This window comes from Oncorhynchus clarkii, chromosome 10 (genome assembly GCF_045791955.1).
Source record: "Oncorhynchus clarkii lewisi isolate Uvic-CL-2024 chromosome 10, UVic_Ocla_1.0, whole genome shotgun sequence".
Taxonomy (NCBI): domain Eukaryota; kingdom Metazoa; phylum Chordata; class Actinopteri; order Salmoniformes; family Salmonidae; genus Oncorhynchus; species Oncorhynchus clarkii.
This window is the reverse complement of record NC_092156.1, coordinates 53,920,105-53,992,193: the sequence shown is the minus strand read 5'-3', so window position 1 is coordinate 53,992,193 and position 72,089 is coordinate 53,920,105. Positions and strand designations below refer to the sequence as shown.

General features: G+C 42.5%; 1 protein-coding gene across 1 annotated transcript; it reads right to left on the bottom strand.

Annotated features, from left to right (window-relative positions):
* Positions 1-25,493: 25,493 nt before the first annotated feature.
* Positions 25,494-58,631, bottom strand: LOC139419660 (FH2 domain containing 1). The gene is made up of 11 exons (XM_071169644.1): positions 58,086-58,631; positions 54,460-54,521; positions 44,933-45,035; positions 44,319-44,404; positions 42,765-42,865; positions 38,382-38,452; positions 37,988-38,095; positions 32,425-32,495; positions 28,952-29,069; positions 28,339-28,503; positions 25,494-28,079 (listed from the first exon to the last, which is right to left on the bottom strand). Exons 1-11 carry the CDS (start codon positions 58,629-58,631, stop codon positions 25,779-25,781), a joined length of 3,732 nt encoding a protein of 1,243 aa, XP_071025745.1. The 3' UTR covers positions 25,494-25,778.
* Between the last annotated feature and the right edge of the window lie 13,458 nt (positions 58,632-72,089).

Genomic DNA, 72,089 nt, shown 5'->3' with positions numbered 1-72,089 from the left:
TTCAAAACTCTGAGAAGTAGCTGTTTTTCACTATTTTACTCCTTGTACCCATTTCATAAGAGAATCCCCGAAATTAAAAGAATCCAGGCATTTATAAATCAAATCCAGTCTTACTTTATCAAATGCCTTTTCAAAATCCGTTAAATACCAGGTCTGGCTTCTTAGATGTTTGATGATGTTCTACTATTTCTAGTAGTTGTCGTATATTATCTCCAATGTATCGTCCATATAAAAAACCTGTCTGATCAGGATGAACAATACCTGGTAAAACCCTTTTAATTATGAGTGCTATGCATTTCGCTAGTATTTTTGCATTACAACATTGAAGTGTAAGGGGCCTCCAGTTTTTAGATAGATCGGGTCTTTATATTTGCCATCTGGGTCTTGTTTTAATAATCGAGAAATCAGAGCTTCCTGCTGAGTACCTGACAGACTACCATTTCTATAGGAGTAGTTAAAACAATCTAGCAATGGAGCATTTAGTATATCAAAAAAGGCTTGATATACCTCTACCAGTGTGCCATTAAGCCCTGGGGGTTTTCCAGAATGAAAGGATTTAATAGCCTCAAAAAGTTATTCCTCTATTATTTGGCCTTTGCACTTATTTGTCTGTACATTTGTTAATTTTCCATGTTTTATATTATTTGGAAAGAATTCCTTACCGTAATCTTCATTCAGTGGGAGAGGATGAGACGGAAAAGAGAACATCTGCCTAAAATATTTAGCTTCCTCTTTTAAAATATAATTTGAAGAATCATAGATGACTCTGTCTTCAGTAACAAGTTTCTGCAAATTATATTTGTTAGTGTTCCTGAATTGGAGATTCAGGAAGAATGTTGTGCATTTTCCATCCAGTTTGCTTTATTTTTGTAATAAATTACATTAGATCGTTCTTGAATAAGTTCTCAAGTTCTTTTTGTTTTTCCTCTAACTTGTTTTGTATCTCTGTAGTATCGTTTTTATTGCTATCTACCTGTACTATTAGTTCATGGATTTCCCTTGTTAGTCTTGTCTCTTTAGTCAGAAACTGTTTTTTACAATTATTGATGAATATTGAATTGAATGACTTCTGAAGGTACATTTAAAGGTATCCCAAACAATAAGGGGATTTGCTGAACCTATATTATACTGGAAAAATTCAGTTATAAATTCTTTAGTCTCATGTAAAAATAAGTTGTCCTCCAGTAAACGTTGATTCAATTTCCAACATCCCCGTCCACGTGGAAAATCAGAGTTATTTGAATGCCAATTAGATGACGATCTGATCGCATTCTGTTTCCTATTAAAACTTTTTAAATCTGATGCAAGAGAGAAAGAGACAAGAAAGTAGTCAAGACGACTAGCTTGATTAAGTCTCCTCCATGTATATCTCACTAGGTCAGGTTTTTTTTAGTCTCCAAATATCCACTATTTCTAATGTGTCCATAATATTTGTGATTTCCTTAAGGGCACGGTGATGATAGTTTGTAGAGTGATTACCTTTACGGTCCATTGGGGTATTTAACACTGTTTTATAGTCTCCTACCATAATGATTTGATCATTTGTTGCCTGTAAATTCAATAAATTTGTATAAATGTTTTCGAAGAAGTATGGATCATCCTGATTTGGACCATGTAGATTGATGAGCCAAATCTCTTTTCCGTCCACTTTCATATTCAAAAGGATCCACCTTCCTTGCAAATCATTCCTGACTATTTGCACATTCAGATCAAAATGTGTGTTAATTAATATCATCACATCTTTTGAGTTCCTTTGTCCATGACAGAAAATTATTTCACCACCCCATTCCTTTTTGCACGCAACTTCATCTAAGCACGTCGAGTGAGTTTCCTGTAAACAGTATATGTTATATTCCTTTTAGCCATGTAAAGTCTGATCTTCTTTTTTTATAATCTGCTAAACAGTTACAATTAAAACTGGCGATACTTATTTCACCCCTTACCATAACTAGATACTATTCTCCATCTAAATTTACCATAATTAGTGCTTGTAAAGTTACTGCCGTCAGAGTTATTATGATGGTCAAAATTAGAGCTTTCAAATGTCTGATATTTAGAATTCAAGAAATAAGTTCTAGCAATATTTGTTTTATTCCCTTGCCTGTTTGGCTGTGAGCCAATGCCACAAATGTTAGAAAATTGAGTCAATATATTATGTGTGGAGTAAATCTGAGTAGGTTGATGTGTATGATATTGGATGTGATTTAGTGAGAGTGTGTATGATGTCTGTATAAGATTAAGACTATAATGTGTGCTGTCCAAATTAATAATAACAATTTGCATGGTTGAGTGTCTATGTGTGTAACATGTAGTGCGTATAGCCTTAATATTCATGATGATAATTGTAATCCATATCATATCACCGTCATACTTGCATCATAATTACCTTTAACATCATTGAAAAACACATCCCAGCATTATCATAGCAATTGATGTTTCTCATGATCATGAAAGAGATCTCCAGTCGGCTTCACTACAGTACAAATCTATTCCGTACAATATGTTATTATTCCCCAATGCCCATATTCTGATATCTTCCCCTTGCTTGTTGTAAACATACAGTATATAAACTTGTAGACAAATACATAAAAAAGATAGACAAACAAGAAACATATTAAATTATAAAATAGTTCTCGACAATAGAGTGAGAGAAGAGAAGAGAAAAGAGAGAGTGAGAGAAGAGAGAAAGATCAGGAGTGTGTGTGTGTATGTATAAGTCCGTATGTGTAAGCGTTCATATCCACTTCATAGTGTTCAGATATTTTTACCGTTCCCATACTTAATTTTTTTCGGAACCTCAAGTCCCTGTAGAATTTAGTACAGGCATGTTGTTATGGAGCTGTCTCGGAATAGCTGTCCATCTATAAAGAGTTTGTCCACAATGAGAAAGGCACGCTTACCCTTCTCCCTCTTTTTCCTCTGTACCGGATATAGTCTCTTACGACATTAATTTACCTCCCTTGGAAATTGGTCATTGAGACTAAATTTGGTCCCTTTAAGCTCCGTTACCCTGCTTTTGATCTGCTCCTTTCATTGGTAGTGTTCACATTTTGCGATGATTGGTCGGGGACCCTTGGTCTTGTCGCTCCAAGTCTGTGTACTCGGTGGAAAGCCACTTTGTTTACAGTCTCTATAGGAAGTTTCAAGGCGGATTGCATGAATTCTCTGATCGCGCCCTCTGGATAATTGGATGCATCCTCAGGAATCGCAGTAAAAAATAGATTTTCACGCATGCAATGACTTTGTATGTCTAGTAGTGACGCCTTCATCACCCTGTTTTCCTTGAGTAGACAATCCATGTTGGTATTGTGGATTTTTACTTTGGCTGTGAGTGCCTTGTTCTCTCCTTGGAGTGTGAGAATTTTACTCTGGCTGAATTCCAAACTCCCCCTCAGCCCTGCTATCTCCTCACACAACTTTTCCAGTGTTGCATGGATTCCCGGCCAGAGCACTAGCCTCTACTTCAACGGTAAGTAAATCATCGGTGTCTGTAGATGAATCTGCTTTTCTTTTTTTGTCGGGTTAAAGTTATTTTGCGATGTAGTTGGATCTTTCCATGATGGAGTATGTCATTCCTCCATGGTGCAAAGCTGTTGGTACTCGTCGATTTTCCTCAGGATCTCCTTAGTATCCAGATTGGCTCTTTACTGCAACCAGTTGATTTATGAAAAGATAACAATGAGTCTTTCCCACGACGACGACAGGTGTCTGTAGTACAGCCAGCTAGCACTCGCGGTATCCACGTAAGAAAAAGGATCCCAAACTTTAGTTCTGATTAAAATCGCTTTAATTAAAAATATTTAATATAAACAACAAACCATGTGTAGACAGTACAATGTTCTGTTGCGCGCTCTGATGACGTATGTTGCGTGATGACATCACCTCGTGTTTCTTTGCCCAAGCCTTACTTGTGATTGTATCTTAAATCAGAGTCAAGTTTTTGAGTCTAAGAACAATCACTGTTATTTCGTAAATGATGGATCTCTATGGCAAGACATCATTCACTCAAGTTTCATCAAAATCAGTCCATTGGTGTCTGAGATATTGCGTGTGTTGGCTAGACTCAAATCCCTGAGCATGTGTGCCAAATTTCAGTGAAACAGATCAAGAGATATAAACATGTGCCTGTTATAGCGCCACCATGAGGTTGATATGTTCTTGCATATGTTAAGTCTTGAAAGTATTTGCAACATGTGTACCAAATATTGTTACAATATATCCTCGACTGATTTATATGCATTTATGTTCCAGACCACGCCCACGTGAATGTAGTTAGCAGCCATGTAGTTTAGGTCCTATTCTGAAAAATATTGTGTTGAGACTACTTTGTCCATAGATGCCACATATCAAGTTTCATGCAGATTTGTCTTTCGGTACCTGAAGACTAGCGTTTTAAGACTAGCGTAAAATTCCAAGTGGCAGAAAATCCATCATGACGGACCTTATAGGTTCCTGAGGCAAATGTGTTGATCTTGAGGAGCGGGACCTGTATACTTAATGCAATGACTTTAGGTTAGACGGGAAGATGGGCATGACTTTTCAAAGTTTGTATTTTCAATGGCTTGTTATATTTTGTAAATGTCGGATCTCTATGGCAAGACTCATCATTCACCCAAGTTTATTACGTGTGACTAGCGGACGGAGACAGATCCACAGACACCTCCCCGATTTCATCATGAGGGACAATAATAATAATGATGACAGAGGCAATACATAGGTTTTTGTCTGTTTCATCACAGGATATCTTGGAATTACGCAATCTCACTTTGAGCGCCAATCACTAATTCATATCACAGTGCATCCTCACAGAGTGTCTTAAATGCCAATGCCTATCATCATGTAGAACAATGTCCTCCTCACTCCAACCATGGTAACGAAGACAATAACCTACCTAATGTGACCAGACATCAGAGAGTAGCGGGCACCCCACCAAGTAGGCTACACAACTGCTGAGACACCCATTCTGAGAGGCCTTGACAGGATACCCAAGGGAACTCACCTGCAGTTCGGCATTAGAGTTGGGTAAGTGCTCTGTCTGATAGGCATCCAACTTTGCCGCCACCGTTGTGTTATGGCGTCATCTCTCTTTCGGACTTGGTCAAGAAACAACGTGCTATTTATAGCCCACTCACCATTGAAACAGTCTGACTCTTAGTCCAACTGTTCCTTCATCGTCTCATTTCAAAAGAACTCACAGGAGAGAATTGGAAAGAATGAATAATTTCATGAACTATTCTTGGTATTCTTGGTATTTACAACCGCGTCACCACTTCATTTGTGAGGAGGTAGTACCTCGGCGACACAGAGTGAAAGTAAAGACGTCACTCCGCAGGTGTGAGCCGGGGGATAAAGAGGGATTGGGACGGACTGGGAAGGAGGTAATTAATCCTAAACGCATGGGTTGATCTACGTGCCATGTCAACGGCCACGGGTGTCTGTCAAACTGGGGGCCCATCACTAAGACAGTTTGTCTGTAACTGACTGGGATTGAATCTGGGCCTCTGAGCGCTGCAAGACTGCGTTAGCCTGCTGAGCTAAAGCCTTGGCATTAGCCGGTGGAGCTAATGTAACTCTTCAGATAATGTTACTGCCTTACATGTTACCTCTCCCGCCAGTGCCTCAGATTTAAGATCGGAGGAAACATGGAGTAAACTTGAGGATCACAGGGTGTTTAAGTCACTTTGCAGATTAAAAACACATTTAGTGGGCCTAATAGGTAGTATAGATTGAGCTAAACTGGATGTTTTTCTAGTTATGTATCACTGACAGTTGGTTTGAGTGCTGGGGTAGCCTTATTCAGTTAAGTTCAATCAGTAAGGCGGATCTGAATGCATCTCCTCACATTAAACTTTGATTCAGTATCCTCTATCATGGGCACAGCTGGAATTTCTATCTGTGGGCTATACAAATGTTCTCAAGAGCACAGTGTCATGTCACTACTATCAATTAGCCATGTGCAGAATGTCAGTCACCTATTATCCTCTAGCTAATGAGCACAGCAGAATAATGTAACGTCACCATGCTTGCTAAATAACCTACGGACATACCTGTGCAATAATCCCCTTGCTCTCTTCTCACCAATAGGGGCATGTATCTTGTGATGTATTTCAATGATTGCCTACCCCTTGTTCCTTCACTTGCTGGCTTGCAGGGGTTGAAGTGTATTAGGTCCAAATGACTGGTCCAGACAATCTGGACCTAATGGCACAGGAGGCTGAGCACTTGCCCTGAAACCCCAGAGTTGCTGGTTCAAGCACTGCTCCAGCTATTCCCTCCTCAATTGCTACAACAACATTTAACCCAGGCAGAATTCATACACTCTTCATTTGAACTGCTTACAGATTAGCTAATTTACCTTATGAATGACATGGAGTCAAAGTCACAAGAAGGAAAAGCAGCTGACATTCAGCATTAAAACCCCATTGCCATCTGTTCTCAATAATGCACTCACTTCACAGTAGGATAAGAGAGAGTGAGTGAAGACCCCTAACTGGATTTTCCAGGTTGAAGGACTTGAGGTCCACCTTACAGACAATGTATTAACCTTGTGTTAGTTATCCCGCTGTATGCATTAGGAGAAATCTGCAGGCATTCATCTCCAACGAGAACCTCAAAGGATATATAGAAGGCCACAGTGCAAAGAAGCAATGGGCTTTTTTTTTCTCATCCTCAATAATTGTACAAGTATACTGCTATTGTTTGTTACTCATAACCAGAGTTTTTTCAACAAGGACCCAGAGTTGTCACATGCGTCACATGATGAGGGGAAAAACTCAGGGCCTAAACAGATGGGACAGCATATAGTGAGGAGGTCAGAGACCTGGCTGTGTGGTGCCAGAATAGCACCCTCTCCCTCAACGTGATCAAGACAAAGGAGATGATTGTGGACTACAGGAAGAGGACGGCCGAGCACACCTCCATTCTCATCGACAGGGCTGTAGTGGAGCAGGTTGAGAGCTTCAAGTTTCTTGGTGTCCACATCACCAACAACCTATCATGGTCCAAACACACCAAGACAGTAGTGAAGAGGGCACTATTCCCCCTCAGGAGACTGAAAAGATTTGGCATTGGTCCTCAGATCCTCAAAAGGTTCTACAGATGCACAAACTGAAATTGCATCACTGCCTGGTATGACATCTGTTCAGCCTCTGACCGCAAGGCACTACAGAGGGTGGTACATCACTGAGGCCAAGATTCCCACTATCCAGGACCTCTATTCCAGGGAGTGTCAGAGGAAGGCGCTAAAAATTGTCAACGACTCCAGCCCCCCCTAGTCATAGACTGTTCTCTCTTTTACCACACGGCAAGCGGTACCGGAGTGCCAAGTCTCGGTCCAAAAGGCTTCTTAACAGCTTCTACCCCCAAGCCAGCCCCGCCCCCCCACTCTATTACGCTGCTGCTACTCTCTGGTTATTATCTATGCATAGTCCTTTTAACTCTACCTACATGTACATATTACCTCAATTACCTCGACTAACCGGTGCCCCTGCACATTGACTCTGTACCGGTACCCCCTGTATATAGCCTCCACATTGACTCTGTACCGGTACCCCCTGTATATAGCCTCCACATTGACTCTGTACCGGTACCCCCTGTATATAGCCTCCACATTGACTCTGTACCGGTACCCCCTGTATATAGCCTCCACATTGACTCTGTACCGGTACCCCCTGTATATAGCCTCCACATTGACTCTGTACCGGTACCCCCTGTATATAGCCTCCACATTGACTCTGTACCGGTACCCCCTGTATATAGCCTCCACATTGACTCTGTACCGGTACCCCCTGTATATAGCCTCCACATTGACTCTGTACCGGTACCCCCTGTATATAGCCTCACTACTGTTATTTTACTGCTGCTCTTGAACTATTTTTTTATTTATTTTTTTACTTATCTATTTTTTACTTAACTGTTTGGGCTGGAACATAATTACAAATAATTTGTAGACTGCAAATTGACCGGAAGAAGCCCAAACAGATATAATGTTTGACTGAAACATAATCATTTCAAACCTTTTTACATTTGTATAGAACCACGTGTCTCTCTATTATCCGCGGCAATACTTGGGAACAAATGTATTCAATTAAAATCACTTGGAGCTGATTTCCTGGTGTTTTTACATCTAACAATCCCCAAAATAAATTTATTATTTTTTGCTCAGAAAAATTGGGGCGCCAAATAAAACCACCCACACCAGTTGGGTACCCTGCACTATAGAAAGACAAACTACAGGGGCCTCCCGAGTGGTGCAGCAGTCTAAGGCACTGCATCAGAGTGTTGTGGCGTCACTACAGCCTGGGTTGTGATCCCAGGCTTTGTCATTACCGGCCGTGACCGGGAGTTCCATAAGGCGGCAGACAATTGGCCCAAAGTCATCAGCGTTAGGGGAGGGTTTGGCCGGGGGGGGCTTTACTTGGCCCATTGCGCTCTAGTGACTCCTTGTGGTGTGCCGGGCACCTGCAGGCTGACCTTGTTGTCAGTTGACCTGTGTTTCCTCCATTGGTGCTCCTGGCTTCTGGGTTAAGTGGGAGGGTGTTAAGGAGCGTGGTTTGGCAGGTCATGTTTCGGAGGATGCATGACTCGACCTTCGCCTCTCCCAAGCCCGTTGAGGAGTTACAGTAATGAGAATACCGAAATTGGGGAGAAAAAAAGGGGGTAGTCCAGATACAAACCAACTCTGTTGGAAACAGGACGAGGAATGGATGTGTCATTACAATTGTGAAAATAAAGACAAATATAATCTGTGCAGAACAAACCTGCTATTAAATCAAATTGTGGTGTCAGCATTCTGTAAGGACTGACGCTGGGAGACGAGAAGCAAGTACAGGGAGTGAACATTTAATAGATAACAGACAAGAAACAAACAAGGACAGTGTCTGGACAGGGGAAAACATGCTGACACGGGGAACAAACTGAGGAACTGACAGATATAGAGGGGGCAATCAACAAAGTGAAGGAGTCCAGGCGCTGATGCCTGTAATGATGGTGACAGGTGTGCGTAATGATGGGCAGCCTGGCGCCCTCGAGCGCCAGAGAGGGGGAGTGGGAGCAGGCATGACAATATCCTTACAATTCTGGTTCATTTAGATCTGTGTTCTATGCTTGCAAGTGATTCTGACTACTTATTTTTACTTAATCTGTTTGAGTTCCAAAGATGCAGTGATAACACTTCCTATGAATACTTCTTCATAAAGCATTTATAAGGCCTTATGATTTATGAAATATACACTATAAAGCATAACGTTGGTGCTAATACCCACTCGTACATTTTCTAGAACTACCTCCAGAAACATTATGAGTAGGCAGCATAATGTTTTTTATGAGGCAAAGTATAATAACAAATATAATAATAAATGCCACTTAGCAGAAGCTTTTATCCAAAGCGACTTACAGTCATGTTTGGTATGCAGTGTGTGTGTGCACTGTGTGTGTGTGTGTGTGTGTGTGTGTGTGTGTGTGTGTGTGTGTGTGTGTGTGTGTGTGTGTGTGTGTGTGTGTGTGTGTGTGTGTGTGTGCTCACTGTGCATGAGAGGGTCCACAGGGGATGGCAATATAACACTTGAGTACATATAATGTTCTATTTCCTAATGAGCTAATAAGGCATTATAACACTTTGCTTAATAATGCATTATGCTGCCTGCTCAGAATGCTTTATAAATGTGGATTTCTTTCTGAGCAGTTATAAGCACATATCATTATTATTAAGTCCCTCCAGGATTTTGCGAGTGCGATCGCAACATATTTAGCTAAACCAACAATTCACTGCATATGATGTGAGGGCGTAAAACTTTGACCAATCATCACACGATTACCCCCAATAAAACGGTCAAATCACCGCAATATTACCGAAACTGTACGACCACCACACTACAAAAAGAGGGCTTGCAATTTTAAACTGGCGGGGGGTCTGGGGAGGACTTTTTGGGGACATTTCAAGCCATTTCCTGTATTTCTACACAATCCTCCAATATGTATATTTAGAATAATTAAAAGTAAGCAAAGAATGCCAACAGTCGTCAAGCTAGGTAAGAAATAATGATTAAATATGTTTAAGTGATTGATAAGACTGAGCCAGATCAATGATAATTCAATAGTCAACATTGTGTTGCACCTTTAACCGATAGCCTAACAAATGAACATCTCTTCAAATAAATACAGACTTTTGATTGTCTTTATTAAGACATCCTCTATATCAGATTTCAGCCACACCGCCCAGCCAGCCAGAGCCGCCTGCACGCCCGACCCCCACCAGTCTAATACATAACTGAACTCTCGCCCAACAGATTTTCCTCCCCACTTTCCCAAGGGAAATGTTTGGAAACAACATTTAAAAAATAGCAAAAAAACACATACACCTCAAATATACATTAACACACAGGAACAGCAAATCCTCCATGTACACTGAACAAAAATATAAACCCAACATGTAAAGTGTTGGTCCCATTTCATGAGCTGAATTAAGGAGTAGTATTTCTGTCTGTAATAAAGCCCTTTTGTGGGGAAAAACTACTTCTGATTGGCTGGGCCTGGGTCCCCAGTGGGTGGGCCTATGCCCTCCCAGGCTGACCCATGGCTGTGTCTCTGCCCACTCATGTAAAATCCACAGATTAGGGACTAATTCATTTATTTCAATTGACTTATTTCCTTTCGTGATTTGTACCTCAGCAAAATCTTTGAAATTGTTGCATGTTGCGTTTATATTTTAGTTCAGTATAATTAATATCATAGGCCTAATAGTACTGCAGAGCTCTTTTTACTTGCACACAATATAGCTGGATTGCCCTGTCCTGCCACAAGGAATCCACTGCCCTGCAGCGCCCCAACCAACACACCACACTCTTCTTTAGGATCTTAGTGAAACATTTATTATTCGTTTTGGGTTGTGTTAGGCCAAGGCCAAGGCCAGAGTAACAACTCACAGAACGGCAGACCCCCAGAGCCAGGACTGAATAGCCCAGCAGTTAAGGACTGCCTAAATAGATATCTCCCCTGATGTGAGCATGTTTTCATTACAGACTCCTTTAGTCATTTTATATTCCATAGAAGGCATCCAGACATTATGAAAGTTGCACAGTTTTCCTTTAATCTGGTAATAAATCAAATCTAGTGATACATAACTTGACATTTCTGTCATTCATTGTGACATTGTGGGAGGACAACCAACTTTCCAATTAATGGCAATGCATTTCTTAGCCGCTATAAATGCTAGGTTACACAGTTTCTTCTGATAAGTCTCCAGTATCAACATTTCCAAGCAAACAAAAACAAGGAGAAGGTAGAATCTGTAGACATGCTGAGATAAAAAAAAGAACATACTCTTTGCCAGAATTCAGCCAGCCTTCACAAGAGCATAACATATTGAAATATGTCCCCTTTTGTGTTTTACACCTCCAGCAGAGGAATTACATTTCTGAGTGCATGATATTCAGTTTCACTGGCATATAGTACATTTTATGGTGGGTCTTAAACTGCAGTAATTTACGTCTGAGACTATATGAGCATGACTGGACATTCAAACATATCTGCATCCTGTAACAATCTTAGGCGTAGTGGGTGTGGAGTCAGGTGCAGGAGGCAGAAAGTTCTGAATAGTGCTTTATTCAGCACTGGGCAAAATCGTATATACAACGAAACTGAGCGTCATAAAACAAGTGCCCAAAACAGGAACCAAACCCAGATCGCACTACCACACATACAAAGTGGGAATAAACAAGCCCGCACGAAGAGCAGGCGGGCCTACCGACTTAAATAGCCAAACTAAAAGTCTAAACAAGAAACAGGTGAAACAAATCAGACCAAACCAACAGAAAAGGGAAAAAGGGATCGGTGGCAGCTAGTAGGCCGGTGACGACGACTGCCGAGCACCACCCGAACAGGAAGGGGAGCCACCTTCGGTAGGAGTCGTGACACATCCATTGATCATTATCAATAGCTTCTACCAGGTCTTCCTCACATTTTTGTCTGTAATTCAACTTTGGAGATTTGTCCAACTGCCTTAAAATATTAAAATACTTTCAATCTTTGAAGCATCTGGCTTGTCCAGCTGCACAGAGATAATAAAGTGTTCTATCTGCAAAAAGTCACCTCAGCTCCATCACAGACTGGTTTTCCCTGGCTGCCTGACCCTGCTGAGACCCCTGTCACCATCTGACACTCCTAAGATGAGCCTGACAAAGAATTACCTTGGTATAATTTATACATTGTATTATCCAAGAATATAATTCATGGTTCAATAATTGAGATGATTCCCGAGATCCCAGACTGTAGCTTTAAGCTTAAGCTGCTGTCATGTAGTTACTGTAGGTCTACTGTACCCATCAACTCAAGATGGAACTTTTGTATCATTCACTGATATTGATAATACACTGCAAAATTCACCTGAGCTCCGTAGACAGGTCTTCCCTGGCTATCTGACCCTGCTGGGACACCTGTCACCATCTGATCCTGCTAAGACATGATGAGCATAGTGTTGTGTACTGACTGTGCACCATGACAGTGAAGCCTGTAGAGCTGTTAATTACTGTGTTTGTGTGAAAAGTAGGGAATTAGCTAGGGAAACTGACAGATCAATAACGTTACACTGCTATACTGACTAATAAAAGCTCACATTGCACTGAAGAAACGTCAGAATATTGGTCATCAATCATTTGGCCGCTGGTTTCATTGTTAGATTCAGGTCTAGTGTGATTGAGGCAAAATGAATAGCTAAGCTATGGGCCATACAGCGGTCTCTCTAATGGTACATGGCAAACTGGCAAAAGCTAGCCAAGTTCATTTACTTCTGTTGAAATGGGACAAGACAAAGGCTACAAAACATTTCCACACAAACAACAGCTGTTAGATAGTAGTAATAGCCACCTCATATCGCTATCTGACAGATAGCTAGAGGCTAGAGCTGAACTGACTGTGGTAAGACAAATTTCTGTTAAAAATAAAAAAACGATCTGATCCCTACACAGGCTCAAGGTGAACCTTGAGGGCGAGTCTTCCGATTTAAAATACTGAAGTCCCAAAAACCTTTCTGCCGCAGCCACAATCATTTTGCCACCTCAATCTTCTTCACCCTTACAGGGCACTCCAGGAACTCAGGATCATGATCCCCATCACAATTACAATTCTGTCGTCCTTCTACACAGCATTCTTCAGTATACTCTGTCCATCTGCACACACTTGAAACATGGCCAAATCCTTTTCAATTCTTACACTGCAGTGCTTTGGGGACGAAAGCTCTTACAGCGTATCGTACATAACTAAACTTCACATGCTAGGTATTTGCTCTTTATCAAAAAACAAATGCATCCCAACAAGAAGCTATTCATTATCATTCATACACGTATCCTCCACTCCTATTTTAGACCATTTCCTTTTTGTTCCAGTATTCGATACTACTGTTGTCCATTCAGAACATTCATCTTCACCAACTTTGCTCGATGCGCTGCTTGATTCAAACTCAGCATCCACTTACGTCATTTTCTCCACCTACCCGGTCCAGCCAGCCTTCCAGAAACTTTGCCTTTCACACAGCCTGTCTGCCCGCTCTGTGGTGTCCGCATGGTCCTAAATCCAGCCAGCTGAAGACTCCAAACAGCCTAACCGACCGCGCTGAGGCGTCCGCATGGTCCTAAAGCACACCCTTGCCATTTATTGTATAACATTGCAATGATAAAACTGGGGGGGGCAAAAGTGCATTTTCAGAATGTGGGCGGGACATGATCCACCCCCGTCCCTAGTGAAAGTTGCGCCCCTGCTTTTATGTCATAAAATGGTTCAATCAAGCCAGGCGCCATCAGCGAGTTACGTGACAAATTGGAGAAAAAAATTATTATAAAAATGAATTATTACCATGCGCAACTATCAGAAAATACTGCAAAATACTGCGAAATACAGGAAGGACTGATAATTGCATTAGATATGCAATATGCATAGCTCGTAAGGCACAATAATTTGAAGAACTTACATTTTCTCCTGATTTCAGCCTGCACTCTCCACAATGAAAAAAATCTACCTTGGCTACCCGGACGATTTGCATTGTGTCTTCCATCCCCCCAACCCCTCTTTAAAGCTGCTGCTACTCTCTGTTGATCATACAGTGCCTTGCGAAAGTATTTCGGCTCCCTTGAACTTTGCGACCTTTTGCCACATTTCAGGCTTCAAACATAAAGATATAAAACTGTATTTTTTTGTGAAGAATCAACAACAAGTGGGACACAATCATGAAGTGGAATGACATTTATTGGATATTTAAAACTTTTTTAACAAATCAAAAACTGAAAAATTGGCCGTGCAAAATTATTCAGCCCCCTTAAGTTAATACTTTGTAGCGCCACCTTTTGCTGCGATTACAGCTGTAAGTCGCTTGGGGTATGTCTCTATCAGTTTTGCACATCGAGAGACTGACATTTTTTCCCATTCCACCTTGCAAAACAGCTCGAGCTCAGTGAGGTTGGATGGAGAGCATTTGTGAACAGCAGTTTTCAGTTCTTTCCACAGATTCTCGATTGGATTCAGGTCTGGACTTTGACTTGGCCATTCTAACACCTGGATATGTGTATTTTTGAACCATTCCATTGTAGATTTTGCTTTATGTTTTGGATCATTGTCTTGTTGGAAGACAAATCTCCGTCCCAGTCTCAGGTCTTTTGCAGACTCCATCAGGTTTTCTTCCAGAATGGTCCTGTATTTGGCTCCATCCATCTTCCTATCAATTTGAACCATCTTCCCTGTCCCTGCTGAAGAAAAGCAGGCCCAAACCATGATGCTGCCACCACCATGTTTGACAGTGGGGATGGTGTGTTCAGGGTGATGGGCTGTGTTGCTTTTACGCCAAACATAACGTTTTGCATTGTTGCCAAAAAGTTCAATTTTGGTTTCATCTGACCAGAGCACCTTCTTCCACATGTTTGGTGTGTCTCCCAGGTGGCTTGTGGCAAACTTTAAACAACACTTTTTATGGATATCTTTAAGAAATGGCTTTCTTGCCACTCTTCCATAAAGGCCAGATTTGTGCAATATACGACTGATTGTTGTCCTATGGACAGAGTCTCCCACCTCAGCTGTAGATCTCTGCAGTTCATCCAGAGTGATCATGGGCCTCTTGGCTGCATCTCTGATCAGTCTTCTCCTTGTATGAGCTGAAAGTTTAGAGGGACGGCCAGGTCTTGGTAGATTTGCAGTGGTCTGATACTCCTTCCATTTCAATATTATCACTTGCACAGTGCTCCTTGGGATGTTTAAAGCTTGGGAAATCTTTTTGTATCCAAATCCGGCTTTAAACTTCTTCACAACAGTATCTCGGACCTGCCTGGTGTGTTCCTTGTTCTTCATGATGCTCTCTGCGCTTTTAACGGACCTCTGAGACTATCACAGTGCAGGTGCATTTATACGGAGACTTGATTACACACAGGTGGATTGTATTTATCATCATTAGTCATTTAGGTCAACATTGGATCATTCAGAGATCCTCACTGAACTTCTGGAGAGAGTTTGCTGCACTGAAAGTAAAGGGGCTGAATAATTTTGCACGCCCAATTTTTCAGTTTTTGATTTGTTAAAAAAGTTTGAAATATCCAATAAATGTCGTTCCACTTCATGATTGTGTCCCACTTGTTGTTGATTCTTCACAAAAAAAATACAGTTTTATATCTTTATGTTTGAAGCCTGAAATGTGGCAAAAGGTCGCAAAGTTCAAGGGGGCCGAATACTTTCGCAAGGCACTGTATATGGATAGTCACTTTAACTATACGTTTATAGGGCATTGAGCCAGTAACCGAAAGGTTGCTAGATCGAATCCCAGAGCTGACAAGGTAAAAATCTGTCTTTCTGCCCCTGAACAAGGCAGTTAACCCACTGTTCCTGGGCCTTCATTGTAAATAAGAATTTGTTTTTATTAACTGACTGGCATAGTTAAATAAAGGTAAACATTTCTTTTACATACTACCTCAATTAGCCCGACTAACTGGTGCCCCCCCCCCGCACATTGGTTACCTGGACTATCTGCATTGTGTCCCACCAACCCCTCTCTGTTTATCATATATACATGCATAGTCACTTTAACCATACCTACAAGTACATACTACCTCAATTAGCCCGGCTAACCGGTGCCTGTATATAGCCTCGCCACTGTTATAACCTCCCTACTGTTATTTTTCACTGTCTTTTTACTGTTGTTTTTTTATTTCTTTACTTATCTATTGTTCATCTAATACCTATTGTTCACTTAAAAATTGCACTGTTGGTTAGGTCCTGTAAGTAAGCATTTCACTGTCAGGTTGTATTCAGCGCGCGTGACAAATAAACTTTGATTTGATGATCCACTCTCTAAGAGAAACAACAGTTAATGAACACACAAAGTGTAAACACACTGTGCCAAACGTATTCCACATACTATCAGGTCTAATATAATCTTTCAATTACTTCAGCAACTTAAGATAATATCTGAGAACCATTAGACAGGCTTAGAGCAGTCCCCCTGCAGAGACTCCTGGGTGATTCCACCTGGACTCCAACTCTCTCAGGTAGGAGGGATTTGACCTCAAAGCTTAAGCCAAAGCAGCACAGCCATCCTTTGTGACTCCACAGGCTGACAGCCTACAAAGAGAGACACACAAAACAGCTATTTATCTAGCCTAACTCACACATAGCACAAAGCTGTTCCTGCCACAATTAGGTTTGGGGTTCATTTTCAGGTTAGGTTCAGGGAAAGCATGGCCGGCTCCAGGCATATGTGAAATTAATCTAAACAGTTATCTACACTTGTAGTAATCATGGCTGAATACTGACCGGGCATGCAGGGCACATGCCGAAAGGCCCTGAACTCCAGGGCCCTCCCATTGATTTTGTTAGTCACTCTCACTCAGATATCATTAACATGGCATAAGTCATTGCAAAATTTGTAGAATTGCAGGAAATCAGCTTTAAAACAGCCAAATAATCTCTCCAACCCCATGGCAAAATGAGTAGAATTGCATGAAATGTGTTATAAGATTGCTAAATGTTCTCTCTGCCCCATGGAAAAATGTGTAGAATTGCAGGAAGTAGAAAAAAAATCTCTCCAACGGGGCATTTTTATGTCTTTGCGGTTGGAAGGTAGTGGAAGGTCATTTCTAGAGCCAAAACAGAAGTGTGGCCAGATCTGCACAATAACCCTTCATCAGACCACACTGACCTAGGCTGCCGTAGGAAGGCAGTTAAAAGAAGCACCTGATAACTCAAGATCATCAAGATAGTTCACACACACAATGGTAATAGCCTTTCCAATAAGTGTTCTGGACATTTCATTTACTTTAAAGCCTATGTGAAATGGTAGATTATGTATCTTCTTTAGAACAACTTTGATTACCAAAGAGCGAGAACAAAAGCCTGCACACACACACAGTAGCTCTCTGGGACAAGAGTTAGAGAACCATGCAGTAAACGGTTTTGAGAAAAATTATACACGGTACTCTTTTGCCCTCTAGTGGTTTATCCTAAAATCCCTCTGAGAAAATCATTTCTTCAACAGAATTCTCAAGGCTGTTTCTTTCATCGCCAGTGATAGTAGATAACAATATTTTGTAATATCATCAATTAATCCCACATACCATCAATCTCACGTATGAACCCTGGGTTGTTTTCAGTAGGGTAAACTATATAAAAATGAAAAAATAAAACGCTCAACAGTCATACACCTCTAGGTAGTAAAAGTGATCTATAGACAGAATCCGTCTGGAGTTGACTGATCTACACTCCTAGAAACAAAGCTCTAGATTTGTTCTTAAATGGGTATTTTGTACCTTTTCAGTTATAGGTACATACTTGTACTCCAGTTCATACCTCAGATAGTAACTTTCTTACATCAAATGCATTCGGAATGTCACGCCCTGACTTGAGATATCTCTGTTTTCTTTATATTTTGGTTAGGTCAGGGTGTGACTAGGGTGGGTACGCTAGTTTTGTATTGTCTAGGGTTTTTGTATGTCTAGGGTTTTGTAGGTCTAGGGGTTTTTGTAATTCTATGTTGGCCTGATATGGTTCCCAATCAGAGACAGCTGTTTATCGTTGTCTCTGATTGGGGATCACATTTAGGTAGCATTTCCCTTTGGTGTTTGTGGGATCTTGTCTATGTGTAGTTGCCTGTCAGCACTTGTTTGTATAGCGTCACAGTTCATTTTGTTAGTTTGTTCAGTGTTCATTTTTTAAATAAATAAGAATGTACTCAAACCACGCTGCGCCTTGGTCCGATCCTTATAACGAACGTGACACGGAAAGTGTTTAGAACGCATGTTTTTCCGCATTTTGTTATGTTGCAGCCTTATTCTTAAATGGATTCAATTGTTTTTTCCCCTCATAAGTCTACATACAATACCCCATAATGACAAAGCAAAAAGAGGTTCAGAACAAATGAAAAAAAGAGAAATATCACATTTACATAAGTATTCAGACACTTTACTCAGTACTTTTTTGAAGCACCTTTCGGCAGCAATTACAGCCCCGAGTCTTCTTGGGTATGACACTTTAATCTCTTTGGACCCCAGGAAGAGTAGCTGATGCCAAGGCAGCAGCTAATGGGGATCCCTAATGAATTCAAATACAAGCTTGGCACAGCTGTATTTGGGGAGTTTCTCCCATTCTTCTCTGCAGATCCTCTCAAGCTCTGTCAGGTTGGATGGGAAGTGTCGTTGCACAACTATTTTCAGGTCTCTCCAGAGATGTTCAATCACATTCAAGTTCGGGCTCTGGCTGAGCCACTCAAGGACATGCAGAGACTTGATCCGAAGCCGCTCCCAGGTTGTCTTGGCTGTGTGCTTAGGGTCGTTGTTGGAAGGTGAACCTTCACCCCAGTTTGGAGGTCCTGACCGCTCTGGAGCAGGTTTTCATCAAAGATTTCTCTGTACTTTGCTCCGTTCTTTCCCTCGATCCTGACTAGTCTCCCCGTCCCTGCCGCTGAAAAACATCCCCACAGCATGATGCTGTCAGCACCATGCTTCACCGTAGGGATGGTGCCAGGTTTCCTCCAGACGCGACGCTTGGCATTCAGGCTAATGAGTTCAATCTTGTTTTCTTCAAACCAGAGAATCTTGTTTCTCATGGTCTGAGAGTCTTTAGGTGCCTTTTGGCAAACTCCAAGCGGTCTGTCATGTGCCTTTAACTGAGGAGTGGCTTCTGTCTGGCCACTCTACCATAAAGGCCTGATTGGTGGAGTGCTGCAGAGATGGTTGTCCTTCTGGAAGGTTATCCCATCTTCATAGAGGAACTCTGGAGCACTATCAGAGTGACCATTGAGTTCTTGTTCACCTCCCTGACCAAAGCCCTTCGACCCCGATTGCGCAGTTGGGCTGGGCGACCAGCTCTAGGCAGAGTCTTGGTGGTTCCAAAGCTCTTCCATTTAAGAATGATGGAGGCCACTGTGTTCTTGGGGACCTTCAATGCTGCAGAAATGTTTTTGTACCCTTCCCCAGATCTGTGCCTATACACAATCCTGTTTCAGAGCACTATGGGCAATTCCTTCGACCTCATGGCTTGGTTTTTTGCTCTGACATGCACTGTCAACTGTGGGACCTTATATAGACAGGTGTGTTCCTTTCCAAATCATGTCCAACCAATTGAATTTACCACAGGTGGACTCCAATCAAGTTGTAGAAACATCTCAATGATGATCAATGGAAACGGGATGCACCTGAGCTCAATTCTGAGCCTCATAGCAAAGGGTCTGAATACTTATGTAAATACAGTATTTTTGTTTTTTATTTATAATACATTTGCAAACATTTCTAAAAACCTGTTTTCGCTTAGTCATTATGGGGTATTGTGTGTAGATTGATGATGACAAATATTTCATTTAATGTTTAATTCATAATCCATTTGAGAATAAGGCTGTAACATAACAAAATGTGGAAAAAGTCAATGGATCTGAATACTTTCTGAATGCACTGTGTAGTCAATAGGTCCAAAGCTGACTTTAGATAAGGTACATGGCACAACACTTCCACTCACTGGTGGCCCAAAGAAATTAACTCAAAGCCACGTCCCCACTAAACCACGCTTCCAATATAATTTCACAGTGTGCCTTGCCTTTTCGAGTGAATTCGTTCATATTCAGTCCTGCGGCCTTCACCAAGTGAGTTCCTAGGCGAATGTTATCATTAAAATGTTACAAGGCCTTATTTTGCAGGCCTGAAAAATTATGGTAACTACAGATTTCCTGCTTATTCCCTCCCAACCGGGATTCCTCGAAAACCTGGGCATTTTGGGAAAGTTACTCGAATTTTGCAACCCTACCTGCAAATCACATTCTGCTGGTTTGGAAAGGGATGCGTAATTCCTATCAGATTCCAGCCAAATTAGGATATCCAGCATTTTCTATTCTCCCACAACCTGTATTCAGAATGAAAACATTACGAGGGAACTACCTAAACCATTGAAACTGGAACAACCATTTCAGTATCGGGTGCAAAAAATCTACCTGATTACATTAGTTTAGAAAAATATGTTATTTATCTTTGTGTAGCATAAGATTACTCAATCAATCTTCGTTAATGAAAAATCACAGATATTCAAAACATTTTGAAAAAATCAATCTGCATTAGAGCATGCTGGGAAATAATTGTATTATAATGATTATAGTACAAATGTGTATTTTAGGGTACTACCACATTGACAGTCATTAGTTCCTTTTGAGAATACATTATTGTACCCTGTGGTGGGTATTGAGGGTACACAAAATACAGTACGTTTGTATGTTTGAAAAAACAGAAAAGTAGCTTCACAGTAGAGTGGGATTATTGCATATTTTATATTCAAAATATAGGGTACAAAAATGTACCATTATACTAGGTTATCTGCACATGTACCCTAAAAGGTACTGAACAGTACCATGTGAGTGTCACACCCTGGCCATATATATGCTTTTATTCTCTATTTTGGTTAGGCCAGGGTGTGACTAGGGTGGGCATTCTATGTTCATTTTCTATGTTTTGTTTTTCTTTGTTGTTTGGCCAGGTGTGGTTCTCAATCAGAGGCAGCTGTCTATCGTTGTCTCTGATTGAGAACCATACTTAGGTAGCCTTTTCCCACCTGAGTTTTGTGGGTAGTTGCTTTCTGTTTTTGTGTCTGCACCAGACAGAACTGTTTCGGTTGTGCTCGTCGTTTTGTTAATCAGTGTTCAGTTCCATTTGTGCTCGTCGTTTTGTTAATCAGTGTTCAGTTCCATTAATAAAAGGATGAACAGGTACCACGCGGCGCTTTGGTCCTCACCTTCTTCCACCTTTAGCCGTTACAGTGAGATTATTATGTGTACCTCTCTTATTATGTTTACCCCAGTGAACAATTTGTACCCTAACCGTACCCTTATAAATCATTGTTTTAGAAGCTAACCCGGACGACGCTGTGTGCGCCACCGTGCAACCCGGGAGGCACATCCATAATAATTTTTCCAGAAATGTAACAGATTTTACCACTGATATGTGACAGAGCTGTGAATTCAGGAGATGCTAATAGACTACTTAAAGGGGTAGTTCTCCCAAAACGTTTGCCAACATTTTCATGTTGTAAAGACTAGGGGCGCGATTAGCAGTATGGAACGTTCCAATAGAAATAGTAGAATATGTAGAACAAACATGCATCTCTAACATGTAGAATATGGCATCACATCTCTCTCTATTCATGGCATTTCTATCTTCAACGTTCGAGAACGATTGGCAACTGAACATTGCACCACTGGCCATATTCCACGTCACGATTGGTTACTCTCCCTTTAATTAATACAACAGATGAGAGAAAGGGTGTTATGTCTAGCACGCTGTAGCGCAGCCCTCCGTGAGTCTGCTTAGAACAGCCCCCTGTAGAATGCATACAAAAACCAATATGATCCACGCAGTTTCAGATTCACAGAAATGTCTAGAGAAGGCTGAGAAGGATGGAGAAAAAAAGCTTCACGGCTTCAAAGTGACACAGCATCGGATGATTTTATTGATTTTGTTTAACATTTGTTTAAATGATCAGTGCTGTAGAATAACATTCTAATATTCAGTCTTGTGTAGTTTAGTGATTACAGTAATTTCCTCCATGTAGAAGTTTGAGTTTATTAACATCAAAGACAGTGACTTGGAGAAGAAGGCGGCAAAGCAGAACCAAGGCAATTAAGTGGAGCAGCTGTATAGAGCGATGGGAATTCCAGCTAAGACATGCGTAGTCTGGTCCTCATAAAGAATCACATTAAAACAGTAAAAAACACCAAGCCTGGTCCTGGATCTGTTTGTGCCATCAGGCCATGACAACAACCATATTGTTGGCTATAGAGCACAAACAGATCTGGGATCAGGCAAGAAAACATTCCTCCTTGCTTTCAGTACCACCATCACCTAGGTCCTAAGGAATCCATGCCAATAGCTCACACTGTAATTTAAGGTTAACATTTGAAAGTGAACATGAACTGTAGCCTACTGTGGATGAAGTCACTATTGTGTGCGTGCAACTTCTCGAGTTGGTTTGAAAAACCACCAACATCAATCAATCAATGGGAAAATATTAATCGCCACCATTTGGTTTGGGTTGGGCAACATTGGACAAATGTTTCAACATTGTTTTGGGTTGCCAGGCGCCTGCTCTGTCATGATTAGGAGTCGGGCCTAAGTTTAGAAAGGCTAAGGCTATTAGTCAGACAGACCACTGCTAGTGTTCAGTCCTGACTGACCTGCTGGACTGTGTTGTCATGGTTACCACCCCATAACAAGGAAGTGGCAGCAGAGTGGTGGGGGGATGCAAGGGGAGACATTCCGTATTGAAGTCCCACCGTCTTTAGTGGCTCTGACGCAAGACCACCCATTGTCAACATGCCCCTATTAAATGAGCCCGGCAGCAGGAGGCATTGTGCGATAAGATGTGGGAGGCCGCTCTTGTAAAGGGCCATCCTTGTAAAAGACTGGACATTGTGTTAAGTCTGGCGGAGAGGACATCTGTTATACACTCTAACTGTGACTGTAGATGGGAAAAGAGAGGGAGTGAGAGGAGCATTGTGCCTCGCTCTTTAGCCATAAGACATGTCGTAGGCCAGCGTCCCAAATATAACACACTACTTTTGATCAGAGCCCTATAGGGTGCCATTTGAGACACAGCCCGTCCGGGCTGACGTATGGCCTCTGGGTCTTTTGTGACATTCACTTCCTCCCTTCATTTGCATTGCAGAGAGCAGGGAGATAAAAATATCCTGGCCTACTGCAGGGATGTGGCCTGTAGGATTGATTTAGGCTTGCTCTGAGAGTTACAGACAGAAATGGTACAACAGCTGTATGGAGAGTACAGTAGATTGAACTTGTTGATTCACGACCAGTTGAATTGAGCGCCTCAGTGTATGTATGGTCTGTGAACAACGATGCTGTTCATTGTGGCAATTTCAAGAGAGGAAAAAGTCTGGTTAAGCAGTTCCTCTCACCTTCACCACTTCCAAGCCTCCATATACAGTTTGCTACATGTAAACATATTGCAAGCTCTACGTATAATAAAAAATAGTATGTCTTTACACTATGTACACAGAGCGGACGGCTAATCGGCTAAGCCCGTGATTTGTAGTATCCATTCTAATTCGTTCAGTGCAATGGAATGTAAGGGAGGATTTCTACTCTTATTTACAATTCGGAAGACACTACTGATGATGGGGCGGCTACATCAAGCTTCAAGTTAATGCACTCTAGTTGTTGTTATTTAAGTCAATGGCACAATGCTGTTTCAAAGGCAAGTGGTGTGACAAGCTGGCCTAGTTCCAGATCTGTTTGTGCTGGCTTGCCAATGACCATAGGAGTGGACAAGACAGCACAAACGGGTCAGTCTAGTGAGAAGCAAATGCAGGGCTGAAGAATCTACGGTATTACTTGAATCATGACCATTGGCGGTCAAGGAACACAATTACGCAATGCCATGTAGTACAAAAATCAGATGACAACATTCACAGTAGAAAAGTCAAGGATTACAAAGACGATTATTGTGACAAAACACAGAGACAAACAACACCATGTTGGGTGTTACTTCAGTCTGAAGAGCTACATGTTCAATGCTGTTTTTGATAGCATTAGCGTTCGTCTAGGTATAGCATATAGCAGGAAAAATATTTCCTTTGTGTGCACGTCTACTCAATGCTAGAATGGAGGCGTTTTATCGAGAGCATTTAGAAACATTGCTTGTGATTGATGCATGAATACAAATGTCAAAAGTACCACAAGTACATGAAAATACATTGCATGACCAAGTACATGTACTGTATTGTAAGAGGTAAAGGTAAAACTTTACAGTGGAATCATACCAAAGGACTAACTGGAGTATCATAAACAGAGGATAATGGCTCAATAACTTTCTGTACTTGCTAATAGTAACAGTTAATGCACTTGATACAGTACACAATAGGATACCTGATTCAATCAAACCCTGACAACCAGGTTTCCAAAACAAGTGAAAAACAACATTCTTTATTGACAATTCAAATTTCGTTCAGTTTCCTAATATCTGACTGCACATATTATTTTGTCCAAGACAATGCAGCACATCAGCAATAATGTCTATTTAACTTAACCTCGGAAACCTGGATACCCAGTTGGATTGAATAGGGCCTATGGGCATTTCTTTTGTGTCCTTTTTTTATACTATATACTATTTCTGCAATGTCAAGTATAACCGAGGTATAACTTCAGTGGAGCAGGAAAGGAACTCAGTGGCCAACTGCTGAGGAGTACAATGACACTGAGAGCAGGGTCTTATTCATTAGTACAAACGGAAAACCAAAACGGTTGTTTCTTATTGGTTTCTCGTGAATAAGGCCCTGAATAGTTATTTTCACTATTGTCCCACCCATAGTATCTGAGAGGACACTGATTGGACCAGCTCTTTTTTGCCAATCCCAAGTGAACCCTAATGGATCAGAATCACACTAAATCAGTGAAGTGAAGCAATAGAAAAACAGAGTGATATTCAGTGTGGACTCCAGGCTACTGTGTAGTATAGCTGTGCAAAGGAAAGTAGAGAACCACAGAAATCAAAGATACAATCACAACAGCAGCAAGGCAGCATCTCACAAAGCTCATACCCTGAATGAAGACACTAACATAGTCCCCAAATTGTCAAAGCTAATTAGCAGCATTCAAACATGTTCAGTAGTGGTTTTTCAGTAACACTTCATTTTACAGTCACTGTTTACCAGGTAGTTACCTAGAAAGTACTTGTTAAAATGGTAATTATCTAATAATTGCATAGTAATCACACTTCAGTTTCTACGAGATTCATTGACACACTATGTACCATTTGGTAACAGTAAATTACCAATAGTGTTGAATTCTTTGAGGTGAGTACCAGAAAAGATTACTACCACATAGTTTTTAAGTAAATACCATGTAAACACCATCTTAAAATGGTCTGTAAAAAAAAAAAGCATTCTAATTTTTCTTCTATTTTGACATTATACAGTATTACATAGAGTTTAAGACCACAAAGCAGGCAAAGAAGGCTCCTAGGAAAAAAGGGGGATTTTGCCATTTGTCAGTTCTGTCTCCCCGTGAAGAATGCTCAAAAACAAACGGGGGCTCACAAAAAAAAAAATCTTATCTACAGAGAGGTTACATAGAGTGCATTATATATTTTGCAGTTCATATAATACGTTTTGACAGAGCCCTGCACATTGACTTGATATGGATGAGGTGGGATGTCATAGAGTAGCTAATGAAAGAGGACATAAAATGTCCATCTACAGTACGTGGGGAAAACCATAGGACATTTCTTTCTCTCTGGCTCCAATCGAGCTCCACCATATTTGAGTACTACTTCCAGGTGGGCTTGATGGTCCTACATGACGTAATGGATTGTACAGATTTCTCGGAGAAGCTGCTGCTCTTGCGTGAGCGCTCGCGGGTGGGCGGCGGTGGGGGGGTGTCGCTACGCTGGGTGCTCGCCCGGCTTGACGCCTTAACGCTCTGCACCCTCTGCAGACCACCCACTTGGGCCTTCTCCTTCTCCTCCCTCCGGGGTGAATGCTGCCCCCCTTTGGCAGGAGGTGTGGTTGTGGCGGCGGCTGGAGGCCGAGCGGGTGCTTGACTCTGGGAGCTGCTGCGGGACCGGAGAGAGGGGCTCCTGGAGGGGGTCGGAGGGTTGGAGAGGGCGAGAGCGAGTTCCTTCTTGGTGGTCCTAGAGGAGGAGGCCACAGTGTTGCGGGCCCAGCCAGGCAGGGTGGCTGATGGGGTTTTGGAGCTGTGGGTAGGTGTTTCGGGAGCACTAGCCTCAGAGGGTGCCCCAACCTGAACTTGGGCCTGGGCAGCCAGGGCTCTCATGGTGGCGCGGCACATCTTTGCCTCCGGCGGTGGCTTGGGCAGGTTCCTCAGTGGCTTGGCGCTGGGCTTGCGGAAGGAGGGCTTTCGTGGGTTGAGGTCACATGCCCAGCCTGAAAGGCCGGTGCTCCCCTGGGATTTGGTCTCCTCTGGGGGCAAGCTGGAGTGGCGGGAGGGCCTACCGAACTTCTCGACCCGCCCCCTGGCTGGGGTGCTCTTGTCACGGAGAGGCTGCCTGGGTACTGCACCCTCATGGCTCCCGGCTGGTCTCTCCACCCGCCTGGCGTTGCTGCCAGTCCGGCTGAGCTTGGTGATGGGCACCACCTTCCGCATGCCCTGGTTCTCAGTGGTTGTCAACATCCTGACGCTGCGACCCACTCCACTGTTTTTGGAAACTTTTGACACATTCTTGTTCTTGGAGTGTGTTGGTTTAGGGCTATACGTCTCTACAGCTTTCTCGCCCACCTGCCTACCCTCTGCCGTGTCCCAGCTATCTGTGTCCCCTTCTTCCGTGGTAACGAAGGAGCCGACGGATGGGGCACGTTCGTCTCTGGACTTTGACGGCAACATCTCATTTGTGGAGGCGGAGACGGACTGATCGTTTGTGGATGTAGAATCAAAGTTGGAGTTGGAGGACAGCGAGCTGGGGTCTTGAAGGTTCCCCTGGACGTTGTTGCAGTCAGTGTTTTTTACGTCAGGGACCAATCCTTCCCTCATTAGAGGCGAGCTTTCGATCTCAGAGTAGTCAAGCGCTACGGAGCAGTCAGTTTCTGTACAGTCTAAGATGTAGAAAACCGGTTTCTTATTGGATACGGAGGGGTCAAGAGGGAGGGTCGTGTCGCAGGTGGTTGAGGAGATGGTGCTGCTGTCTTCTTCTTCCTCCTTCTGAAGCGGGCCCACCACAAACTGAGAGGACGCCATATCACCTTCCCACGCCGCGGGCTCTGGCCCTCTTTCCAAACTCTTTGGACAAGGAGGAGGAGTATCCAAAATGAGTGTCTTTGGAGATTCCTTCTCCCTTTCCAAGTCCGTCACCACCACGTTTTCGTGGTCGACAAAGTGCATGTGATTTGTGTTATTGTTCGGACTTGGGGGGTCAAACGGTTGAATTCCCGGAACTAGCGTGTGCCTCTCCACGCTGACGTTCATGTGTGCCGTGATGCTCGCTCCGGGGTTGGGAGTCTTCTGAAAGACGTTACGGTTGTGACATGAGCGAGGCAGATAGCTCCCCTCAGACACGGTCGTGTAGTTGTTATTATTGTTATACGGTTCCTCATTGACATTAAAGCCTGTGGAAGAGTACATGGCCAAGGGGCTGATGGGCTCTGTCTCGGCCCGGTGTGACGTGGCCAGCACCTGCCGCCCATTCCCCAGCTCGCGGTTATCGTCCTGGGACACAAGCCAGGGGGCGGTTCTCCGTTGAAGGGTGCGGCCGGAGCGCGGCAGGCTGTTGAACTTGTTGGCATAGTCTGCTGGCAGTGCCGCGCCACTGCCGAACAGCTCCAGATAGCCGTGAAGCTCGCGGTCGGCCATGGAGGCCACAGTGTGGCGGTGGCGACGGGCGCTGGCTGAACGACCCAGGGGGCTGTGGGGGCTGGCGGGACGCTGCTGGAGGAAGTCAAGTAGGCCCTCCTTGGTGAGCATGTCCACGTCGTTCTCGCTGCTGCTGCGGCCAAAACCTCCGTTACCAGCGACAGCACCCTGCTGCTGGTCAGCATTCCAGGCAAAGCGCTTCTCCTCCAGCTCTCTGAGACGCCGCTGCCTGGCCATCTCCTTCAGCTCCCGCTCCAGGTTATCCTGACAGAGACAGCGAAAGGACGGGCTAATTAATAACATTTTGTGTACAGTGCCTTCAGGAAAGTATTCAGACCCCTTGACTTCTTCCATATTTTGTTATATGTTTACATACACCTACATCATATGTTCTTTTAAAGAGTTTATAATTTTTTGTTACTTCAGGAAATGCAATGCAGGATATTGTGAGTTACTTATCTGAAACTACATAGTAAAGTCTTAAAAGATTTGAATAGAAATGTTTAAAGAAAAAACACCTCACCTTGACAGCCTTTTTGAACTTGAGACAGAAGTCCTGGAAGATGCGGAAGCACTCGTCCAGCATGAAGGTGTCCTTGTCTTCACAGAAGAAGTCAATAAGCGCATTTCCCTCCTTCCGCAGGTCCAGCCTGCGCCTCTTCAGATCTTGTAGGGTCCTTGTGGAGCTCTGTTGGGGATGACAATGGATGACAGACACATAGATTAGATATATAAAGAACAAAACAAATTTGAACATATTATTACCATCAAAATATACCAAAAACAGGGGGCTTGGTGATACTGTATATCAGGGATGTAGGATAGTATGAATGGTAAGCACTTATCAACATGCAAAATACATATGGACTCATATCGTCCCATATTTGTTATGCTTATGGGGTGTTCTTCCAATTGAGATCATGGTGGTAAGTTATCTGATATACATTTATTTGTCTACTATATGTACAGACACATCTCACATGACATTCAAGTCATGTTCCAATGTTACAGTCACCCTAGGATCCGTTTTGATATCACAACTGGCTAAGGATGCCTTCACTGTGTGCCGCCCTCATGCGCCGTAATCAGCACAGAGTAGAATTCCCTAATTAGATTCTGACTGAATGTGCTCCCACCTGCAGGAAGGGGTCCAGCTGCTCCAGGAGCTCTGGGTCACTCTGGACCTTCTCCTCCAAGGATCTGGTCCTGACGTAGAGAGACGAGAACTCCAACTCGATGTTTTCCACTGATATTCTGCGGGGATATGCAAATCATCCAAAGCCTGTTAAAATACATTGTGTGGCTCAGTTGGTAGAGCGTGGCGCTCACAACGTCAGGGTTGTGTGTTTGGGACCACCCAAAAAAAGCCTTTAGCATCTCAGTGCTAAAGGCGTCACTACAGACACCCTGGTTCGAATCTGGCCGGTGTAGGCTATCATTGTAAATAATAACTTGTTCTTAACTGACTTGCCTGGTTAGAAAGAAGAAAAAAATGTATGTGCTTTAGATAAAAGCATACTTTAAAAGGTGTATATTATATATATCATATAATATAATAAATGTAATAATAAATGTGAATAGTTTATAAGATTCTGAAACTTTGTCTACTGCTGTAGCAGATGGCTATGTCGGCATCGTAAAATGTGACTTTGTATTCCTGAGACTTGAAGTACTGCTGACCTTGAACCCAGAAATGCTTTGGCTTGTATTGGTCAGTGGTATTGGTGGTGCTTTAGAAATTGCTATGTTGTGGTTCACTGTGGCAGAAATGGACCATGTTACACTGTATGGCACTTGTCTATATCTACAGTGCATTCGATAATGGTGAAGGCACGACAGTTAGAGAGGCTGGAAGTAAGGATGATGTGTTAGCATATCCACAGTGGAGCATTAACTGCTGGCACACCAGGAGAGAGGGAGAGCTGAACTGTAGCATGCAGAGGTGACCTTGTAAAAGAGCTTGACAGCCACAGGGAAGATAATGCATCCTAAACAGTGCAGTATACTGCCAGAGCCATTGGGAGCTTAAATTAATTTGACATTCAACTCAAGGCATTAGTAGGGATCTGTGATTTCATTCAGTGCTGCTGTTATTCTAGCCAATAATCAACCTCTTCATTTGAATGCATTGAATCTATGAGCATGTATTGTACCATCTATTTTTTCTATTGCGTTAAAGCTGCAGTCTGCGATACATAAAACAACAAAGTGGTCACCTCGCCACTTGGTAAACAGCTGAGGTATGCGGCTGGAGAAATGTAACCAGACTTAAAGATGCAGTCTTATTAAAGCCGCAGTCTGCAGTTCAGAAAACAACAAACAGGACACCCAACACTTGTTTAGGTAAACGGCTAAGGGATTGGGGTGGGGCTTAAGAAATGTTACTAGACTGCAGCATTAAGCACAAATCATCATCCAGTAGTAGTCATATAAAGGCAACATATACAGATATGTCTAATGGAGGGAAATAATCATGCTAATGCTAAGAGCAGTGGCTGAAGCAAGAACCTAAAAGCTACAGTCGTGGGCAAAAGTTTTGAGAACGACACAAATATTAATTTTCCCAAAGTCTGCTGCATCAGTTTGTATGATGGCAATTTGCATATACTCCAGAATGTTATGAAGAGTGATCAGATTAATTGCAAAGTCCCTCTTTGCGAAGTCCCTCTTTGCAATGAACTGAATACCCCAAAAACATTTCCACTGCATTTCAGCCCTGCCACAAAAGGACCAGCTGACATCATGTCAGTGATTCTCTCGTTAACACGGGTGTGAGTGTTGACGAGGACAAGGCTGGAGAATACTCTGTCATGCTGATTGAGTTTGGATAACAGATTGGAAGCTTCAAAAGGAGGGTGGTGCTTGGAATCATTGTTCTTCCTCATTCAACCATGGTTAACTGCAAGGGAACACGTGCCGTCATCATCGCTTTGCACAAAAAGGGATTCACAGGCAAGGATATTGCTGCCAGTAAGATTGCACCTAAATCAACCATTTATCGGATCATCAAGAACTTCAAGGAGAGCGGTTCAATTGTTGTGAAGAAGGCTTCAGGGCGCCCAAGAAAGTCCAGCAAGCGCCAGGACCGTCTCCTAATGTTGATTGAGCTGTGGGATCGGGGCACCACCAGTACAGGGCTTGCTCAGGAATGGCAGCAGGCAGGTGTGAGTGCATCTGCACGCACAGTGAGGGGAAGACTTTAGGAGGATGGCCTGGTGTCAAGAAGGGTAGCAAAAGAAGCCACTTCTCTTCAGGAAAAACATCAGGGACAGACTGATATTCTGCAAAAGCCATTTTCTCTGATGAATCCCCTTACCGATTGTTTGGGGCATCTGGAAAAAAGCTTGTCCGGAGAAGACAAGGTGAGCGCTACCATCAGTCCTGTGTCATGCAAACAGTAAAGCATCCTGAGAACATTCATGTGTGGGTAGGTGGGATCACTCACAATTTTTCCTAAGAACACAGCCATGAATAAAGAATGGTACCAACACATCCTCCGAGAGCAACTTCTCCCAACCATACAGGAACAGTTTGGTGACAAACAATGCCTTTTCCATCATGATGGAGCACCTTGCCATAAGGCAAAAGTGATAACTACGTGGCTCGGGGAACAAAACATCGATATTTTGGGTCCATGGCCAGGAAACTCCCCAGACCTTAATCCCATTGAGAACTTGTGGTCAATCCTCAAGAGGCGGGTGGACAAACAAAACCCACAAATTCTAACAAACTCCAAGCATCGATTATGCAAGAATGGGCTGCCATCAGTCAGGATGTGGCCCAGAAGTTTATTGACAGCATGCCAGGATGGATTGCAGAGGTCTTGACAAAGAAGGGTCAAAACTGCAAATATTATTTGCATCAATTTCATGTAATTGTCAATAAAATCCTTTGACACTTATGAAATGCCTGTAATTATACTTCAGTATTCCATAGTAACATCTGACAAAAATATCTAAAGACACTGAAGCAGCAAACTTTGTGAAAATGTATATTTGTGTCATTCTCAAAACTTTTGGTCACTACTGTACACATACCACAGGAACTGAGTTAGTGATCTTGATTGTGAAAAGAGACACATAAGTCCTTATACGGTATAGGGCATCCATAGATAATGGGTATGAAATTGACTGGGATTCTTCTAGGTGAACTAGTTGTAGACTCTTGTCAAAGGATATCAGTGCAAATGCTGCGTTCTTGACATGTCAGAGTGTTCGGAAATAAAACGTGCAAACTCTGAGCATTAAGTTGTATCTATTCATGTGCTTTGAAGTCGTTGAAAATGCCCATTGACTAACAGCTAACTAGGTACGTCAACCATGAACTGCAGTTATTATGCTCACAAACAAATTACAGTGTTCAAAAACAGTATAAATAGATTGCTTTTGATAAATAATGTACTGTTGTTGCATTTAACTGCTGAGAATGTTGTTCTCCAAGTAATTTCCTCAATAGGTGACGTCGTAGTTCAGCATGTCGAAGAAGTTGCGGCACATAGTTGACACCCGAGTGTCCTACTTTACAGAAATTATGAGTTGGAGGGCTGTTCAAATGGCTTTTTCCCAGTTTGCAAGTTTCCGACATCATGAGGACCGCAGGGACTTTTTACCTGGAAGCGCTCTGGATGTCCTGCAGTTTCTCAGGGAACTTCAGCAACTTCTCGTCCTTCTTCTGTGCCTCCTGAGAAGATAGGAAGGAATTATTATTACATGTTATGTACACCCATATCCCCCTTGTAATTTCCAATCTGTTTAATAAAGCTTGAAAATACATAAGGACTCCTTAAAAAAGAAAAACACACAAACATCTGCCATCCTTTTTACAATATTCAACATTTCTCTAATTTGGCCTCTGTTTACTCCAACATCAATGTCATGGAATATTTACTAGTGACATCTTCTCTGCTGTTGAAAGGGCATCTGTGGAAAGCCTCTCCTTATTCTGTGTCAAAAAATACATATTGACACATCTCAAATTCTAACAAATGAATTCAAACAAACTACTGAATTCTGACCCACTGGGCACACCACGTCATTTAAACGTGGAAATGTTGGTCATATTTGGATGAGATGTTGATCAATAAGATTTAAACCTTTATTCACCCACTCAAAAAGACAGCCTGAAGTTTGTTGAATTCCTAATTCTAAAAGCACAACCAAATTCCAATGAAAAAACAATGTTGGATGTTTGGTTTAGTTGTCATCTAAACGTGTTATCACTGCAATTTCCATCATAACAAACAAACAACAAAATTCAACAAAATTCAAATGGGAATGCAATGTCAGACATTTTGTATCCATACACTGAATATACCAAACATTAGGAATACCTTCAACAAGGGATGTTTTATATACTCAGTGTTGTATATATACTATATATATATATACATATAATATATAACAACTTAATGTGTTCTCAGTTTCATCTAATACCAAAACCAATATATAGCTGTGAGCAGCAATGAACGGTGTTCACAGGATGACAGAAAGGACACAAGATCAGTTGGATAGCAAAGCAAGCACTCTATCATGGAACTATATTCCTTTATGTGCAATCAGTGAAAGCATTACTATGTTTATCTCTCAATACCACAAGGATGACTCAAGTGAAGTTTAGTCTAGTGCTGTAGGTTGGTTATTCTTTGAATGCCGCAGGTAATCATTCTTAAAGTCATTACTTCAAGCTTTGAGTTTACATTCCAATTCTGGGGGAAATTTGACTAATGGTTTATGTTAAGATTTGTGTTAATTGGTATATTGTGGTCATCTTTCAATTCTGGGCCGACTTTGAATGCAGCACCTTATAATTCAAAAATTCATTAGAGTCTATATACCAAGTCTCGAGTCAATCTGACTTAAAAACGAGTTGCTGCATTCAAATATGGCCACACTGTACCTATAGGTGTACTATAGCAAATAAGATAATGCTCCAAATACTTTTGAAACTATAATTTTTCAAAAGTATTTGTAGCATTAGCATATGTGCTAACATGCATCTATAGGTACAGAACGGCCATATTTGAATGCAGCAACAATCTTTTCTCAAAAACCATTAAAGACTGATGTAATGAGTCTAAATACAAAATCTGAAGTGAATCTGACGTATGGTTCACAAGAATAAGATGAATGCAGATGATTTTGAGCATTAGCGTTACACACATGCAAAGAATGAGTTGTTTTTTGAAATATAAATACCAAATTCAGTGTGGTTCATTTTAGGGACGGCCATGATAGCGATGATAAGTTTCAAGTTGACAGGCCACTGTGGTGTCAATTTACATTGGTTTAAATGGACAAGGAAAATCGGAGTTTCCGTTTGTCAATAACTTCGCCATCTTTCGGCCAATCCCTTTGCTTTTCAACTATGTACCATAGGCCTACATTCCACATTTTGTGTGTACTTTCAGCATATTCTAACATATTTGTGTATGTGCTATAGTGTGGCCATCTTGAATGCATCAACGTAGGGACTATTGTGTCCAAAGATCAAATTTGGAGTGAATCTGACTTTTATTCCATGACAAGATTCTTTATGAATATTTGAAGCATTAGCGTAACTTGGTCAAAAAAAGTGAATTGTTAATAGTTTCCTTATTTTTTAGGATATCAATGGCAAACTTAACATGGTTCATCATGGTAATGTCTCTGATGAACCTAAACGGTTTCAAGTTGTTAGGCCATTGTGGAGTGGCTTTACAAAGGATTTAAAAGGACATGTAACATCTGATTTATCAACAGCTCAGCCATTCATTTTGAAGTTACTCATGGCCTCTAGTTTCTGTGTGCTTCGCTCTGAACTCTGAACTCCAGGTGGGATTGTAGTTGAGATGACATTAAAAGTACATAGTGCAAGTTATCAATGCTGTTCAATATTCTGCAACTGTGAAGATTTCCACAGATCTGCGACCTTTGCATGCTGTTTTGAACATGCACGCTTTCTATGATTACATACAATGACATTTATAGTTACAGTAACCTCAAAACATGGCTCTGGATGTGTTACTCGTTTTAAAGTTGAATAAATACTGTTACATTAGTTTGTAAAATAGCCTAACTTTAGGCTATTGATTGTATTACAAAAGTTATATTTGTAATACAAATATCAACATTTAAAGGGAATGAATCTAATGCTTGGATAGTTTAATCTGAGCCACTGGCTTAATCCTATTAAATTATATTTTTGGTTTAGTTGGAGACGTGAATACAACATATCATTTGTTAACTTGTGGACAAGTTAATAGGCAAAAGTGCATCGAAAATGTGATATTGAATTGTGTTTACACAAACAAAAATCTACATTTGAAGGAATTGTATCTTTTGTACCACTGACTTAGTCTGACTTTAATTCCAGTTTGTCTCCAAATTAATATGTTGAAATAACCATCTCCATCTCAACCAAAAACTGAAGTTAAAGAATAGGACTAAATCAAATCAAACTTTAAACACACTTTAAATAAAGGTTGATTTGATTTAGACCTATTATTTTACTTAGAGATGGAGATGTGTGTTCAGTGTGTCAAATCGGAGGGCATGCTGTCCGGTCTTCTGGCAGTCTCTATGGGGGTGGCACAGGGTTAAATTCTCGGGCCGACTCTTTTCTCTGTATATATCAATGATGTTGCTCTTGCTGCGGGCGATTCCCTGATCCACCTCTATGCAGACGACACCATTCTATATACTTCCGGCCCGTCCTTGGACACTGTGCTATCTAACCTCCAAACGAGCTTCAATGCCATACAACACTCCTTCCGTGGCCTCCAACTGCTCTTAAACGCTAGTAAAACCAAATGCATGCTTTTCAACGCCTGACTAGCATCACCACCCTGGATGGTTCCGACCTTGAATATGTGGACATCTATAAGTACCTAGGTGTCTGGCTAGACTGTAAACTCTCCTTCCAGACTCATATCAAACATCTCCAATCGAAAATCAAATCTAGAGTCGACTTTCTATTCCGCAACAAAGCCTCCTTCACTCACGCCGCCAAACTTACCCTAGTAAAACTGACTATCCTACCGATCCTCGACTTCGGCGATGTCATCTACAAAATTGCTTCCAACACTCTACTCAGCAAACTGGATGCAGTTTATCACAGTGCCATCCGTTTTGTCACCAAAGCACCTTATACCACCCACCACTGCGACCTGTATGCTCTAGACGGCTGGCCCTCGCTACATATTCGTCGCCAGACCCACTGGCTCCATGTCATCTACAAGTCCATGCTAGGTAAAGCTCCGCCTTATCTCAGTTCACTGGTCACGATGGCAACACCCACCCGTAACACGCGCTCCAGCAGGTGTATCTCACTGATCATCCCTAAAGCCAACACCTCATTTGGCCGCCTTTCATTCCAGTTCTCTGCTGCCTGTGACTGGAACGAATTGCAAAAATCGCTGAAGTTGGAGACTTTTATCTCCCTCACCAACTTCAAACATCTGCTATCTGAGCAGCTAACTGATCGCTGCAGCTGTACATAGTCTATCGGTAAATAGCCCACCCATTTTTACCTACCTCATCCCCATACTGTTTTTATTTATTTACTTTTCTGCTCTTTTGCACACCAATATCTCTACCTGTACATGACCATCTGATCATTTATCACTCCAGTGTTAATCTGCAAAATTGTAATTATTCGCCTACCTCCTCATGCCTTTTGCACACAATGTATATAGACTCTCCTTTTTTTCTACTGTGTTATTGACTTGTTAATTGTTTACTACATGTGTAACTCTGTGTTGTCTGTTCACACTGCTATGCTTTATCTTGGCCAGGTCGCAGTTGCAAATGAGAACTTGTTCTCAACTAGCCTACCTGGTTAAATAAAGGTGAAATAAAAAATAAAAATAAAAGATGTGAGTCCAACATATTAATTATTAACTTTAATATTACATTTAAAATCAACCAAAGCTTGAAATCCTAGGGCCATATGCATTGTCTATTTTTAGTTGAACCCTGGGTTGAATTGAGGCAATATCTGTTGATGACTTTGCAAATTCTATAATAATAATAAAAGGCCTAATATAGGCCTAAATAGTATCATTGATGATATTTGACTTAACATTTGTTCTGTTAAACTCACCCCTTGAAACTACCTCGATAACAATAGTGAATCTATTTAGTTATTAAGAGATCTCTCAAATATCATTCTCACTATAACAAATTGGTAGTAGTCAGTGACAAATATTAAAGCTAAGCAGAGCTGGGCTTTGTTAAAATCCTGGAAGTACATAGTGCAAGTTATCAATGGTTGGTTATCTTTGTATGAAGCAAATGGATGGCTGTAGATAGATCAACTCTCCAGTAGGAGCTGATGCCCAGCTTATAGCTTTTTTCTGATAGTGGATATAACATTGAAGATCTGAAGTTGTTTCAAATGTACAAATTCAACAAGGTATGTCTATGTTGAAAATGGGTTATTATGATGACAGACACTCCGCACTGGTTGAAATGTATGTATCAATGTATTTCCACCTAGATTCCATGTCTCAATACATTGACAAATAACGTTAAAACAACGTTGATTCAACCAGTTTGTTCCCAGTGGGGAGTGTCTGTACTCTGGTCGAATGCCAAAAGGATCCACAGGTCAGCACACTGACTCATACACCCAAATGGTGACATTTCATTTTAAAGTGAGCATGACCAGAATAAACCTGAAGATATTCCTGCACACAGCTTGCTTACAAAGTGATTCTCTACTAATCTGTCTCTCTGTGTGTCTCCTCCAGTGTGTCTCCTCCAGTGTGTATGTGTGTCTTCTCCTGTGTGTGTTGTGCATGTCTTGTTTTTCTCCTCCAGTTTGTCTTTCTCCTCCAATGTGTGCATGTTGTGCATGTCTGTTTGTCTCCTCCAGTTTGTCTGTCTCCTCCAGTGTGTCTGTCTCCTCTAGTGTGTCTGTCTCCTCCAGTGTGTCTGTCTCCTCTAGTGTGTCTGTCTCCTCCAGTGTGTCTGTCTCCTCCAGTGTGTCTGTCTCCTCCAGTGTGTCTGGTTCCTCTAGTGTGTCTGTCTCCTCTAGTGTGTCTGTCTCCCCCAGTGTGTCTGTCTCCTCCAGTGTGTCTGTCTCCTCCAGTGTGTCTGTCTCCTCTAGTGTGTCTGCCTCCTCCAGTGTGTCTGTCTCCTCCAGTGTGTGTGTCTCCTTCAGTGTCTCCTCCCATTTCTCTCTGTCAGACTCACCAAAGCCACAAAATGCAGCAGGTTCATGCCAGGTTTGTTGGCCTTGGTGTCAGCCAGCGAGAGGAGCGATGACAGCTTGAAGCCCACAGCGTTGCCCGCGTAACCGCCCTGCGGGACGGGGAGGAGGATAAACGAGCAGTGTCATAGTGGTGCCATAAAAGCCATTATTCCACCTTAGCCATGGTCATATCAGACAGATAAGGAGAGACGAGAGACGGGGGGAAGAACTAGACAGATGTCACAGATTGATGGAGAGAGAGACCAAGTGAGTGAGTGAGTGCGTGAGAGAGCGAGAGGGTGAGTGAGTGATTGAGGAGAGAGAAAGAGAGGAAGAGAGAGTGAGGATAGATAAATAGAAAGAGGAAAGTGAGAGATAATGGCATCGTTGGCTTACAGCGTTCATGATGTTTCCAGCCTGCAGAACCAGGTGGAGGATGGCGTGTAGTTCCTCACAGGTCATCAGCTCTACAGAGAGAGAGGAGTGAGGGGTCAATACAAACCCATAGCACGCAGAACATTCAGCAGTAACCTCCATCAGATCTGGGCTTCAAAAAAATTGATTAAAATACTTTATCTGTGCCTAGTTGAGCTTGCCTGGCTTAATAAACTAATATAAAAGTCCCAAAACTGCAAACCCCACCCATCTGGCACTCCAGGCGGATTCAAGCAAACGCTCAAAGTATTTGAAAATACTTTTCAAGTATTTCAACCCAGGTCTGCCCCCCATCAAACACCATCACTGGTTGTAATTAACTTCCACCATACACTTCCACTATAACTCAAGCTAGCTTTCAACTGAGATGATGTCATAGTTTTAGCATGACTGTAGGCCTATTGATATTTCAAATACTGTACAATACAGCTAGCTACTCATTAGGAGTAATGTCGGCCCCCACCAAGAGTCTGGTTTCACTAGTAATCACAATCAGGAAGTAGCTTGTCTGTGACTTGCACTTTGTTTAAATAGAAAATGAACAACAGCGTAACAAAATGCATCATATATGTACATGCACATCCTAGATCAAATGCAATTCATGATGAGATGGAGTAAACACAAAAAAACACACACAAAATAACGACGGCTCAAATCAACTTATCCAATGTTGCAGCAACGTGCAGAGCTGTGGATAACACTTCTGGCACATGCCACATAAGGCCCTGTACTGGAGGTCAGGGTTCAATGCCTTCTTTCTGTGTCTCACTGTCTTCCATCCATCTACACCTTCCTAATAAAGCACGCCAAAAAACCTTGCAGCTATAACCTTTTTTATGTAACATAACGCCGCCCAGAGGCCTAATGTTGATGAAACTATTCTTAATTTTGGCCAAGTGCCCTGCCAAACTGACATCTCAATTCAGCACTGCCACAAAGAGGTTGCGGTGCATGGGCTTCCTGAGAGGGAAGCCAATAAAGTGTGGCTGAGGGGTGAGAAGCTGTGACTCAGCTAAAATTACATTGAGCCGCATTCAGCTTAGAGCAGGGGGGGTTGGTGTGTCAAATACAGTGGGGAGAACAAGTATTTGATACACTGCCGATTTTGCAGTAAGAATTCCGGCTCTCACAGACCTTGGATCCCTCCAGTTCTCCACTCATTACCTGTATTAACTGCACCTGTTTGAACTCGTTACCTGTATAAAAGACACCTGTCCACACACTCAATCAAATAGACTCCAACCTCTCCACAATGGCCAAGACCAGAGAGCTGTGTAAGGACATCAGGGATAAAATTGTAGACTTGCACAAGGCTGGGATGGGCTACAGGACAATAGGCAAGCAGCTTGGCCAACAACTGTTGGCGCAATTATTAGAAAATGAAAGAAGTTCAAGATGACAGTCAATCACCCTCGGTCTGGGGCTCCATGTAAGATCTCACCTCGTGGGGCATCAATGATCATGAGGAAGGTGAGGGATCAGCCCAGAACTACACGGCAGGACCTGGTCAATGACCTGAAGAGAGCTGGGACCACACTCTCAAAGAAAACCATTAGTAACACACTACGCCGTCATGGATTAAAATCCTGCAGCGCACGCAAGGTCCCCCTGCTCAAGCCAGCGCATGTCCAGGCCCGTCTGAAGTTTGCCAATGACCATCTGGATGATCCAGAGGAGGAATGGGAGAAGGTCATGTGGTCTGATGAGACAAAAATATAGCTTTTTGGTCTAAACCACTCGCCGTGTTTGGAGGAAGGAGAAGGATGAGTACAACCCCAAGATCACTATCCCAACCATGAAGCATGGTAGTTGGAAACATCATTCTTTGGGGATGCTTTTCTGCAAAGGGGACAGGATGACTGCACCGTATTGAGGGGAGGATGGATGGGGCCATGTATCGCGAGATCTTGGCCAACAACCTCCTTGCCTCAGTAAGAGCATTGAAGATGGGTCGTGGCCTGGTCTTTCAGCATGACAACGACCCGAAACACACAGCCAGGGCAACTAAGGAGTGGCTCCGTAAGAAGCATCTCAAGGTCCTGGAGTGGCCTAGCCAGTCTCCAGACCTGAACCCAATAGAAAATCTTTAGAGGGAGCTGAAAGTCCATATTGCCCAGCGACAGCCCCGAAACCTGAAGGATCTGAAGAAGGTCTGTATGGAGAAGTGGGCCACAATCCCTGCTGCAGTGTGTGCAAACCTGGTCAAGAACTACAGTAATTGCAAACAAAGGTTTCTGTACCAAATGTTAAGTTCTGCTTTTCTGATGTATCAAATACTTATGTCATGCAATAAAATGCAAATGAATTACTTAAAAATCATACAATGTGATTTTCTGGATTTTTTTTTCAGATTCCGTCTCTCACAGTTGAAGTGTACCTATGATAATACTTACAGAACTCTACATGCTTTGTAAGTATGAAAACCTGCAAAATAAGCAGTGTATCAAATACTTGTTCTCCACACTGTATGTCCCACCATTTATTGGACGCTTTGTAAAGCCCCAAATTCGCTGAGAGGTGAAACTCCATGTAAGGACATTTTACGAATCATTAGAAAACCCTGCGCTATGCCCTAAAAGGCCTTACAATGCAGATTTTACAGCAGCCTACACTCTCAAGATATGTTTAGCTTACTAAATGTATCAGGGCAAATCATTTGCTAAAGTGGTGCTGCTCTTTAGGCACTACCAAGCTCATTTGAATGTATTAGCTACAGTAGCTGCATACCAACAAATCATGCATAGGCCCACTGTACTACAATAAATGTCAACGTGTTGCATATTTCAGAGCTCAAATGACAAAAACAAGTTGACTGTGGATCATATGATTGGTTTCAGACGCTGTGCTTAATATAAGTATAATAACACTGACACACCGCGGCCATCCGCTGGTGTCAACTGTTTGTCATCAAGGCCTGTTTTGTCCTTTGCAATCATTAACCATTAAACAAATGGTGAACCAAATGAGGTCTACTGTCCCTACTCCCGAAAAAATCTCTAGGTGCACCCATCCACGTCTCTATTTATCTGTAAATACAGTATGTATCTCAGTATCTTTCTATCTCTGTATTTAAATGTCTCTTCATTGCATGAACCTCAATTTCTGTCATTAACCTGAAAACCTCCTCTGCATGAACCCTGCATCCAGGGTTTGGAAACAAAATTAATTTAGTTCTGAACAGAAATATACATTTTTTGGTTCCGTTCCACTTTTCTAAACAGGAAAATAAAGTTATGAAACGGTTCGAACCAAAAAAAAGTATGGGTTTGTATCGTTCCTCTCTGTTCCTTTTTAAACCTCTAAAATATATATACATTTAGCTCAACATTAATTTACTTCAGCAATCAGTGCAAATAGAGCAACTTGCTGTGGAGCAGGTAAGCAATTTAATAAGTAAAGGAAAGTACTTAAGAGCCAATTGTATTTTGCCGTAACAGCATAGTAATCATAATGAAAGACAAACACACACACTGTGCTGCCAGTCACAGTGTAGGGCACAAGATGCAACTGACATGTTGAGGGTGAGGAGAGAGCGAGAGAGGGTGGCAGAAGCATGCTTTGAAGCACTAAGCATCTGGTTATGATATGCATTATCAGAATTAGGCCAACAGAATTATACCTACGGAGGAGCGGCTTCTATGGAGGAACTTTGAATATCTTTAGCTAGAATTAAAAACATGTATTGCCTTTTTGTAGCTAATCAATCCAACGTAAAACATGAACAATATAGTATCCTTAACTAGCATTGAAAAAGTAAATCCATTCTTCTCTAAATAAATATATCTCCCTCATTTCTGAATTATGCTTGTAATGTCGTCAGTAGGCTACAGTAACCTATGCTTCAGAGGGGAGGGGCAGGTAGCCAACATACAAACACACACTGGCAAAGATTTCCAGCTGGCAGGCAGACGCTGGAATAAGTTTCTGAGTGACAGAATGAGGTCTTTGCATAGGTGCTTTGTTGTGAGGGACTAGAAAAAAATGCCCAGAATGTAAAATAAGGTTATTAACCAGTTCCCATGCTTTTAAAATAATGGTTTTGTTCCGGAACAATATAGATCACTTTTGTTTTCGGTTCGGGTTCTGTTCGTCAAATGATTCTGTTATTTTCCTGTTTTCTGTTCTGTTCTCTGAACCGGTTCCAACCCTTACCTGCAACTACTATATATATTGGTCCGAATACAGCGCCAGCTCGGATGACACGCACGCACCCGCGCACACACTGGGTCCTTGTTACACCTCAGTGCTGCGACTCAGATATCTGGGTCTCCAGTCGGTGGTGTGTGGCAGCACCAGCGGGCTGCGGTGGCCGCTAGCGGGGCAGTTTTGTCTCAACATCATTACCTTTGGTGGCCACGCGGATTACATCGATCTCACGGCTCATCACAGCGCAGGATGGAAAGAACTCGTCACGCAGGACCATGGCCTCGATGCGCAACTCAAACCTGGCAGGGGCGACAGAGAACAGGGGGTGTCAGATTCACTGGCACAGGGAACAGAATAGTAAAATTGACTATACAACTCCAGGCCTTCAGTTTCGGGGGCCAATGCACTGCTGGTTTTCATTCTCTCCTAATCAGGTACTGCCTTGATCAGCCTGTTGCATGATGATGAGGAAACACATGGCCCGGTCCTAAATGACTTTGTGTGACGAATCACACCTGGTCCTAAATATCAACAAGACCAAAGAGATTTGCTTAGACTTCAGGAAGCGTACAACATTTACCTCTGCAACATTTATCAGAGGTCAGAACATAGAGATTGCAGAAGAATACAAATATATGGGTGTCCTCTTGGACAATAAGCTTCAGTGGAGTAAATGTACAGACCTGATCTTAAAAAAGAGTCAACAGAGACTGTACTTTCTCAATTTGAATGTTGACTGTTCTATACTGACTCTGTTTTACAAATCTTTCATTGAGAGTATTTTAACTTTTTGTATTGTTTGTTGGTTGGGCAATGCCACTGTCAGCCAGAGAACTATGCTGAGAAGGATTATCACCACAGCACGCAAGGTACTTGGAGTCAAACAGACAGGCCTGGATGAGATCTTCAACATCAGGGCCCTCCGCAAGGCTCACAAAATAATTTTAGACCCAAGCCACCCCCTGTACTCGGACTTTGAACTACTCCCCTCTGGGTGCAGGTATACGGCACCCCCCCCCCCGGGATGAAAAACAGAACTAGACAATAATTTGCACTAGCTGTGATATCCCTCCTAAATAGCTCGGGCTAATGTTCCTATCGACCCAGTAAGGCCAGCAGGCTAGTCTCTTTTTATTTGTATGTAACTGTTATGGAAGTTGTATTGTCAATTTGTTTTATATTTAAACACATGACACTGCAACTAAATTTCCCCATGTGGTCAATAAAGTCAGTAAAGTAAAGTATGACTTACACTTGGCCTTGATCAATTAACTACCAGGGAGAAAAACAGTAGTAGCATAGCCCTCGAAGGGCAGTGGAATTGACCTGAGGTACAGCATCAGATACTACACACCCGTTTATTTAATTGACATAAGTACTCTGTAAATTTTCAAACCTGCACAGTTTATGCTTTCTTATATAACCATGCATTTTCCTTTGGAGCCAATTAAATTGCAGAATGAACAGTTGTGGGTACTGGAAAAACACTAGCAAGGTAGACTCATGAAGATATGCTTAAAATGGCTGATAAGTGAATCAAGATTTGATTGATTCATGCAGTAACAGGGATGGACTGGGTCCAGAAATCGTCTCAGGCATTTCAAACACACCGGCCCATGTTTTTCCTCGAGGCCTGAAAACCAGCCCATTTATTTTGTTGAGGCCCTCATTATTAGGCAAATAATGATCCTTCTGCACAAAGAAAAAAACTATTTAGACCGGTCGTCATTAGGCTAAATGAGTACAGCTTACCGAGGCACCTGGATCAACAGGTACATGAAGGAGTCTGCCAGGGTCAGTTTGCTGGAGTCCCCTTTGAACTCCCTCAGTTTCTTTACCTGTGGATGTGACAATAAACATATGAACACGTTCCTATGTGGCTCAGATGGTAGAGCATTGTACTTGCAAAGTTGGAATCATGGTTTTGATTCCCACTGGGGCCACCCATATGAAAATGCATGCACACGACTGACTTTAAGTCGCTTTTGATGAAAGCGTCTGCTAAATGCCATTAATATTATATTGTGCTGCAATATGTGCAATCCGTAAGAACCCAACCTCAACAACACAAATGTACCTTAAACATTGTTTATGTGCACAGTAACTTAGACAATGTCTGTCATTAAATCATTGAATTATTGTGCTCCATCCATTTCAGAATGTTTTACTGGTATTTATATCATAGACATGGAGGAAACCTATGCTAGCTGGGATGTGCTAGTATCCTATTCAAAAACGGTGGTGCATTGCTTGACTGGTACATTGTGTTCTCTCTCTCTCTTTCTCTCTCTCTCTGTCTCTCTCTCTCTCTCTCTCACACACACACACACACACACACACACACACACACACACACACACACACACCTCTTCAGACTCGGGCAGGAGTTTGAGCAGGTCTTTGAGGAGATCAGCTCTGTACAGCTTGCCGTCTCCCTGGCGAATGTCCTCCACGATGGACAGATTGGACCTGGATAAGATGAACACAGTGATAACCCTTATAATGCATTATGATGCGGTTATAATGCATGGCAAGATGTTATAAGCATGTACAGTATGACCCCATTATAATATCTTATTATCATCTGAATAAAAGCCATTTTGAGTCGGTTGGTCATTTGCTGCAGAGAGACTAAACATACTATAAGCCTTGTTATAAGAGGTTCTTACATGCTCATAACAAGTTATAAGCATTATACCCGTACATTAACAAATAAACACAACATGTTATACACCTTATAATATAACATCTTAAAGGCTCATACAAAACAAGTTATAAAGCCTTATACCCACTGGCTGAAATGGTACTGAAATGAGACAGTCAGTTCAGTTCATTGGTAAACAACACAGGCTCTCACTCTATGTCTGCACAGAGCAGTAAATCCAGCCAATCCTCACACAGGCACCTTGATATGTGAGCCCGATGCCCAGGCCTGATGTGGACATATGAGCCATGGGACTGGAGAATCCATGAATTGAAAGGGATTCTGGGAGACGCGGTGGGAGCCCGTGCAACTGCAACAACATGCTGCTAATTCAGTAAGAATGCATTCTCTGGAAATTGGGTTGTGTCATATCAAATCGGGAGGAATCACTTAACATATGATATTCTCATTGGTGGTCAACTGTAAGGGGGAGAATGTACAGTTGAAGTTGGAAGTTTACATACACTTAGGTTGGAGTCATTGAAACTCGTTTTTCAACCACTCCACAAATGTCTTGTTAACAAACTATAGTTTTGGCAAGTCGGATAGGACATCTACTTTGTGCATGACACAAGTAATTTTTCCAACAATTGTTTACAGACAGATTATTTCACTTATATTTCACTGTAGCACAATTCCAGTGGGTCAGAAGTTTACATACACTAACTTGACTGTGCCTTTAAACAGCTCACAAAATTCCAGAAAATTATGTCATGGCTTTAGAAGCATCTGATAGACTAATTGACATAATATGAGTCAATTGGAGGTGTACCTGGGGATGTATTTCAAGGCCTACCTTCAAACTCAACCTCTTTGCTTGACATCATGGGAAAATGAAAAGAAATCAGCCAAGACCTCAGAATTTTTTTTTTGTAGACTACAAGTCTGGTTCATCCTTGGGAGCAATTTCCAAACGCCTGGAGGTACCACGTTCATCTGTACAAACAATAGTACGCAAGTATAAACACCATGGGACCACGCAGCCGTCATACCACTGAGGAAGGAGACACGTTCTGTCTCCTAGAGATGAACGTACTTTGGTGCGAAAAGTGCAAATCAATCCCAGAACAACAGCAAAGGACATTGTGAAGATACTGGAGGAAACAGGTACAAAAGTATCTATATCTACAGTAAAATGAGTCCTATATCGACATAACCTGAAAGGCCGCTCAGCAAGGAAGAAGCCACTGCTCCAAAACCCCAATAACATTTTGTGGGCAGAACTGAAAAAGTGTGTTCGAGCAAGGAGGCCTACGAACCTGACTCAGTTACACCAACTCTGCCAGGAGGAATGGGCCAAAACTTATTTGTGGGAAGCTTGTGGGAGGCTACCCGAAACGTTTGACCCAAGTTAAACAATTTAAAGGCAATGCTACCAAATACTAATTGAGTGTATGTAAACTTCTGACCCACTGGGACTGAGATTAAATAAATAAAAACTGAAATAAATAATTATCTCTACTAATTCTCTCTATTATTCTGACATTTCACATTTTTTAAATAAAGTGGTGATCCTAACTGACAATTTTTACTAGGATTAAATGTCAGGAATTGTGAAAAACTGAGTTTAAATGTATTTGGCTGAGGTGTATGTAAACTTCCTACTTCAACTGTATGTTTCAAATGTCTAATAGCCTTGTTAGCATTATCCACCTGCCTCTTTTCTGCATTCAAGATTCCCATCGACATGAATAACAAATAACATACTGTAAGTAGTTTGAGTTACTGTTAGCAACACATTTGTCTGTGAGTGACATACTGTACTGCATTAGCGACTGTGTTACGTAAACTAAAGTGTCCAAGTCCAGTGTGGACAAGGCAGTGTTGATAGGTGCTCTTGTGATAAGAGTCAAATGCTATGAAAATACCAGGGAGAGCCATGCAAAATGTCCTATGAGATCAGCCCTCTGGCCCTGTACCCACTCAAGTTGTAGAACTGATGTAAAACACATTTCAAATCAAATCATATCAAATTGTATTTGTCACATGCGACGAATAGAACAGATGTAGACCTTACAGTGAAATGCTTACTTACAAGCCCTTAACCAACAATGTAAAAATAAATAAATAAGAGAAAAAAATAATTAAACAGCAGCAGTAAATTAACAATAGTGAGGCTATATACAAAGTGTACCGGTACAGAGTCAATGTGCGGAGGCACCGGTTAGTCGAGGTAATTGAGGTAGTATGTACATGTAGGTAGAGTTAAAGTGACCATGCATAGATGACAAACAGAGAGTATCAGCAGCATAAAAGAGGGGTCTGGGTAGCCATTTGATTAACTGTTTAGGAGTCTTATGGCTTGAAGTAGAAGCTGTTAATAAGGCTTTTAGACCTAGACTTGGCGCTCCGCTACCATTTGCCGTGCGGTGGCAGAGAGAACAGTCTATGACTAGGGTGGCTGGGGTCATTGACAATGTTTAGGGGCTTCCTCTGACACCGCCTGGTATAGAGGTCCTGGATGGCGGGAATCTTGGCCCCAGTGATGTACTGGGCCATATGCACTACCCTCTGTTGTGCATTGCGGTAGGAGGCCGAGCAGTTGCCATACCAGGCAGTGATGCAACCAGTCTGGATGTTCTCAATGGTGCAGCTGTAGAACCTTTTGAGGATCTGAGGACCTATGCCAAATCTTTTCAGTCTCCTGAGAGGGAATAGGCTTTGTCGTGCCCTCTTCACGACTGTCTTGGTGTGTTTGGACTATGATAGTTTGTTGGTGATGTGGACACCAAGGAAATTGAAGTTCTCAACCTGCTCCACTGCAGCCCTGTCAATGAGAATGTGGGCATGCTCAGTCCTCCTTTTCCTATAGTCCACAATCATCTTCTTTGTCTTGATCACGTTGAGGGAGAGGTTGTTGTCCTGGTACCACGTGGACAGGTCTCTGACCTCCTCCCTATAGGCTGTCTCAGCGTTGTTGGTGATCAGGCCTACCACTGTTCGGCAAACTTGATGATGGTGTTGGAGTCGTGCCTGGCTATGCAGTCATGAGTGAACAGGGAGTACAGGAGGGTACTGAGCATGCACCCCTGAGGGGCCCCTGTGTTGAGGATCAGCGTGGCGGATGTGTTGTTACCTACCCTTACCACCTGGGGACAGCCCGTCTGGAAGTCCACGATTCAGTTGCAGAGGGAGGTGTTTAGTCCCATGGTCCTTAGCTTAGTGATTAGCTTTGAGGGCACTATGGTGTTGAATGCTGAGCTGTAGTCAATGAATAGCATTCTCACATAGGAGTTCCTTTTGTCAAGGTGGGAAAGGGCAGTGTTGAGTGCAATAGAGATTGCATCATCTGTGGATCTGTTGAGGTGGTATGCAAAATGGATTGGGCCTAGGATTTTTGGGATAATGGTGTTGATGTGAGCCATGACCAGCCTTTCAAAGCACTTCATGGCTAAGGTAGTCGTTTAGGCAGGTTACCTTAGGGACAGGGACTATGGTGGTCTGTTTGAAACATGTATTACAGACTCAGTTGACAGGTTGAAAATGTCAGTGAAGACACTTGCCAGTTGGTCGGCGCATGCTCGGGGTACACGTCCTGGTAATCCGTCTGGCCCTGCGGCCTTGTGAATATTGACCAGTTTAATTAAAGGTCTTACTCACATCAGCTACGGAGAGCGTGATCACACAGTTGTCCGGAACAGCTGATGCTCTCATGCATTCTTCAGTGTTACTTGCCTCGAAGTGAGCATAGAAGTAATTTAGCTTATCTGGTAGGCTTGTGTCACTGGGCAGCTCGCGGTTGTGCTTCCCTTTGTAGTCTGTAATAGTTTGCAAGTGTGCCACATGCGACGAGCATCGGAACCGGTGTAGTACGATTCAATCTTAGACCTGTATTGATGCTTTGCCTGTTTGATGGTTCGTCAGAGGGCATAGCGCGATTTCTTATAAGCTTCCGGGTGAGAGTGCCGCTCCTTGAAAGCGGCAGCTCTAACCTTTAGCTCAGTGCGGATGTTGCCTGTAATCCATGACTCCTGGTTGGTGTAAGTACGTATGTTGCCTGTAATCCATGACTCCTGGTTGGTGTAAGTACGCATATAAGGCCCTGCCCCGCCCCCCTTTCGGAAAAGCTGACCACGACTCCATTTTGTTGATCCCTGCCTACAGACAGAAACTAAAACAAGAGGCTCCCACGCTGAGGTCTGTCCAACGCTGGTCCGACCAAGCTGACTCCACACTCCAAGACTGCTTCCATCACGTGGACTGGGAGATGTTTCGTATTGCGTCAGATAACAGCATTGACGAATACGCTGATTCGGTGTGCGAGTTCATTAGAACGTGCGTTGAAGATGTCGTTCCCATAGCAACGATTAAAACATTCCCTAACCAGAAACCGTGGATTGCTGGCAGCATTCGTGTGAAACTGAAAGCGCGAACCACTGCTTTTAATCAGGGCAAGGTGTCTGGTAACATGACCGAATACAAACAGTGCAGCTATTCCCTCCGCAAGGCTATCAAACAAGCTAAGCGCCAGTACAGAGACAAAGTAGAATCTCAATTCAACGGCTCAGACACAAGAGGCATGTGGCAGGGTCTACAGTCAATCACGGACTACAGGAAGAAATCCAGCCCAGTCACGGACCAGGATGTCTTGCTCCCAGGCAGACTAAATAACTTTTTTGCCCGCTTTGAGGACAATACAGTGCCACTGACACGGCCTGCAACGAAAACATGCGGTCTCTCCTTCACTGCAGCCGAGGTGAGTAACACATTTAAACGTGTTAACCCTCGCAAGGCTGCAGGCCCAGACGGCATCCCCAGCCGCGCCCTCAGAGCATGCGCAGACCAGCTGGCCGGTGTGTTTACGGACATATTCAATCAATCCCTATACCAGTCTGCTGTTCCCACATGCTTCAAGAGGGCCACCATTGTTCCTGTTCCCAAGAAAGCTAAGGTAACTGAGCTAAACGACTACCGCCCCGTAGCACTCACATCCGTCATCATGAAGTGCTTTGAGAGACTAGTCAAGGACCATATCACCTCCACCATACCTGACACCCTAGACCCACTCCAATTTGCTTACCGCCCAAATAGGTCCACAGACGATGCAATCTCAACCACACTGCACACTGCCCTAACCCATCTGGACAAGAGGAATACCTATGTGAGAATGCTGTTCATCGACTACAGCTCGGCATTCAACACCATAGTACCCTCCAAGCTCGTCATCAAGCTCGAGACCCTGGGTCTCGACCCCGCCCTGTGCAACTGGGTACTGGACTTCCTGACGGGCCGCCCCCAGGTGGTGAGGGTAGGCAACAACATCTCCTCCCCGCTGATCCTCAACACTGGGGCCCCACAAGGGTGCGTTCTGAGCCCTCTCCTGTACTCCCTGTTCACCCACGACTGCGTGGCCACGCACGCCTCCAACTCAATCATCAAGTTTGCGGACGACACAACAGTGGTAGGCTTGATTACCAACAACGACGAGACGGCCTACAGGGAGGAGGTGAGGGCCCTCGGAGTGTGGTGTCAGGAAAATAACCTCACACTCAACGTCAACAAAACTAAGGAGATGATTGTGGACTTCAGGAAACAGCAGAGGGAACACCCCCCTATCCACATCGATGGAACAGTAGTGGAGAGGGTAGCAAGTTTTAAGTTCCTCGGCATACACATCACAGACAAACTGAATTGGTCCACTCACACAGACAGCATCGTGAAGAAGGCGCAGCAGCGCCTCTTCAACCTCAGGAGGCTGAAGAAATTCGGCTTGTCACCAAAAGCACTCACAAACTTCTACAGATGCACAATCGAGAGCATCCTGGCGGGCTGTATCACCGCCTGGTATGGCAACTGCACCGCCCTCAACCGTAAGGCTCTCCAGAGGGTAGTGAGGTCTGCACAACGCATCACCGGGGGCAAACTACCTGCCCTCCAGGACACCTACACCACCCGATGTCACAGGAAGGCCATAAAGATCATCAAGGACATCAACCACCCGAGCCACTGCCTGTTCACCCCGCTATCATCCAGAAGGCGAGGTCAGTACAGGTGCAGCAAAGCTGGGACCGAGAGACTGAAAAACAGCTTCTATCTCAAGGCCATCAGACTGTTAAACAGCCACCACTAACACTGAGTGGCTGCTGCCAACACACTGACACTGACTCAACTCCAGCCACTTTAATAATGGGAATTGATGGGAAATGATGTAAATATATCACTAGCCACTTTAAACAATGCTACCTTATATAATGTTACTTACCCTACATTATTCATCTCATATGCATACGTATATACTGTACTCTATATCATCGACTGTATCCTTATGTAATACATGTATCACTAGCCACTTTAAACTATGCCACTTTGTTTACATACTCATCTCATTTGTACATACTGTACTCGATACCATCTACTGTATCTTGCCTATGCTGCTCTGTACCATCACTCATTCATATATCCTTATGTGCATATTCTTTATCCCCTTACACTGTGTACAAGACAGTAGTTTTGGAATTGTTAGTTAGATTACTTGTTATTACTGCATTGTCGGAACTAGAAGCACAAGCATTTCGCTACACTCGCATTAACATCTGCTAACCATGTGTATGTGACAAATAAAATTTGATTTGATTTGATTTGGTCACTGTGGGGACGACGTCATCGATGCACTTATTGATGAAAAACTTGGCACAACCATTTGGATACAAGGGAGAGTTTTTCTGCACAAAATAATTACACAAGCATTGTGGAGACACTGCACAATGGTTGTGTAAACAACAATTAGTATCACAAAAATATCAGTTGAATCACACCCATTGTGTCAAATGTGTTGTACATCAGTTGTACAAACTGAGTGTATACAGCACATGCTCTGTGCTGGCATGCAAATCCCGAGCTACAACTCTCTCCCAGTCTACCACACCACAGTGAGTTAGCATTAGCCACTCCAGACTGCTTATGTAATACATAGGACTTATTGCTAGCCAAAGCTATCGCCACCAATTAAACATGAATGAAACAATGTGGACCTTTTCTCCTGGATTATCAACCCAGATAATCTGAGGGTCCGTTTTGTGATATTACTAAAACCTTCTCTGTGACTGTATTTTGTGTGTGACCGTATTTTGTGTGTGCGTGTGTGTGTGAATGTGTATTGTATGTGGTCCCGGTTCCTGAGTAGATATCTTCAGGGTCAATACTGCTATATTCCTCAGTAAATGTAGGAAATGGTCCAAAGAAATGATCTTTTTTTTTTATTTACATAAAACAACTTTGCGGGGGCCTTTGAAGGACACACGCACAGACAGTGATGTGGTAAGGGCAGACTATACTTCTTCTGCAGGCCATGTCCCCATGCCATACTTATTAACTGTGTGTGTGAGCTGAGGAGAGCACTGCCAGCAGTCACACACACACTGAATAATACAGTATGTGCCCAGTCAGGCTGGGTAAAGAAACACTTTGATTAAAAAACCAACTCCAGGGGTTTTTCATTAAAACTACTGCTGTATAAAACATGGAGATTTTAGGGTGAGGGACTTCAATATCCCTAGACAGAAACTTAAAACTATCTCAAATGAGTCTAAGCCTTATTTATACTTTACATATGTACGCAACGCAAGAACGCAATGAAATATGAAAAATGCCGATCCTGCGTATTTACGTTAAGTTACAAAATGGCATTGCTGCACACGTTTGCATATTTTTGCTTTGCAAGAACGCAGGACCTCCAATTTGTGTAGCTAATTCTGTATTTTCGTTGTGTGCACGTAAGATATAAATTAGACCTAAGACACTCAAATAGGACAGAAAGCATGGAGCTTGGGGGCTTTCAGACAAGGGACTTTGATCCTTATGTGAGTTTTCAAAAGTCTTAGACGAGAAACTTCATTACGATACCGCTATGTCCTTTGTGGTCAGCCCGGTGATGACGAAGTTTAATACAGAATCGGAAACCTTTATCATCTAGCTTTTCTTGGCATTTAGGGAAATTGTAGCCTGCAGACACTGTTTCTGCATCCAACTGTGCAGCAGTGTCGCCTTGCCAAATAAGACAATGACAAGCATAAAAAGATTGGCAAACAAGTTAGAATTTACCCAAAGGATTTCAGTAGCATTTTGATTTAAACACTATACTGTCATGGCAAGTTGTAGACAATAAAGTGTCTTCCTATATAGAGTAGCAGGCATCAGTGAGCACTTCAGTCTGAGCGCATGGTAGGTCACCTTGGGAGTTGGGACCATTTAGCATTTGAGCTACGTTGTTTCACGATGGAAAAGTCAGCCAGATAAAATAAGGCCTAAAGCTGTGTCTGATTACTCTAGGGACCAGTGGGAGGAGAGCTGGACTGTTCACTAAGCACCTGGCTGCTATGGAGACAGGTACAGAGAAACAGACAAATGGCGCAAATATGCACACACGAGCGTGTGGGAGCATGCATGCATGCACATGCACGCACACACCTGCACAGAGATATACTCAAAAACACACACAAACAAACACCTGGACAAACACGCAATGCACATACAAACACAGGATACGAGTTCGGTAAACACAAATAAAGGTTATTCATAGGTCACGCTTTGAACAGCAAATGCAACAGGCACAGATAGTTCAAACTAGTTGTAATATAATTGGCCTCGCCCTTCTATGGAAATACCCTAACCCAGTGGTTCTCAAACCTGGTCCTGGAGACCCAAAGGGGTGAAAATGTAGTTTTTCTTGCCCAAGCAAAATCAAATCACCATCAAGCTTTGATGATTTAAATCAGGTGTGTAGTGCGAAGAAAAAAACTAAAATGTGCATCCCTTTGTGTCCTCAGGACCAAGAATGAGAACCACTGCCCTAAACCCAATGACAACTATACAGGGGCAGCGGCAGCAGTTAGCCTAGCAGTTAGAGCGTTGGGCTGGTAATCATAAAGTCGGTGGTTTGAATCCCCAAGCCGACTAGGTGAAAGATGTGCCTTGAGCAAGGCACATAACCCTAATTACTCAGGTAAGTCGCTCTGGATAAGAACATCTGCTAAATGACTAAAATGTAAATACAGATTTACAGACATCCATGCACACACACGTACCTTATCCCCAAGTGGTCAACCTAGCGTGCCGGACTAAGGACGCCACCAGTTACACAACGGTGTTGTTTTTCGCACAAGGCGTCTCGTTTCTCTCTCTCAGGCCGAACGGTGGAATTTCATGCACGCTTTATGTAAACTAATCTAACAGAACCGGAGGAAGACTTACTTCTTGAATTGCTTGAGGAAAATTCCCACGTTCATGCCACGCTTGGAGTCCAGAATGCTGATCTGAGAACAGTAGAAAGAGAGGAACATGATTCAGTACAGGAGGATATATGTGGGAATGACTCGATGCTAGATTAGGGTTGCAAAGCTACCGGTAATTTACCAAAGTTACCGGGATCTTCAATCATTTTGGGAAATAACAGGTAATCTATGGCAATCTACAATGACTATACAAAACATTAAGAACACATTCTCTTTCCATGACCAGGTGAATCCAGGTGAAAGTTATGATCCCTTATTGATGTCACTTGTTAGTGTTTTCTGTTTTTGAACGATTACAAACATACCCATTACATGATGCAGCCACCACTATGCTTGAAAATAATGAAGAGCAGTATTCAGTATAAGTGTTGTATTAGATTTTCTCCTAACATAACACTTTTTATTCAGGACAAAAAGTGATTTACTTTGCCACATGTTTTGCAGCATCACTTTAGTGACTTGTTGCAAACAGGATGCATGTTTTAGAATATTTTGTATGATGTAGAGGTTTCCTTCTTTTCGCTCTGTCAATTAGGTTAGTTTTTAAATCAATCCACGATTGTGCCCCCTCAATACATGTCAGACATGCTTTTAAGTTATGTACCCAGTAGGTTCCTCAGGTCCTCTGGCACTGACCTTTAAAACAAAGATCTTAAAACACATATTTTTAGCTTTGCTTTTCCTTAGGGTGCTTTTTAATAGTTATTTTGTTTTGTATCATATGTGCAGTAAATATTTCCTATTTTATTTTCATCGTTTTTTCTTCGTTTTTTTTTTCTTCCTGTAAAGCACATTGCGTTGCATTCCACGTCTGAAATGTGTTGTATAAATATGGCTTGATTTGATTTGATTTAGTATTGTAAAGTAACTACAATGTTGTTGATCCATCCTCAGTTTTCTTCTATCACAGCAGCTACACTGAAATACATATTGAAATGGTCACTGGAAAAGGGGACGTTGGCAAATGTATGGAAGCATGCTAAACTGTGTCCTATCCCAAAAGACAGCAAAGAACCCATTACCCCTGCCAATAGTCAACCAATGAGTCTACTCCCTTCACTCAGTAAGATATTGGGGGTTATTGTGAGTAGACAAATACAGGAGTACATGGAAAATAATGATCTGATTACAGCCAATCAGCATGCTTATCACAAAAACCATTCCACTACCACTGCATTGGTTGACATGACTGACCAGTGGCTCAGTGCTATGGATAATGGCAGGTTTGTGGGTGTACTATTTTTAGATTTAAGTGAGCATTTGATTTAGCGGATGATGAAATCATTTTGACAATAGGGGGCGCTATTTTAATTTTTGGATGAAAAACGTTCCCGTATTAAACAAGATATTTTGTCATGAAAAGATGCTTGACTATGCATATAATTGACAGCTTTGGAAAGAAAACACTCTGACGTTTCCAAAACTGCAAAGATATTGTCTGTGAGTGCCACAGAACTGATGTTACAGGCGAAACCCAGATAAAAATCCAATCAGGAAGTGCCGCATTTTTTGAAACCGCCTCATGCCAATGACTCCTTATATGGCTGTGAATGAGCTACGAATGAGCTTACGTTTTCCACGCATTCCCCAAGGTGTCTACAGCATTGTGACGTCTTTTTAGGCATTTCCATTGGAGAATGGCTGTAAGGGACCATATATAGCGAGTGGTCACATGGTGTATCCCGGAGAAAATCTTGCGTAAAATACTGAGGTAGCCATTTTTCCAATCGCTTTTTATGAGAAACCAATTGCCTCGACGGATATATTTTCGAATACATATGTTAAAAACTTAAACACCAAGAAAACCAACGTTATGTTTGTCTGTTCCACCAGGAAAAGGCCAACACAGCATGGGATACAATTAAGTATGGGGGGAGTACAAATTGAGGAAGTGGCAAAAACCAAACTACTAGGAGTGCATGTAAAAAAAAAAGTTTTTTAAACTGCATGCATGATCAGAAGGATAGCTAAATATTTCCTAGGAAAGATTCTTAAATAACCCAAGCATTAATTGGGAATCAGGTGAACTAGTGTTCTGTGGTCTGGGAAAATGCATCATCAAGTTAAATTAGGAGGCTGAAGATTGCACAGAAGAAAGCAGCAAGGATTTATTTTATTTCATAATATACACCATTTAAATCGGCCAAACTCTATTCACAACAGTATTCAGTTGGTAAGAGACAGACATTCATTAAATACTAGGATTAGATTGTCCACCATCCATCTATCCAGACAGAAAAAACTGTTAGAGTATTTATCTGGCCAATATGTCAGTGTATTATGTCTGTATGTATGTGAAAATGTGATCATATTATAAATTGTATTTTAATGTTTAAGGACTCTTGGAAGATTTGTCCAAATGAGGACTAAAAGAGATCCTGATAAAATAAAATAAAACCATTGGCCTTGTGGTGAAATCCCTGAGAAGTTTGTGTCACACCCTGACCTTAGAGATCCTTTTTATGTCTCTATTTTGGTTTGGTCAGGAAGTGAGTTGTACGTATTCTATATTCTATTATTTGTATTTCTATGTTTTGTTTCTATGTTTTGGCCAGGTAGGGTTCTCAATCAGGAACAGCTGTTGTCTCTGTAGCCCTTTTTTTCAGCTTTTCATTTTTAATTAATTTGTAAAAAAGTAATTCCACTTGGATATTATGGGGTAGTGTGTGTAGGCCAGTGACAACATCCATTTAAAACGCTGACCATAACAGACTGAAATGTTGAGAAGGTCAACTCATACTTTCTGAAGGCACTATATGTCCTTTGTACAATTTTACCCTTATTTAACTGGGCAAGTTAAGAACAAATTCTTATTTTCAATGACAGCCTTGACAGTGGGTTAACTGCCTGTTCAGGGGCAGAACAACAGATTGGTACCTTGTCAGCTCGGGGATTTGAACTTTCTGTTTACTAGTCCAACACTCTAACCACTAGGCTACCCTGCCGCCCCAATCAAGGGGTTATTGGGAGTAGTGGGCAGCATGTTGCTATATTTGGAGTCCCTTGATGAATAGGGGTTGTGAAATAACAGCCTATATTCCCTCCAGGTTGCTCAGACTGTCAAACTGTGACATTAGCTAAGCCTCACGCGGGCATAGCTTTACAGTTCGTTCAAAGCCTTTTTCAGGGGTATACAATTATTTACACTACACTCGCCATTGACACGTTTCTTGTTTCGAGACACGCATGCCGTAAAATTGGCTTTTGTATCCGTTAGTATTATTTCCATCCCTCGAGACAAAGCTGATTGTGCTGTGCTGTTAAGTAGTTGTGTACGCTTGTGTTCTGTGATAAGTACAGTGAGTTCAGGTTCAGTATACTGTCTGTCTATACTGCTCTTGTTGCTGTCAATTTATGTTTTGTTATATTGTTTTTACTACAGAGCAAACTGCCATACCAACCAGTCAATCTTAGTCATGTTAGCGCAAACCCAAAACTCATTGTTAAGCACATTATACTGCTAACATCTTTTTCTAGTGAAGTGGACCTACCAGCACTCTTATATCCTGTAATTCCACCAGTAAAACATAAACAGGTCAGGGCGTATCCCCATCCACCATTCACAATCTACCCAGTCATACTCACCTCGTCCTTGTTCTCCTTAAAGGACCGGGACCGGGTGATGCGGGCTGAGGAGCATCCACCAGTGGCGGGCACACCCTCCCGGCCCTGCGCCTCCTCCTGCTGGCCGAACAGCTCCTCCACGGAGCGCACGTCGATCTGGTACTGCTGCTGGCAGCGCACCGCCATGGTCCAGATGTTGGGCTGGCTCCGCACCTTCTCCTCCGGGATGGGCTTCCAGAAAAAGCTCCGCACCCTCCGCTTCTTCCGCACACCATGGCTGGAGAGGGAGGTTGATGGTGGTGGAGGGGGAGGGGGAGGGGGAGGAGGGGCGTTTGGGGGCAGGGGTGGTGGTGACGGTGGGGCGTAGTGGTGGGGTAGTGTGGTAGGGTGCAGGGGGGGTTCGTTAGGCAAGGGAGAGGGGAGATTAGAAGGTGAGGGGGTGTGGCCCGACATTGGGGAGAGGTCGGAGGTGGTGCTGGTGGTGCTGGTGGTGGTGGCGGCGCTGCTGCACTCACTGCTGCAGCTCTCTGTCTCATTAGCCAGGGACGGGCTGCTCATAACATGCATCACACTAGCGCACCATTGGGGTGGGGCCTAATTCTGAGAGGCCACTGCGTCAGATTCTCTCTGCCCTCAATTTCACTCTCGAGAGTTTGAAGTAGTCCAATCAACTAACCTTTCACGCAACTTAAACTCAAGTTATTCAGGTATGTCGAAGAAATCATAAACTGTCTGTGGTTTTAAAAACTAATAAAATCACGGGTCAAGGGTTAAATGTCAAAATAGCTCGAGCACAATAGACGTTCTGTCTAGTCACGGCGAGGTTAACATGCTCTCTGATTCCTTCTGTCTCCATCTTGCTGCCGGTATACCATCACTTCAAACTGGGCCTTGTTAGGGTTCTGGAGCGTTCTGTGGAGGTCGTCGTTGGGGGAACCACCATGGACCTATAGGGATGTACAAAAACAACACAAGAGAGGATTATTTGGGGGACAGTCATGCATGTTGTCCCCAGGATAATCTAAATTAGGGCAAATTGAGGGGTGCGACACATCAAAAGAGAGAAGGGGGAACCACCCCGGTCGAGGGGAAACCACAATAGGGAAATGACAGACTCCATTACTCTTTTGAAGTCCTTGAAGTCAACCTGCTGGGTGTAAAATGTCCGGTGACACTAGTCTACACATACTTACGCCCAGGGTTACTGGAAGGTATCCAAAGCACAACATGGATTTGCCAGGGGCGTATTTCGTTTTCCACAGGTTAGCAAACATGCCATTTCTTTACACTTTCCCTTTGTGGATTTGAATATAGTTTTAGAGTATTAAACGATTGAATTGTATTGATTTTCATTTGTACTGAAGTTCCCAGTCCACTTCTCTGTGGAAGTTTTCTCATGTAGGAGTTAAATATCATAGATTGGATGATAGGTTGTTCTACTGACCTACCTTTATGACTGGGAGTGGACTGACCAATCTACTACATAAGTGACATCATCTTAGACCTTTGCATAAAAGGAGTAATACTCCATCGACGTTCGCACAACAACCCACATTTCAATATGCAAAGCACCTGATATCACAAAGACAGCTGTTGCCACAAGAGCGGCACAAAACATAAAGGTCATCTTTGAGAGAAAAGTACCTCAAACCAAAACGAACCACCTTAAACGAGTGCCGCAGCGGTCTGATCAAATCAAATCAAATCAAATTTATTTTATTTAGCCCTTCGTACATCAGCTGATATCTCAAAGTGCTGTACAGAAACCCAGTCTGATGCACTGTGTCTCAGTGCAAGAGGTGTCACTCCAGTCTCTGGTTTGAATCCAGGCTGCATCACATACGGCCATGATTAGGAGTATTATAGGGCGGTGCACAATTGGCCCAGCTTTGCTGGGTAGGCCGTCATTGTAAGTAAGAATTTGTTCTTAATTGACTTGCCTAGTTAAATAAATAAAGGACCTTAGTTTCACCTGAATATGATAAATTATTCTTGTAAGGAAGCATTTGAACCAGTCCGGGCACAATGATCAAAGAGCCAACTGACAATTACTGCCAAGGTGCTGACCTGTTGCACCCTCGACAACCACTGTGATTATTATCATTTGACCCTGCTGGTCATCTATGAACATTTGAACATCTTGGCCATGTTCTGTTATAATCTTCACCCGGCACAGCCAGAACAGGACTGGCCACCCCTCATAGCCTGGTTCCTCTCTAGGTTTCTTCCTAGGTTCTGGCCTTCATAGGGAGTTTTTCCTAGTCACCTTGCTTCTACACCTGCATTGCTTGCTGTTTGGGGTTTTAGGCTGGGTTTCTGTACAGCACTTTGTGACATCAGCTGATGTAAAAAGGGCTTTATAAATAAATTTGATTGATTTTTCATGCAAAGCCTGATTGCTTAAATGTTGTTTTGTGTTACATGCCAAAATCATCTTAAAGTTACTTTATTGAGCTACACAGTCAATTTCAATTCAGGATGATTTGTACATGCATACAATGCAAAGCATGTTAATATCGGGGTGATTTTTTTTTTAAGTTTGGAGAAAGTGGCAAGGTAAAGTAAACCAAAGCATGGATTGCTATCTTTTCTGCTTACAGGGTAAGGAAACCAATATATAATTTAGTAATTTGAGTGAGCCATCTCTTTAAGTTCTGCTTTAACAATACCATCTGTTGTACAGTACTTTCAGGTTTTGTCGAATAATAAGAATGAAAGGAGTAGCCTCCGGAAAACGGATAGGAAGACAGAAGACTCGATCACATTTCTCTCATCCTAATCCCTTTGTCTGTTTGATAAAAGACCACGACCATAAGCAAGGCAAATAGGGTCTTCCTCCCTTTTCAAATCAACCCCCATAGTTCTGTGATGGTGACTAACTCTCTTTCAGAACAACACATCACTCACAACCTAAGCTGACATGGCCTTGGTCATGTGATAGCCATTCATTTCCAAACAAGGAAAGGGATAGCTGACCTGACAAAACAAGGAACTGGATATGAGGCATAATAATGCTACAGTGGAAACATCAGTCAGGAAACATCAGTGCCCCTAAGCACTGACTTAAAATCAGCCATTCCTACTCCAACCCTATTAACCATTTGAGACAAAACAAAATCAAACTGACCCTGGGTCAGGGACTTTTATGCTAACAATTTAGTATATTTTAACCAAAGGCCTGCTGTTTTCTGGATCTTTCCGTGTCATGGCAACGGCACTACATCAGTTAGCGCCCTGTCCACCGGATCCCAGGGATCTTTTACTAATTCATACGGCTGACGTCACGGCCGGCCTCGTGTTGCCTGCTCGTAGTGCAACTTCAGCTGTCCTGTCCTCGCCCGTCACTCATGCCTTATTCATGGGACCTGTGAGTAGCACATGACCCCATGGTGAATCATCTTCTAAAAGGATGCTGTGGTGATTAGGTAGGCTAGGCTATGCTAGGAGATGCTATTGGGAAAACAGGCAGTGGGAGGGGGGGGGGGTTAAAGCTGCTATAGCCGCCTTCTCTGGCTCACTCGCCTATCTGGTTTAGAGGTTGACCGATTAATCGGAATGGCCGATTAATTAGGGCCGATTTTAAGTTTTCATAACAATCGGAAATCGGTGTTTTTGGGAGCCGATTTGCCGATAAATGTGTTTTTTGAACACCTTTATTTAATATTTATTTAACTAGGCAAGTCAGTTAAGAACACATTCTTATTTTCAATGACGGCCTAGGAACGGTGGGTTAACTGCCTCGTTCACAGGCAGAAAGAAAGATTTTCACCTTGTCAGCTCAGGGGATCCAATCTTGCAAACTTACAGTTAACTAGTCCAACGCAATAACGACCTACCTCTCTCTCGTTGCACTCCACAAGGAGACTGCCTGTTACGCAAATGCAGTAAGCCAAGGTAAGTTGCTAGCTAGCATTAAACGTATCTTATAAAAAACAATCAATCATAATCACTAGTTAACTACACATGGTCGATGATATTACTAGATATTATCTAGCGTGTCCTGTGTTGCATATAATCTGACTGAGCATACAAGCATACAAGTATCTAAGTATCTGACTGAGCGGTGGTAGGCAGAAGCAGGTGCGTAAACATTCATTCAAACAGCACTTTTGTGCGTTTTGCCAGCAGCTCTTTGTTGTGCGTCAAGCATTGCGCTGTTTATGACTTCAAACCTATCAACTCCCGAGATGAGGCTGGTGTAACCGAAAGTGAAATGGCTGGCTAGTTAGCACACGCTAATAGCGTTTCAAACGTCACTCGCTCTGAGCCTTGGGGTGGTTGTTTCCCTTGCTCTGCATGGGTAACGCTGCTTCGATGTGGTGGCTGTTGTCGTTGTGTTGCTGGTTCGAGCCCACGGAGGAGCGAGGAGAGGGACGGAAGCTATACTGTTACACTGGCAATACTAAAGTGTCTATAAGAACATCCAATAGTCAAAGGTCAATGAAATACAAATGGTATAGAGGGAAATATACCTATAATAACTACAACCTAAAACTTATTACCTGGGAATATTGAAGACTCATGTTAAAAGGAACCACCAGCTTTCATATGTTCTCATGTTCTGAGCAATTAACTGAAACATTAGCTTTCTTACATAGCACATATCACACTTTTACATTGTTCTCCAACACTTTGTTTTTGCCATATTTAAACCAAATTGAACATGTTTCATTATCTACTTGAGGCTAAATTGATTTTATTGTTCAAAAGTTAAAATAAGTGTTAATTCAGTATTGTTGTAATTGTCATTATTACAATTACATTTATTTTTATTTTTAAATCGGCCGATTAATCGGTATCGGCTTTTTTGGTCCCCCAATAATCGGTATCGGTATTGGCGGTGAAAAATCATAATCGGTCGACCTCTAATCTGGTTGTTGTCATAATGTATTTGCTATGAAGTCAGCTGCTCCGGAGTCGCATGGTGTGCTCGCACGCACGAGCATGCGCACACGCACACACACACGATGGAGGGAATAGGGCTAGAGGGAATGGAGGCAGTTTTACGGGTTCCTGACCAATTGTGCTATTTTGTACAATTTATTTTTACCTTTTTTTGTACATAATGTTTTCGTAATCGTTTCCTATGGCCGATAAGAGCTTCAGGGCATCAAAACAGCTATCACTTACCTCGATTTGGACGAGGACTTCTACTTCAACGAGTCGGAAGTGAAATATATATTGATACATTGATATATTGACCAGGCCCAGATCACGAACATTCGAAGAAGGAGGGGACGGCGCTGTAGAGGCCGGCATGTGAGATACCGGATGAGACTACGACGGAGAGTGGACAAATCGCTTCTACCCTCCGTTCTATTGGCGAACATGCAATCACTGGAGAATAAACGGGATGAGCTCTAGAGTTTTGGACGACTGTGTGATCACGATATCCGTAGCTGATGTAAGTCCTTTGAACAGTTCAACATTCACAAGGCCGCAGGGCCAGACGGATTACCAGGACGTGTACTCCGAGCATGCGCTGACTAACTGGCAAGTGTCTTCACTGACATTTTCAACCTGTCCATGACTGAGTCTGTAATACCAACATGTTTCAAGCAGACCACCATAGTCCCTGTGCTCAAGAACACTAAGGTAACCTAACTAAATGACTACCGACCCGTAGCACTCACGTCTGTAGCCATGAAGTGCTTTGAAGGGCTGGTCATGGCTCACATCAACACCATTATCCCAGAAACCCTAGACCCACCCTAATTTGCATACCGCCCCAACAGATCCACAGATGATGCAATCTCTATTGCACTCCACACTGCCCTTTCAGACCTGGACAAAAGGAACACCTATGTGAGAATGCTATTCATTGACTAAAGCTCAGCGTTCAACACCATAGTGCCCTCAATGCTCATCACGAAGCTAAGGACCCTGGGACTAAACACCTCCCTTTGCAACTGGATCCTGTTCTTCCTGGGGCCAAGCTACCTGCCAACCAGGACCTCCATACCAGGTGTCAGAGGAAGGCCCTAAAAGACTCCAGCCACCCAAGTCATAGACTGTTCTCTCTGCTACCGCATGGCAAGCGGTACCAGAGCGCTAAGTCTTGGTCCAAAAGGCTTCTTAACAGCTTCTACCCCCAAGCCATAAGACTCCTGAACAGTTAATCAAAGGGCTACCCAGACCCTTCTTTTACGCTGCTGCTACTGTCTGTTTATTATCTATGCATAGTCCCTTTAACTCCACCTAGATGTACATATTACCTCAATTACCTCGACTAACCGGTGTCCCAGCACATTGATTCTGTATCGATGCCCCCTGTATATAGCCTCGCTATTGTTATTTTACTGCTGCTGTTGAATTATTTGTTACTTTTATTTGAATTTTTTAACTTATTTTTCTTAACTGCATTGTTGGTTAAGGGCTTGTAAGTAAGCATTTCACTGTAAGCATTTCACTGTTGTGTTCGGCGCATGTGACAAATAAAATTTGATTTGAAAACATTAAGAACACCTGCTCTTTTCATGACATATACTGACCAGGTGAATACAGATGGAAGCTATGATCACTCACTTGTTAAATCCACTTCAATCAGTGTAGATGAAGGGGAAGAAACAGGTTAAAGAAGGATTTTTAAGCCTTGAGACAATTGAGACATGGATTGTGTATGTGTACCATTCAGGGGTGAATAGGAAAGACAAATGATTTAAGTGCCTTTGAACGGGGTATGGTAGTATGTGCCAGGTGCACCGTTTTGTGTCAAGAACTGCAACTCTGATGGGTTTTTCACGCTCAACAGTTTCCAGTGTGTATCAAAAATGGTCAACCACCCAAAGGACATCCAGTCAACTTGACACAACTGCGATAAGCATTGGAGTCAACATGGGCCAGCATACCTGTGAAACGCTTTCGACACCTTGTAGAATCCTTTGAGGCTGTTTGAGGGCAAAAGGGAGGGGGTGGGGGGTGAAAATCAACATTAGGAAGTTGTACTTAATTTTTTGTACACTCAGTGTATATCATTTTAAAGTCAGAGCATTCCCACAGATGTTCAAATAACGCTAACTGTCAACGACAGCTTAAAACAGCAGTGCTAGTTTGGGGCATCTTGAGACAAAAGAGAAGACAGGACCCCAAGAAGCCGACAACAAGAGTGTCTGCTTCCTTCTAAAGAGACAGTAAACTATTTGTAACTCTGTAAAATTCCCCGAAGGCAACAGACAGAGTTGGAATGAGTGTCTAGCTACAATACATCCATCCACCTGCTGTACTGAGAGTGAGTGAGCCCAGACAGACTGTTGAGGATCTCATTGTGGTAGTCCACCTGTTGTCAGGCCTGCAGCGTTCCCACCCCCATCCGTCTTTACCAGTGACAGGGATACCCCACCCAGCCTCATTAACTACTGGGCACGATGTGCCCCCCCCCGCCACAGAGAGAAAGGGTTAAGATGGACGCACAAAGGCTTCTTTAAAGTTTATCTTTAAAGGAGAGGTAGTGTGGATTGTTGAAGCTGGCTTTTAAGCCCTGAGGATAGTGTGGTCAGATTCTACACAATAGGGGGAAAGGGGGGTGGCAGAGACCTGATATTGGATGTGTGTGTGTGTGTGTGTGTGGTTCGCCAACTCTCGGGTGACATTCTTTACCTAGACCATGTGTCATATTACTTTCCCCCTAGCCCACCACCAACTTCTCATTCACTACTCCAATATTGGGGGCTAAGGAGACAAATCCTCCTCCAGATCAGAGGGCGAGTTGTAATCCGGCGTCCCCGAGAGAGGTTACTTCCTGTGGCTGTTTGAGTGCTTGTTAACCCCAGCACAAACACACAGTCACACACACACACAGTCTGAGTGCTCGTTAACCCCCGCAGCGCCGGGGCTTTTCACTCGCACAGTCAGGGCAGAGAGGGTCCGCCTCCCTGGGATTAAGCCAATCCTGCATCCGCCATCATCGCAGCAGAAACACTTATTAGAGGAGAGCAGCTTTGCGGAGAGCTCAGTGGGGGTATGGCTCCCGTGATTTTGAACTTCTCTGTTTTAGATCCCTCAAAAAGTTATTGATCTGGACTTGTCTACGTGTGTAAGGTAGTCAAATTGCCTATGGCCTTCTTTCGTGTCTTTGTCATATCTCTTAGCCCTGTTTTACTTGTGTTTACCTCAGTAGGACTGCTTGTTGACCTTGTGACAGTGAATCTTGTCCACATCTGTCTCTTTTCACCGGTCACCATATATGGAATGAATGTGTCATACCGGGATCAGTGTTTTCTGTCCAGGCTCCTTTTCAAGATACTATAGTAAAATCAGCACACTATGTCATAGAAACAGTCCTCTGCCTGGGCTGTCTAGTCATATCTACACTGTATATTTATATTCTCTTTCAAACCAAACTTGCTAGGAAAACAAGGCAGCTTAGGCTTTGTTCAGTGTAGTACAGCATACCGGCTTCCTCACTTCCCCCTTCTCTGACACATCAGATGGGGAGGTGAGTGACACACTCAAGCACGCACACACACGCACATAGAAACAGTAAGGGGAGACGGAGTGTGAGTGAGGCAGAGCAAACGATGGGGCGAGCAGGTGGATATGTCAACTGTGTGAGATTAAACACACGCAGGCATTTACACAGACATACATAAACACAGTTACCCAGATACCCAGACAAAAGAGCCTCTCAGCCAAACAATCTCTTTTAATGAAAAGGATATGAAATGACGCCTTATGGGTGTGTGTGGCAAACAGGGACAGATGCTTCCAGTACACACTGTACAACAGTCACTGGCAAAAGCAGCAGAGGCACATAGGGCGGCAGGTAGCCTAGTGGTTAGAATGTTGGGCCAGTAAACTAAAGGTTGCAGGTTTGAATCCCAGAGCTGACAAAAAGCTGTCGTTCTGCCCCTGAGCAATGCAGTTAACCCACTGTTCCCCAGGCCCTGAAGATGTGGATATCAATTATGGAAGCCCCCCACACCTCTCTGATTTAGTGGGTTAAATGTGAAACACACATTTCAGTTGTACAACTGACTGTCATTCAGATAAGGCAGGAGATGACAGATTGCAGCAATAATGTGCCCTAGGGGGATCACAATACTGCTTTCAGTCTTCTCTGCTCGTGGACTTGTCTACTCTGGTCTATCCACTTTCCTACGTCACTGGACCCTCCTGTCGTGCAATATATGTTATTCAGAGCAAAATGTGTCACTGTACCTGACGAGTCGAGGATTGAAATGTTTTGAGTGTAGACGAAAACCTCATCCATCTACTGTTATGAATATTGACAACAACTAGCACAAACAACAGATTAATACATCTACCATTCACTGTCTGGAGGGGATGTTAGGCAACGATGTGAACAACGGGGGCTTTTATTAGACAAATCCTGATCGGATTCAGGAAAGAAAAGGGATTAATCAAATACTTTGAAAGATTGAGATTAAGATTGAGATTAGTGCTCGGATGGAGCCTGTATTTTCTGATTGAACATTATAGGCCAGTGTAAGTAGCTCTAGTAACTGAAAATGTACATGTCCCTTATGAAAATGAATCTCTCTTCCAGAATGAACGACAAAAAAAATCCAGGTTGGAGTCCCTATTCTCTATAGTGCACCACTTTTGACCAGAGCTTTTAACCAGAGAACTATAGACCCTGGTCAAAAGTAGTGCACTATACAGGGAATATGGTGCAATTTGGGATACAACCAGACAGACAGCTTACATAAGCTTCTGAGCCGATGCAATATTCAACACAGCAAAAGCAACATGTACTTGCTCCTATGCAAATATATTATGAATTCATGATTCTCAAAGGACCTCTTCCTTTGAAAGTTTGAGCCATTTCTATCAAGATACTTCATAAGAAGTCACTGAGTATTTCATGGGGCATCTTCTATCATAACTCTTCTCTTGTGAATCAAACAAATTAAAACAAATAAATAATTATAGAAATTCAGTTGGATTATGCTACACACAGATAGGCCTAGATGCACTGGGAATCAAACATGCAAACTTGACATGTTAATGGACCTTGAAGGAGGGGAAGTTGATTCCCTACTGTCTTTAGACTTTCTACTAATGTTAAAACATGAAAGAACTGTACACATCTAACCAAATCCTTTCCCTGGGTTAAATGCTTCCAGCTTTGAACATCATCCCTAGAGACAAATAACTCACCATTTAGACTCTCGCTGAGCAAACATTTTATCTAATGCGTCCCTACCATCTGTCAAATGAGCTCCTTATAAAGTGAAAGCCCTCTCCCTAAACACACACATACTTTCCCTCCCACTATCTCATCTCTTGACTGAGGTGTTCAAACGCCACATTGTTTTATGGCACGATTAAGTCCCTCGCTATTGGAATGGCTGTGATAACTTGGGGCCAATAAAAGATATCCAATGAAGGATACTAGCGTCTAAATTTTAAGATAAGGGAGAACTACTGCTTGACCTCTATTTCATAGCATCCCAAATAATCAAATGCAACCAGTACATTATCAGATGATAGGATCTGCTGCTGGTTCAAGCTGGACTCAGGGGTAGACATAATATAGTAAATGTAAATCTGGGAAACTCCAATTAGAATTATATGTTACGTTTCATATGGTATGTATCAATTTGTGGATGTCTATCATCCATTTCGTATGATATGTTCCGAATTGAAATTCGTACATGTTACGAAATTTGCAAAACGTATGATATGTTACAAATTACAATTTGTCTAGTAAGCTAACTCGTTAGCTATGCTAGGGGCTAGGGGCTATGGTTAGCAGTTAAGGTTAGGGTTAAGGTTAAGGTTAGGGCTAGGAGTTAGGTTAAAGGGTTAACGTTAGGGGAAGGATTAGCTAACATGCTACATTATTGCAAAGTAGCTAAAATGTAGTAATAGTTGCGGCAGGGTAGCCTAGTGGTTAGAGCGTTGGACTAGAGACTAGAGAAGGTTGCAAGTTCAAACCTCTGAGCTGACAAGGTACAAATCTGTCGTTCTGCCCCTGAACAGGCAGTTAACCCACTGTTCCTAGGCCGTCATTGAAAATAAGAATTTGTTCTTAACTGACTTGCCTGGTTAAATAAAAAAAGTTGTCCATGATGAGATTCAAACACGCAACCTTTGAGTTGCTAGACGTTTGTGTCATACGCCTGACCAGCCACCCTACTTCTATTTTTGCCTAAAAAAAAACTATCTTATGTAACCATACCAAACGTAACATATCCTAGTAATTTGAGTATCCCGGATTTACGGTTATTATGTTACGTATGAGACAAGGCTGGCTGGTTAAGCATATTCTGCAGGATCAAGGATACACACAAACAACCAAAGCTGTGTATGGGACAGGTTATTATACTGGGTGTAAGGGTGTAACAGAACTCAATAGCTCATTACAAATCTCCCGGCTGTTAATGAGCTTTCAGCAGATTATCAGTGTGTTGTTGGTCTACTAGTAATTATGGACACTGAAATAATGGACACGGGTGATAAGGCCACGGTGAACTTTGCAATGAGTGAAGTAGTTATACAAATCAAATACATTATTTGTGAATAATATAGAGGTTCACCTCACAATATTCAGACAAAACATTTATCCAGACCAAACATTATGTTGTAATCAATTAAGCTACATAACAATTTTATGGTTTGGAAAGCAGTCATAACAAATGACAATCAAATCTCCTTGGTTTTTAGAGTCTATCTGGGATCACCAAAATGATCATAATTCTTTCTCCAAACTGTCCCCCTCTGCCTCCCTGCTCTGACTCAACAGTGGCCTACAGACTACATTTTTTTCAAAACATTGCTATTAATACACTTCTATTCATTTTCTCCGCATCATAAACATGTTCCCGGTGCGAGAAGGGCCGGGTGAAGGTGACAGTAATTACAGTGGCAAGAAAAAGTATGTGAACCCTTTGGAATTACCTGGAATTCTGCCTAAATTGGTCATAAAATTCGATCTGATCTTCATCTGTCACAACAATAGACAAACATAGTCTTGCTTAAACTACCAATTATACGTTTTCATGTCTTTATTGAACACACCGTGTAAACATTCACAGTGCAGGGTGTGAAAAGTATGTGAACCCTTGGATTTAATAACTGGTTAACCGTACTTTGGCAGTAATAACCTCAACCAAACGTTTTCTGTAGTTGTGAACCAGACCTGCACAACGGTCAGGAGGCATTTTGGACCATTCCCCTTTACAAAACCGTATCAGTTCAGCAATATTCTTGGGATGTCTGGTGTGAATCGCTCTCTTGAGGTCATGCCATAGCATCTCGATCGGGGTGAGGTCAGGACTCTGACTGGGCCACTCCAGAAGGCATAATTTATTCTGTTGAAGCCATTCTGTCGTTGATTTACTTCTGTGTTTTGGGTCGTTGTCCTGTTGCATCACCCAACTTCTGTTGAGCTTCAATTTGCGGACAGATAGATTTTGCAGGAGAATGTAGGCTATTGATAAACTCGGGAATTCATTTTTCCATCGATGATAGCAAGCTGTCCAGACCCTGAGGCAGCAAAGCAGCTCCAAACCATGATGCTTCCTTCACCATACTTTACAGTTGGGATGAGGTTTTGATGGTGTGCTGTGCCTTTTTGTCTCCACACATAGTGTTATGTGTTCCTTCCAAACAACTCAACATTAGTTTCATCTGTCCACAGAATATTTTGCCAGTAGTGCTGTAGAACATCCAGATGCTTTTTTGCGAACTTCAGACTTTTTGGACAGCAGTGGCTTCTTCTGTGGTGTCCTCCCATGAACACCATTCTTGTTTAGTGTTTTACGTATTCGAGACTCGTCAACAGAGATGTTAGCATGTTCCAGAGATTTCTTTAAGTCTTTAGCTGACACTGTAAGATTCTTCTTAACCTCAATGAGCATTTATGCAAGTCAACAATTCTTAATCTTGGGTCTTCTGAGATCTCTTTTGTTCGAGGCATGGTTCCCATCAGGAAATGCTTCTTGTGAATCGCAAACTAAACATTTTGGAGTGTTTTTTATAGGGCAGGGCAGCTCTAACCAACATCTCCAATCTCGTCTCATTGATTGGACTCCAGGCTCCAATTAGCTTTTGGAGAAGTCATTAGCCTTGGGGTTCACATACTTTTCCCAAACTACACTGTGAATGTCTAAATGATGTATTCAATATAGACAAGAAAAATACAATAATGTGTATGTTATTAGTTTAAGCACACTATGTTTGAAGATCAGATCTAATTGTATGACCAATTTATGGAGAAATCCAGATGATTCCAAAGGGTTCAAAATATTTATTCTTGCCACTGTACACTTAATTCATATCTCTATTCAATTTTCTCTGCGGCTCCAATGATTTCTTCCTCCTCCAGTTGTTTTGTAATTGAGTAAAGGACATTGGGGGTACGGATGACACGGACGGCCGCATATTTGTCACACCGTGGAATTATCCAAATAAGTTGGTGTGATGGTGTCATACAGAAGTCAAACAGACAGACAGACAGAGATTCACCAATAAAAAGTAAACAATCTTACTGAACAATCCTACACAATCTTACTGAAAACATTAGTAAGATATATACAGTTGAAGTTGGAAGTTTACATACACCTCAGCCAAATACATTTAAACTCAGTTTTTCACAATACCTGACATTTAATCCTAGTAAACATTCCCTGTCTTAGGTCAGTTAGGATCACCACTTTATTTTAAGAATGTCAAATGTCAGATTAATAGTTGAGAGAAAGATTTATTTCAGCTTTTATTTCTTTCATCATATTCCCAGTGGGTTAGAAGTTTACATATACCCCATTAGTATTTGGTAGCATTGCCTTTAAAGTGTTTAACATGGGTCAAACGTTTCGGATAGCCTTCCACAAGCTTCCCACAAAAAGTTGGGTGAATTTTGGCCCATTCCTCCTGACAGAGCTGGTGTAACTGAGTCAGGTTTGTAGGCCTCCTTGCTCGCACACGCTTTTCAGTTCTGCCCACAAATGTTCTATAGGATTGAGGTTAGGGCTTTGTAATGGCCACTCCAATACCTTGACTTGTTGTCCTGAGAGAGGCCTCTCAGGTTATGTCGATATAGGACTCGTTTTACTGTGGATA

Excerpts from the sequence above, each read along its gene's own strand:
- LOC139419660 (XM_071169644.1), bottom strand. The coding sequence starts at position 58,631 with ATGCATGTTATGAGCAGCCCGTCCCTGGCTAATGAGACAGAGAGCTGC. Across the intron at positions 42,866-44,318 it reads CTGTTGATCCAGGTGCCTCG|GTTTGAGTTGCGCATCGAGG; the intron begins GTAAGCTGTACT and ends CGCCCCTGCCAG. Across the intron at positions 28,080-28,338 it reads AGTTCAAAAAGGCTGTCAAG|GATAACCTGGAGCGGGAGCT; the intron begins GTGAGGTGTTTT and ends TGTCTCTGTCAG.